Here is a 55,498-nt window from a genome sequence, read left to right as displayed (position 1 = left end):
TTTATTTTTATTTTTATTTTTATTTTTTTAGTGAGGCAGTTGGGGTTAAGTGACTTACCCAGGATCACACAGCTAGTAAGTGTTAAGTGTCTGAGACCAGATTTGAACTCAGGTACTCCTGACTCCAGGGCCAGTGCTCTATCCACTGCACCACCTAGCTGCCCCGAAGATGTCATTTTTAGATGGGGAAAATAAGGGAAAGTATCATGGAGGAAGTATTCTTGAGCTGGACCTCAGAAGAGAAATTATTCCAATAGATATAACTGAGGGACAGGCTTTATAAATTTATGGAGGCAGCAGAATACAGAGCAAGATCAGGTAACAACTTTCCATTTTGTCTAGGATTTAAACTTTGTGTAGATGGGTTAGGCCAAAGTAGTGTGAAATAAGGCTGGAAGGACAGATTGAAACCAGATTGTGGAGGGCCTTAAATCTAGGCTAAGGAGTTTTAATTTAACTCTATAAATAGTAGAGAGCCATTACGTTTGGGTTTTTGTTTTAGAAAGAAGGGTAACATGGTTAAGCCTGTGCATTAGGAAGATTATTTGGGAAGCTGTGTGAAGGGTGGACTGGAAAGGAAGACTTGAGTCAGGGAGACCAATTAGGAGGCTCCTAAAATCGTCCATATGAGAGGTTGCCAGGGTATGAACTGTGGCAGTGGCTCCATGAGAGAAGTGATTAGATGGGAGAGATGTTGTGAAGGTAGACTCAAACAAAACCAAACTGAAAACTCTTGGAAAGTGGGAGAGGGAACTGTTCTGAAATTTTTCCCAGTTGTCTCAGCTCTGTCACTAATTAGCTGTGTGACCAAATAAGAGACTTGCCCTCTCTGAGCCTCAATTTCCTTATGTATAAAGTAACGAGTTTAGATTTGTAAACTTTTTGAGAACAAGTTCTATGACTTCAATTCCTTTTTTTCTAAAATGCTTTTCCCCTTTTCTCCCATTCTTCCCTCACTGCCAGCCCTATAATGATAGCTCACATTTATATTATGTGTTCCAGTTTACATGCTTTCCTCACAACAACCCTATGAGGAAGATAGTGCAAGTAATATTATTATTTTACAGATGTGGAAATAAATACAGGGTAAGTGACTTACCCTTGGTCATGCAGTTAATAACAATAACAGTAGTAGCTGGCATTTATATAGCACCTACTAATGTGTTGGACACTGTGCTAAGTGCTTTATAAATATTCTATTTTTATCCTCACAACAACCCTGCTTTTATTATCCTTATTTTACAGTTGAGAAACTGAGGCAAACCAAAATTAAGTGACTTTCCTAGGGTCACACAGCTAGTAAGTGTCTGAGGCCAGATTTGAACTCAGGTCTTCCTGACTCCAGGCCTGGCGCTTTATCCACTTATTGCACCACCTAGCTACCTCAGCAAGTTAATAAGTGATAGAACAAAGACTCAAGTCTTCTTACTCCAAATCCAGTTTCCTTTTCAAAACACCGCATTTATTCCACCAACCAAAGCCCTAGTTATCCTATACTTGGATCACTAATAGCATCCTGCCTAAGTTCATTTGACTTGAGACTCTCAGTCTTTTCAATTCACTCTGCATGCTGCTTCCAGACTCATCTTTAAATACAAGTTCAGCTGGTTACTCCCACATTCAAAACCTTTCAGTGATTTTATTTTCTACCTCATTGAACCCCAACTCCTCTGCCTGGTTTCCAAGATTCCCCTGTTATCTGTCTTCCTCCACTTAGATAGCCAACTTTACTTCTCACTGTTCTTGGTATAGTCTGATTCTTCCCTATACACACTTCATTCTCACTTCTGTGTCTTTGTTCATGAGCACTAGACAACTCAGCCTAGCAGAAGCAGCAAGACACCTTGAGGGAGAGACAAGAGGTGACAGGTGCCAAATGAGCCAAACTATCACCACTTTGACCACCAGCTCCTCTCAGACCTCAGGGGAGACCGCTCAAGAACCCTAGGAATAGCAGGGTCTTCCATACCACCGGTTCACTCTGCAGCCTGACTCCTTCAGTCATCATCAAGGAAAACAACCCCTGTGGAGAATGACCCACCAGTCACTACCATCTAAACAAAACACCTACAAACTGCCAGAAATGGGCAGGAAGCCCAGGTAAACACTGCATCCCACCCCGCCAGGTCACTGACCCAGCTTCTGACCAGTCCCCACAGCCATCATTCAGAGGGGCAACCCCCTGTGGAGATGGAGCCAGCCACCCCCACCAACTGCCTACCACTCACTACTTACACAAAGCAGGCAAGTCAGCTTGCTCAATCATCAGTGCACCATGTGCCAAGCAAATCAAACCACTGCAGACCCTTATCTGCCAACCTTCTCTCACACCCTAATGGAGATAGCCCACTACTCTGAGCCCGAGCCCTGGCTTCTGCTTATTTCATCCGTGGCCCTGCTGCTACTCCAGCCACTGTACCCATTAACCAGAGAAGTAGCCATATGGAGATGTTCCTGGTAGCCATGTCCTCTGCAGTCACAGCACCAAAGACCTGGAAAAGAGACTTCTTCCTGCCAGTCCTTAGCACTGCAGAAACTGAACCTGTTCTGTCAATGGAAATCACATTAAAGCAGATACATGACCTGCTTTTCCTCTGCCCCTAAGGACCAGGGGCCTTTCCTTTGGATGTCCAGAGGAGAGACTTCTCCTCTGGCTTTAGAATGGGAGCTTCTCAAGAGCAGCAGCATCTTGTTTGTCTGTTTTTGTTCCCAATCTTTACCCATGCAGGCATGTATTTCCTAGGTAGCAAAGAACCTGAGTTCTAATCCTGCTTCTAGCATGAACCTTTGTGACCTTGGGCAGGCACTTTACCTTTCTGGCTTCAGTTACCTCTTCTACAAAATAAGGAGCTTGGCTTGGATGATCTCTGGGGTAGTTTACAGCTCCAAGCTCTTCTGATTCTAGGCTGTTTCCGAGAAACATAATTTCTCCAATATGTCCTCCAATCTTTTACCTTTTCAAATCCTACCTTCAGGGACAGCTCAAGTACTATTTCTCTCCTCCATGAAACTTTCCCTGACTACTCCAACCTTTTACATTTCCTCTGAACAAAAACAAACTGCAACTCTGTTTTTCACAATTCAGAAATTATATTCAGTATTTTATTTAGCTTGTCTTGTCTTTCCAACCATATTTTAAACTTCTTAAGGATTGGGCTTTGTCCTTATCTTTTGACAATGCCTGGCTGTTAATAGGAACTGTTTTATCATTGGAAAAAAATTAAAGAAGATTCATTACTATCTGCTTTTAACTCTACACCTTACCTTATATCATGGGACCTTTCCTTTGGACTTGCAGTAGAAATCTCTCCTTATTTTAGAATGTGAGCTACTCGAGTAAAGAAGTAAATGACTCTTAAATAGTGTTTAAAAATCAAATTGGGCCTAAGGAGGAGAAAATAACCTATTTGATACTACCCTCTCCTTTCCACATTCTAACTCATCTTTCCCCAGGACCTCTGAAGGCTCATGGTTCCAGAGGTAGGGGAGGGGGGTGGGCTCATTGAGAGGTGCTCATCCTCATCTCCAGTCTGATGCTAGGAGGCTGACAGCTGGCTCCTTAACATCAGAGTGACTCTGGAAAACAGATCCGTGCATCAGATCACATATTTGTCACAGAGAAAACTGAATTTCACAGTCATTAAGTAGTTAGGACCTTGATACAATCAAGGATGAGGTTTATTTGTGTTTAGTTGCTCTCCATCTTCATTTAAGGCATTAAATCAGTCAAAGCAATGGGAATATCCAGGGAGTAATGTTTCTTTAACTCCGGGGGTAGTTCACAAAGGTTCTCTGGGAGTTAGCCACCAGAGAGGAAAGAACCATAGACCTATTTTTTTAAAATAAAGTTTAATTTATGCCTTTTGGTTTTAGAGCATAGTAATTTCTGCATATATCCCCACCCCACTGACTCCTTCCAACCTTCCCTTGCACCAAACAAAAAGCCAGCTGACAGTAACTGAACCTAACACAACATACAGCTTTCCCCATAAGTAACTCCCTACCTTTCTAACAAATGGAAGGAAATACATTTCCTTATCTTCTCTAGAGGCCACTGGGTGGTTCATTGCTGGGCCCGGAGTCAGGAAGAAAGAGTTCAAATCCAACCTTGGACACTTAGCAGCTGTGTGACCTTGCACAAGTAATTTGGCCTCTGTTTACTTCAGTTTGCTTAACTTTAAAATGGAAATAATATTTGTACCTACCTCATAGGTTTGTGAAGATCAAGTGAGATATTCTTAAAGTACTTGGCATGACACCTAGCACATAGTAAGTGCTATATAAATATTTATTCCTTTACCTCCTCTCCCTTCTCTCTAGGGTGGGTATTGGTCATTATACTTACACAGCTTTCAGCTTCATTTTAATGGTCTTTTTGTTTATATTAGTTATTGTGTATATTGCTTTTCAGGTTCTGCTCTACTTCACTCTATGTTGTCATAAAAGTGTTACCAAAGTATTCTGAATTCCTTATATTCCTTATTTCTTATTGCACAATATTATTCCATTGCATTCACATATAGTAATCTGTTTAGCCATTCCCTACCTGAGACTGTTTCCAAGGCAAGAGGAAGAAATAAGGGCTTAAATGATAAAAATTCAAGAGTTTGAGGATGTTACCCTCATTCACACCCTCCCTCCCCCAACACTTATCCTTCCTGTTCATCTGGTTACTGAAAATCTAAGCTTTATTCTTTTGACCTTACCACCCATATTCCTGCCAATTAAAATACAAATACTTCTGAGAAATGTAATATTTTAAGCTCTCCTTGGTCACTTGCACTGTAATATGAATTGATTTATCAGATAATTTCCCAAGTGCAGGTTTCAGTGGAGAAAAGGGTAGGAGAACTTGAGGACACCTGTAGGGTAGATAGGGGCCACTGAGGCAGCAAGATTACAAAGAGGAATCTAGAGCACAGAAGATGTAAGAGACCCTTAGCCCATTTCTAATCTTCATCTTTATTCTGAGTCAATCTATGTGCCAGTTCTCATTCCCTGAGGAAAATGTATTTTTCTTCACCACCACCCATAATTTGAGTCCAGGGTAAACTACTGGGAGGTTTTTCTAGCAAACTTCAGGATTGGCTTTTGCCTTCCATTCTCTCCATGGGTAAAGCTAAAGACAAAAGAAGATTTAGGCTATCTTGGAGGAAAAGAGGGAAAGATATAGGCATAGCCTGTATAAAGATTAAGGTATGGGGAGAAATGCAGGCATTGCCTTCTGCTTTTGGTAAGGATTTTTAAAACTTGTTTTTTTACTCGGGGGTAAAGAGGATATAAGTTCTAAGTTGTTCAAAAGAAAAAAAAAAAAAACTTGATATGTTTTTGCCAAGACATGAAAGCTGCCAAACATCCATCTCCTCCCATTCCCAACCCCATTCCCAGGCCAGGTATACAAAGAAGCAATATAGCATATAAGGTCCTTGGAAAAGTCTAGCAATGGGGGCAGCTAGGTGGTGCAGTGGATAAAACACCAGCCTTGGATTCAGGAGGACCTGAGTTCAAATCCAGCCTCAGACATTTGACACTAGCTGTGTGACTCTGGGCAAGTCTCTTAACCCTCATTGCCCTATTACCCCCACCCCCCAAAAAAGCCTAGCAGTACCAAATCTCAAACTATACTACAAAGCAGAAACTAGCAAAACTATTTGGTTCTAGTTTTTTTTTTTTAAATAGTTCTACTAGTAAAACAGATTAGATACACAATAGTCAGAAGCAGTATAATGTTCTACAAGTCTGGAGGCCCCAACTCTTGGGATGAAGTCTCCCTATTTGGCAAAAACTGCTGGGAATAGTAAAAAACAATGTGGCAGCAATTATAGATCAATATCTCACACCATATACCAACAGAAGCTCTAAATGGATATATGACTCAGACATAAAAGATATATTAGAGGAGTAAGAAAGAAATTACCTTTCAGATTTATTAACTGCAAAAGAATTGATGACCATACAAGGGTTAAGGAAGATGACAGAAACTATAATGAACAATTTTAATTATATGAAATTGAAAAGGTTTTGCGCAAACAAAATCAGTGCAGCTAAAAAAGTAGAAGGTAGATGAGAGGGAGAAAAAAAATCTTTACAGTGGGTTTCTTATTTCCAAGATATAAAAGGACCTACTTCTAGTTAATAAGAATGAAAGTCATTCCCTGGGTTGAAAAATGGTGACAGGATATGAATAGACAGTTATTGAAGGAAGAATTCCAAATCATAATTACAGAAATGAAAAAGTAACTCAGATTCTAGGTCACACTTATCAGATTAGCAAACAAGAAAAAAAAATGGAGTAGCTGTGGAAAACAGACACATTAATACACTGTTGGTAGAGCTTTGCATTGGTCCAGTTTTCTGGAAAGCCATTTGGAAACATGCCCCAAAAGTCACTAAACTGGTTCCCCTTTGACCAAGAGGTACCATTACTATACCTATCCCCCAAAGAGAACTAAGAAAGAGGGAAACACCTTGTATGTACAAAATATAGTAGCTCTCTTTATGGTGGCAAAGATCTAGATAGTAAGGGAGTGCCCATCCACTGTGGAATGTCTGAACAAATTATGGAATATTAATATGGAGTTATGGAATATTATTGAGCTGTAAAAAAATTACCAAATGGATAGTTTCAAAGAAACCTGACATGACTGAGATGAACTGATGCAGAATGAAGAGCAGAACCAGTAAGGGAAAAAACCCAATTTATGTAATAACATTTTAAAGAAAATTCCAGAAGGTGTAATAACAGGTCAATGACATGACCAACGACAATTCCAGAGGACTAATGATAAAGAACCCTACCTACATAGTAAGAAAGGTGATAGATCCAATGTATAGAATAAGATGTATGTCTTATGTTTGTTTGGACACAGAAAATGTAGGAATTTGTTTTGCTTGAGGATCCATTTTTGTTAAAAAGGGACTTCTCTTTTTTGTTTATATCCAATGGATAAAAAAAGTGGAAAAGAGAGGGGATAAGGCAGAAGAAAGAAACAGTAGTAGAACAACCTTGAAAATTACATGTTGAATTTGTTATATATTTAAAAGAGTAAGTATATAATAGAGACCCACAGTTTCATGTACAAACTTCTTATGCTATTGTTTATGAAATATGCATATATGTGTATATATATATAGAGAGAGAAAAGCATTTTATTTGGTGTTCAGAATAAAAAATCACGTAAAGTGCTCAAAGATGGGGTCTATTTTTCCTTTTGTCTTTGTATCCCGAAGCCTAGCATGGTGTCTTGTGTAGGTGCTTAATAAGTGATCATTGAATTGGCTTTGAATGTCCCCTAGAAATAGGGTTGAATGTCTCCTGTACACAGTCTGTACAGTGCCATTAAGTTCATCCTCTCTAGAGTCCTGATTTTCCTATTTGTTTGAGGCGGTAGTATGGGACTCCTATTAAAATACATGCCCAAGGGGCAGCTAGGTGGTGCAGTGGATAGAGCACTGGCCCTGGAGTCAGGAGTACCTGAGTTCAAGTCCAGCCTCAGACACTTAACACGTACTAGCTGTGTGACCCTGGGCAAGTCGCTTAACCCCAATTGCCTCACTAAAAAAACAAAACAAAAACAAATAAAATACATGCCCATCTTTGAGCACAGTTTAGTTCTGGTAACTTCAGGATAAAATTCACCAGCTCCAAACTGCCTCTTTAGTGGGTAATCCACATAGTTCTGTCATTAGTGGCCAGGGGAATACTGGAGATTGAAATGAATTCACTCACTCCAACCCAAATAATTAAGCCTGGGGGAGTTCCCAGTAAGTAGGAAGCAAAGTAGTAAAAAAAAAAAAAAATCCATGAGGAACTCTTTGTTGTTCTTACTGCATCTAGCTGTGGGTCTTACAAAAGAGTTGAAATATGTCTGAGGCAATGGGCTAGTTCAAAAAAAGAGCTCTGGAAAAAAAATGCCACCCAACAGCTGCAATTTAGCTAAAAAGTAACAGATCACAGTAGCAGTTCAGTGGCAGAAGCAGCACAGAAGATGTTCTTTGGGTAAATAGCAAGCAAAAGTTTCAGAGGAAAATTTTTGAACCCTAGTAACATAAATTTTTCCCTCTCCCATCCTTATAGTAATTTGTGGGAGAGTATGACTCTATATGGATCTGCAATGGAGATACTTTCCTTCTTACTTTGTTATTTTGTTTAAATACCTTTAATTTGAATTAATGTGCCTTGTGTTTTTGGTAAAAGGAGAACAAGAGATGGGTACTTGTGACTTGGACTTTTAAATAGCCGCAAACCCAGAAAGTTTTTTGAATCTGGGTTTGACTTTCAGGGAAGAACTCTGGAGCAGGAGGGTGGGGAGAAGCATCATTACAGGATTTAAAATACGAATGAAATTAGCAAAGTTTAGATGGTAAGAGCAAAAGACCCAAATATGGGGGCATGCCAGAGAAATGAACGAAGTGCCACAATGGAGGGCACTGGGCATCTGTAAAGCAGACACAGCTTCTAAAGGGGCTTCATGTCACTAAAGATAAACCATAGTTCTGAGGATAAACTCTGTTCACCCAACATTAGCATTTCAAGCTCTGGTCAGCTCTGGTCTAGTTTGAGTCAGAATGTCCTATTTGGGTCAGAGTGGCCACCAAAACAAAAATAGTCTACCCTCTTTTACCAAGCTGACCTGAATGGGGCCTTGAGAGATTGGAATACTTATGAACACAATCAAAACATAAAATTGGTGGGGGGTGGGAGCCCCAAGAGGAGGGGAGGCAATTGGTGGTTGGTGGTGGAAAGAAGTTAAACACGAGCCAAATTATGTCTAAGGAGAGAAACCTCAGGGAATCAAGATGTATATGTTTTGTTGTCTTACAGAATGTGAGCTCCTTGAGGGCAGGGATTTGGGTCTTGTATCCCCAGTGCATAGTACATAATGATAATAAATGGGTTTTTATTGATATGATGAAACAGGAATTCAAGATGAATTCATTTTTGTTCATTTTTGTTTCATCAATTTAAAAAAGTAATGCAGTCAATATTAATATTGAGGGGCAGCTAGGTGGTGCAGTGGATAGAGCACCAGCCCTGGATTCAGGAGGACCTGAGTTCAAATCTTGCCTCAGACACTTGACACTTACTAGCTGTGTGACCCTGGGCAAGTCACTTAACCCCAATTGCCTCACTAAAAAAAAAACAAAAAACAAAAGTTAGTATAGCAACTGTTCTCAAGTGCTCCTTGGACCAGCATCATGATGCAGAGTTGTCCCTAGGCTGTATACCAAAGGGGGTCTAAATTCTGGCAAATTTTACCAAGCTGGAAAGGCTTCAAACACAGGCTGGGGTGGAGGTGAACTTCTTAACCTCAGAGACAGCCTGACTAAAATCACACGACCAGAACTAGCCATTGAGTGATTTAAAAGAAATTTTTGTTTTTGTTTTTTGCGGGTCATTAACAAAAGTCAAGCCTTGAAGGATAGAGAAGAGTTGGATTGATTCTATATAGCAGTAACTGACTATACATACAATTTTCCTCCTTGTTACCTCTACCCCAACCACTGAGTCCAGCATAGTAGGTATCAGAGGTAGTCTTGATTCACCCCCACCCCGTAAAAGACTCCTAGAGAAATACTCTGCATTTACATATACTTATGTATGTATATATTGTTCCTTCTAATAAAATATAACCTCCTTGAGGGAAGGTACCGGTTCATTTCTGTCTCTATCTCCAAGCTTAACCCAATTCTTAGGACATAAATAGGTGTTTAATGATTAAAGGAATTCCTTCTGGGTGTGAGTTTGACTAGCTAGCTGCAGAGGACTATTCCAACCCTCAATTCTGTGATTCAGTGATTAATTGAAGTGGGAGGTAGACCTTGTGAGCCAAACGATGTGACCTGTGTGCCTCAGTTTCCCCACTTGCTTAAAAAGGTGGCCTTTTCGGGTCCAACGATTAGCTTCAGAGACACCTGACTCCAATGAGAAGGCCCTCTCTTCAAAGAGCCGGGGCTCGCTTTCCTTGGGAAATAGCTGGGCCTCAGGCTAATCCAGGGAGGTTAGTCCCCAAGGCAGACATCGAAATAGAGGGAGACAGGCGGGGGAATAGGGTTTTGTGTACGGGTCTATGTGTGGTTTGTTTTTTGGCTGAGGCTAGTGCGGGGGGTGGGGGTGGGGGTTGTTGAGGAGTGGGGTGGGGCCTTTTTTTGAAGGGGGGGCATTGCTGGCCAGGGTGGAGTGGGGGTGGCGGGGGGCGGAGGAGAGGTTGCTGCTGGCACAGGCTCAGGCGTGTCTGGCGGACAGCTCAAGTGGGACTTGGGGCCGGCTGAGCCTTGCAAGGAGCCCCAGCTCGCGTTTTCGCCAAGATGGCGATAGAGGGGAGGGAGAGGCAGCGGCAGCGGCCCCGGCCCCGACTCCGGCCCCCGAGGCCGCGCCCCCGGAGCTGCGGCTCCCTGGGCCAGTGACACGGTGCGCCCCTTCCCCGGCAGGCAGCGGCCGCGGCGCCCCGGGTTCTCTCCCATGGCGCAGGGAGACGCCCGCCGCAGCCTCTGGGTGCTCTCGCTGACCTTCTGCGCGCTGTCCGTGCACGGTAAGGGGCCCGAGGGCCGTCAGGACAAGGAGGGGAAAGGGGACTGCGTGTGCCCCTCGGTGAGTGAGTGAGTGTGTGTGTGTGTGTGTGTGTGTGTGTGTGTGTGTGTGCGCGCGCGCGTTCGCGCCCGCGCGCCTGTGCCCCAGTGTGTGCCTGTGTCCCCAGGGTGTGCGCGGGGCTGTGCATGAGGTGTGTGGCTGTGTTTGGGGTGGGTGTGAGTGTGCCAGTGTTGTTCATGCTGCATGCTCGCATTGGTGGTGCGAGGTGGGGTGAGGTGCTGTGGGGTTGTCAGGTTTGGGGTGGGGGGAGATCTTGTGGTTTATGGGGGTGTGGGGAGTTTTTTGACTTTGGGGTGTCAGTGGCGGGGGGCGTGTGTGGATTTGTAGGGCGGGTTGGCGCGAGTCTGTAAAGGGGTACGGATTGAAGATTTGAGATAGCAGCTGTGGAGGGACTGTGGGGCTGCTGGGTTATGGGGTACGGTGAAGATGACGCACATCTTCTGTCAGTGCAGGCGATCTCTTGCAGTTTTGGGGGGGGGGTGCAGGGTCCCGACCTCAGAATTATTGCTTATAGGCAGGCAGTTGGCAGGGGGGAGGGGGGGAGTAGTGAAACTGCGTCCAGATTTTGGGTAGAGAGAAGGAAAGGCTGTGTGTGTGTGTGTGTGTGTGTGTGTGTGTGTGTGTGTGTGTGTGTGTGTGTGTGTACCTCACAATCACATCCCTCCCTCTCATTGAGTTTTGTGGACTAGATCTTCCCCTCCGACCCCCATTCCCCCCTACCCCCGCCCCAACGGGACTGGTACCGAAGCGTGTCAGACCAGTCCGAGGGTGGAAATTTTGGGGGCGACTAAGGCCCCCTGAGGGGGACAGCTGAGCTAGGGCTCATTTCCGTTATCTCCGAGCTGGGTTCTGCCGTGACAGTGCAATGTTGTGCCTAGTTACTGTCCTTTAGTTTGGGGTGGGGGGGCATCTAGGCTGAACTGCCAGAGGAGGGAAGGAGATGAGCGGGCTGGCTTTGTTTGCTCCTTACTTGAAGGGGGTGGGGAGTGATGTGTGTGGACTAGGGCCGAGAGTGGGGGGGAGGGGGGGGGAAGAAGGGGATCTCTCCAGCTGCTTTGGCTTTCCAGCTGGATTCAGAGTCCCCTAGCCGCAGACCATGTGGTGGTGTTGGGAGGTGGGGCAGGAGAGGGAGGAATAGGGGTTTGCTAGAGCATGAGAACCTCTGGCTAGTGATCTTTTGGAAGATTCACACATAACTCTCTAGTCCTTCCCCCCTCCACATCCTCACCCCAGTGTAACTTTGACCATTGTTAGGGGTTCAGGGAAGAGCAGCTTATCCCTCTTAGCCCTTTAGCCTCCCCAGCCTGACTGATGGGGTCTATTGTACCAAAAAAAGAAAGATGGGCTGATAGAAGTGGAGGCTGAAGGAAAGTGGGACACCAAAGGGCATATGACCCACCCTCTGCTCTGCCAACCCCTACCTATAGTAGAAAACCTGCTTTCCCTCTTTCCAGATGTGGGCATACACCTGGTCCTGTTTTCTCTTTCCACCCCCCCTGACCTGGGTCATTAAGACAAAGTGGAGATTCCTCTTAGAATCATAGGAACATCAGTTGAGAGTTGGAAGGGACCCTTCATTCAATAGATGATAAAACTGAGTTCCAAAGAAGTGAAATTATTTGCTCTCCATAGTACCAAAAGAAATGAAAGATCTATTGTTAGAATCCAGGTCCTTGCACTTCCAAACTCAGCACCCTTACCCCAAAACTCCCTTCTTCATGTCACTTTCCTGTTCAGAAACCATCAATGGCTTTCCATGACTCACCAAAAAAAAGTCCAAAGTCCTTTAAATTTCTCCTCCAGGCCTTGTAGCACAAAGACTGGGGACCAGCCATGTAGCTTCTCTGGGCCTCAGTTTCCTAATCTGAGAAATATCCAGAGCAGTAAGCACCTCACAAGATTGGTGACAGAATTAAATGGGATGATGCCTGTAAAATGCTTTGCAAACTTTAAAGCACTATATAAATAAATACAGCTGCAACCACTGTTACTATTCAGCCTGGTATTCAAGACTTTTCATAAATCTGCCTCCTTCGCCAGACTTAGCTCCTCCTGCTGCCTCTACACAAATCCGGTTAAATTCAGTAAACATTTATTAGGTGCAAACTGTGTGCAAGGCCTTGTGCTAAAGATCAGGACTGCAAAGACCTAAAAAAATGTTTAGACAGACAGCAAGTTCCTGCCCTCAAAGAGTTTACATTTCAGAGGGAGAATATACAGTATTCCCAGAGTTAACAGGTTCTAATCAGGCTGTAGAATGATTCCAGATATGTCCTATTTCTGCTCATGTGTGCCTGTTACCTATCTTGTCTCAGGTTCCCATTGTGTCATACTGCTCTCCTCAACTAAATTAAACTGAACTGAACCCTGCCCCTTCTTACTCCTTACCTTTGCTTAGAACCCCACTGATTCATACAGTTTTTCCTCTTCCCTGTCCTCAAAATCATATCCTCCAGGAAGCCTTGGGATCTCCCAAATATTAATTATCTTCCCCTCTTGGACTTTTTGAAGTACTTGGATTGTACCTGTCTTATGTATACCTCATGTATTACTTTGTAATACTATTTTGTGTTTGTTTCATGACTTCCTATTCCAGGAATTCTTTTTTTTTTTTTAAAGAAAGTGTTTTGGTTTTGTTTTCATTTTTTTGCAGGGCAGTGAGGGTTAAGTGACTTGCCCAGGGTCACACAGCAAGTGTCAAGTGTCTGAGGTCGCATTTGAACTCAGGTGCTCCTGAGTCTAGGGCTGGTGCTTTATCCACTGCATCACCTAGCTGCCCCTATTCCAGGAATTCTTAACATGGGGTCTATGAACTTGTTATTTTTAATATTTTGGTAACTGTATTTTGATAGAATTGGTTTCCCTTGAATTCCTATGTATTTTGCTTTGTGTGTTTGAAAACATGATTCTGAGAAGGGTTCTAGGGGCAGCTAGATGGAGAAATGGATAGAGCACTGGCCCTGGAGTCAGGAGGACCTGAGTTCAAATCTGGCCTCAGATAGTTAGCACTTACTAGCTGTGTGACCCTGGGCAAGTCGCTTAACCCCAATTGCCTCACCCAAAAAAAAAAAAAAAAAGGAGAAGGGTTCTAATGGGAGCCACCAGACTGCCAAAGGGGCCTATTACACAAATAAGGCTAAGGGTCCCTGTGCTAGACTATAAGCTCTAAGAAGGGAAGGTCAGTGTTCTTATATGCCTTCTAAGGGCTATTATAATGCAGTGAGTACAGTAGATGCTTAACAAATGTTTGTTTCTGCTTCTTGGGATTTTATTCTGTATCAAGAATTTGGTTGGGTTGGCTGGAACCATTTTTGGAGTATCCTGGTTGGGACCATGGTTCATGGGTTGACATTGGTGTTGGGATGTCATTATGAGTCAGGAACAGTTCCAGGAGAAGTTGGTTTAAGTAAGAGTTAATGCCAGGGGAGTCTCTGTTCCCATATGTTGTTGTCGTTGTTTGAATTTAGTTTTATTCCAAATTTAAATCTCAAATTAAAATAGGCATTTCCTTTTATATAGTAGCAAAACAACCAGAAAAAGAGGGTTTTACATGAAATTGAGTTCCAAAGTGAAATAATTTGCTCAAGATCATACCACGAGAATGAAAGATCTAACATTAGAATTCAGTTTTTTTCCAAACTCAGCACCCTTTCCCCAAAAACTTCCTTGTTCATGTCACTTTCCTGTTCAGAAACCTTCAATTGCTTTCTATGACTCACAGCATAAAGTCCAAAGTCCTTTGAATCTCTCTTCCAGTGCTTCATAGCACCTAGCTGCCCTCTTACTGGGCAGCCTTTGTTCCCATATGTAGTTTATTTTATTTTTATTCCAAACACACACCAAATTAAAATAGGCATTTCCTTTTACTTAGTAGAATAACAACCAGAAAAAGAGGGTTGTGTGTGAAACCGCAGCTCTCTTTTCCATGTGTGATTTCATCTCTTACTCCTTTACACGTGGAACTGCTGGCTATTAAGAGCTGGGCATTCACAGGATGGGAAGAGTTCTTAAGAGAATCCATATCTGAGCAGTGAGTCCACTGATCCTGCCTGCAGGCACTACTGATCCTTCCCTTGCTAGGGGTATACCCTTCCCCACTTCATCACTGTCATTGCTTGTCTAGAAATAGACAGGAGGGGAATGTACTGCTGCAGTGTGTGTGTGTGTGTGTGTGTGTGTGTGTGTTGGGAGAGGTGAGAGGGAGACACATAAACGTGGAACACTGCACTGGAGTGATTTCAAACTCATTGTACTTTGCTCTCTGCCCTGATGTCCTGTTACTCACTTGAAGCTCAAACACAAATCCCCAAAACATCCTTAGCTAGGATAACTTGGGAGTTTAGAGGAGGTAGAGAGGGTGGGCCAGTGGATAGGACATGAACATGATGCTTTGAGTCATGTTCATGATCCCTACAGCCCAGTCTCTTCGATCTGTCCACCTGTCACCTCCAAGTCTTTGAACAGATAGTCCCATAGACCTGACATGTTTTTTCTCCTTTCCTTGGCTCCCTTCAGAGCACAGCCTAGGACCCACCTCCTAGACATCTCCTTTACTGATCTTCATGCTTGTTAATGTTCTCTTTCTCCTGAAAGAATTTGCTATTGTGGTGTATATGCTTACTTATGAACAGGTTGTATCTTTAGCCTCCCTCCCCCATCTTCCCTTCTGAATTCCTTAAAGACAAGGCCTTGCCTTGCATATCATAGACCCTTAATAAATGTTTGTTGAATAGAATGCTGATGCCAGTTCTAATTATTAAGGGCCTGTTGTATACAGAAACCAAGAAACACGGTTGTCATCTCTAACATCAACCTCTGCGTTTGGGAACATCTCTCAATAATCTATAGCTGCCCTTAATAACAGATCAGATATCCAGGCAGGGCTGACAAAACTCATTTAAAAGTTGGCAAAACAGAGGGCAGCTAGGTGGCACAGTGGATAGAGCACCAGCCCTGGATTCAGGAGGATCTGAGTTCAAATCCGGCCTCAGACACTTGACACTTACTAGCTGTGTGACCCTGGGCAAGTCACTTAACTCTCATTGCCCCACAAAAGAAAGAAAGAGAAAGTTGGAAAACATTTTCTCTACAAGAGCCCCTGTGAGGTGTAAATTGTAAAAGTATCTCATTTTACAGAAGAGGAAACTGAGTCTTAGAGAAATGTAGTGACTGTTCTACATACAAATAAACTAGTAAGGATGATCAAGAGACAAACCTGACTCAACCTTAAGTTCAGAGTGCTTTCTACTCTACCAAATGGCCTCTCCAGGAATTTAGTTAAGCCATTCTTGAATCTGTTCAGGCTTTAAATCTGGACCATTCATCCTTTGGCAGTCAATGTCTATTTCATCCATATATTTACTATCTAATACTCTAGTTCTTCTGACTTATCCAAAACTTCAGAGCAGCTCTTCCATCCAGTGAGTCTAGGGCTTGGTGAATAAATCTGTGTGTACCCTTCATGAAAGGGGATAACACTGCATGGCTATTGCAGTTTGAGGAGGCCCACTTTTTGTAGTCTTCCCTTTCTGCCTTTGATCATTTGAGTTGCCCCTCTGTGGACCTCCCCCAGCTTTGTTACATTTATATTTGAGGTGAGGGGAGCCAGATTTGCACGTGGTATTCCAGATGTGGAGCAGATGGCTCTGCCAGGAAGGCCTGGGGTGAGGGATAGAGGTTCTCAAGAGTTGGATTGGGGCCCATGTGTTTTGGGGGGTCACATCAGACTGATACCCCAGTCTGCCACGGGTCAGAGTGTGGTAGGGGAAGGACATCCCCCCTTTCTGAGAAAAAGAAGTGGGAAGGGGAAGAATGGTAAGAGGCAGAGAAGGCTTCAATTCCAAATATCCAAATTGTTGGGAGATTGTTAATAAAGCTTCATCTTCTGTCTCTTTCCTAAGGAGTCTAGACCTCCCTTTCCAAGGATTCATTGAAGATGAAGGAACAGACCTGGTCTTTGGAGGAACAATAGGGCTTGAGATGATATTTGTAAAGCACTTGGCGCAATGCCTGGTACCTAGTAGGCACCTTAGGGGATCATAGATTTAGAACTGGAAAGGACCTCAAAGATCATGTAATCCAATCACCCCATTTTACAAATGAGGAAACTGAAGCTCAGATAGATTAAGAGAGCTTCCCAAGGTCTTGTGACTTCAGATCTAGCAGTCTTACCATTGGATCACATTGCCTTTAGGATCGGTGATCTCGAAGTTCCCTTCCATCTTTGACTACGGTCAGTAGGGTCCCTCTCTGTAGACAGTGACAAGTTGAGATATTCAGATGTGGGTGACCAGGATAGTAAAGAGCTTAGAAATCTTTAAAAGGATCAAGTGAAGGAACTGGATCTAGGAAAAGGGAAAATTTGGGTGGGGATGGAGACATGATAACTGTCTTCGAGTATTTGCAGGGTTAGCTATTGAATTAAATGAACATTTTTAGTCAAATTGTATTGTTTTGTGGACTGATTTCCATTTGATTTTTTAAAAATTTTGCATTGGTGTCTTTTGTTCTTGTGTTGCCTTATTTCCAAATATTTCCTTTCCTTTCCACTTCTCAGAGAGTCATTCCTTATAACAAAGAACAAAAAAAGAACATAACTAAGCAACTACATCAACCAAATATGACAGCATATGTGATGTTCCATACCCATCATCCCCCACCTCTGCAAAGTAGGGAAAGAGGTACATTTGCTCTTCTAAGTCGAGCTCAACAAGCATTTTTTTCAGAGTGCCTGCTATGTAATACAGCAGAATGGATAGAGTAGTGGATTTAGAATCAGGAAGCCCTGCATTCAAATCTCACCTCTGGAATTTCCTTGACCTGTGATCATGTGTAAGTCCTTTCACTGTTTTGAATCTCAGACAGTTCTCTAAGGCTGAAAATGATTGATAGATACCATCTGTTTTGGTGGAAGACATTCCCACCTGGATGGAGAAAGTTGCAAGTCGTTTGGCAGGAGTAGATTTATTCTGGGCTAGCTTTAGAGGATTCAACCGTGGTTCTGGGTGATCCAGGACAATAGGAAGCATTGGCTCTGGAGTCAGGAGAGCTAGGCTCAGATCTCATCCCTGTGGGCCTCAGTTTCCTCATTTGGGAAAAGAGTAGTTTAGCCTCAAATCTGTGGTTCTGTGATCTTACTGGGAGACAGACTTTAATTCTGTAGGAGAAAGAACTTTCTGATCATTAGAACCACTTAACAATTGAATTGGTCACTTAAGACCAACTCCCAATGGCCAGATAGGCTGCAAAAACATTCCTGAACTGGATGGGAGATTGGATGAGATTCTATCCAAGGCTCTGTGAATCTCTCTGTTTGTTGCTCTCTTGGCCTTTCTCTGTATAAATCTTGTCTCTGCCTCTCTATTTGTCTCTCTCTGACTGTCTCCTACTGTATCTCTCTTGGTGTTTGCTTCTCCATCTCTCTGGGTTTTGCATATCTGTCTCCGTCTCTGTCTGTGCCTGCCTTCTATCCTATTTCTGGAAATTGGAGACATCCTGGATCTCTCTCTCTCTCTCTCTCTCTCTCTCTCTCTCTCTCTCTCTCTCTCTCTCTCTCTCTCTCTCTCTCTCTCTCTCTCTTCTTCCCACTCTCTTCTTGCTTAGTCTACCATTCCAGTCCCTGGGGTTTTGGAGCGAGTGGGAGGGGGAAGAAGAGGAGAGGGAGTCCCTTCATATCCGAAGAAGTAGTTCCTTTCTCCCCTGCTAGCTGTTGAAGGGGGAGGGGAGGAGAGGAGAGAAAAGTATATGGTGCAGTGTGTGTGTATGTGTGTATGTGGGTGTGAGTGTCTCTAGGAGACAATGGCTCTGTTTCCCCTCTTACCCCCACCCAACTCCCCTCAGAAGGGCCAGGGAAAAGTAGAATGGCTACGTGGGGAATTTTCCAGGAACAGTCGTATGCAGAAAATAAGTTTAAAATCTGGTTGGGCCCCTAGATGGAGGAGCTTCAGAGGGGAGAAACTCGTTGGACTGCAAATGTCAAGGCATTAATTTTTATGGCATTTTCTAAGCTTAACTAATTAGGTATCTTGAAATGCTGGAAAGACCCTCCCCCCTATGTCCAATAACTCCCCCTTCTTGAGATTTCATTGAAAAAATGCAGCTTGGAGGATCCTCCTCGGGAAGGGGAAAGGCTGGAGCCCCACTAATCCTGCTGGGCTGCACCAGAGCTGGCTCTGGGCTTTGGGCTCTTAATCTCCTTTCTGTCCAAGTTCCATTTAGCCACATAAAATCTCATTTCTCCTGTAAGTGGGCAAAATATTCTGTTAGAAAAGGAAGATCAAGAGTTACCCTGGAGGCTTTCAAGCAGAGAAATTCTGCATCCCTGCCAGAGATACCACCCGGCAAATCGATAGATGATTGGGGGGTAGAAAGGAGGGGAAGTTGGGGAGGGAATGAGGTTAAGCTGCATCAATCAATTAATGAAACCAGTCAGCAAGCGTTTATTTGAATACCTACTATGTGCTGGGCCCTCTGCTCCTAAGCCAGAGGGACACCAGGAGACATTTCCTTTGATCTCAGGGACCTGAAAGTAGGATAGGATTTTGAACCTTCACGATCATCTTGTTTTACAGATGAGGAAACTGAGGTCCAGAGAAGGGACTTGGCCAAGGTCACATGGGTAGTGAGTTCAATATAGTTGTAGGATAAGGCACCAGCGCTAAAGATGATTAGTATGTTAGAGTTAACCAAAGAGAGTTCGCTGGAACTCGTAGCAGCAGGAAGGATAAAGGCTAGCTATGAGAAGGGACTTCTGAGAAGTCCTGGGAGCATCCCTCCCATCCCACTGGCCCCCTCCCACCAATCTCTGGTCTATAATTTGGTTTCCATGTTCTCTGCAGCAGGGGTGATATTCATCGAGGTGGGGAAGCTCTGACATCTGCTTCGCCATGAATATTCAGAAACTGAATGAGATCCCTGATCAGCAGGGGCTCTGAGAGTTCCCCTTGCCGTGGCAAAAACACAGACTGCTGATATATCCAGCAGCTGCTCTTACTCCAACTGCTCCCATTGTTTGTCCATCTTGGCAGGGGATTTTCCAATCCGGGGACAGGCTCTAGGGAGGGGAGGGGAGGACAGAGGGGGGAGGGTTGTAGGATCCTTGGATTGTATGGTGTGTGGTTTTTCTCCCTTGAAATTCAAACCAACTGCACAGCCTCTAGAGTAGATGGGAAGCCTTGAGACTGAGAGCCCAGCCCAGCCCTCCATCCCCTATCTCTCCCTCTTCCCCCTCCCCCAGACCACATACACACATATACTCCCTGCTGGGCATTTTGTTTTCTTTCTGGAAAAGGATTCCCAAACACCAGAGAATTAAAAATGAAGGCAGGGGAAGGGGGCAAGACCCTGGCCATCTTCTTGATAGCAATGGGGCCTTCAAGCTCTTTTCTTTTTCATCTTCTTACATCATGTAACAGACCCTCCTCAAGAAGTTTATATTCGGATGGGGGCTGCAACACGTACACAGAAAAGTAAATCCCAGGGAATCTGTGAGGAGAGAAAGCACTAATAGCCGGAGGAGTGGGCAGGAGTCTGGGATCAGGCACCTCATACAAGAAGCATTTCCAGATCCCCATTAACATTCAAGCTGTCCCTCTGTTGGTTATCTCCAGTTTATCCATGTATGTCTCATGGGTACATAGTTATCTTCCTGTCCTCTCTCCCATTGGTCTGTGAACTAGCTCACAGAGAGCAAGGATCATCTTTTGTCTTTTTATTTCCAGAACTTAGCACAGGTGCCTGGCATACAGGTGCCTAGGTCCTTAACAAATGTTTGTTGACTGACTAACTGATTGATTGGCACGTTAGCTGAGTTCTTTTTTTTTTTTTTTGGCAGGGCAATAAGGGTTAAGTGACTTGCTCAGGGTCCCACAGCTAGTAAGTGTCAAATGTCTGAGGTCAGATTTGAACTCAGGTCCTCCTGAATCCAGGGCCAGTGCTTTATCCACTGTGCCACCTAGCTGCCCCCCTTAGCTGAGTTATTGAAGGGAACTAAGGCTTCTAAGAGTCAGGAGTGAGGAGGGAGTGCATTTCAGATTGGGGGGGAGGGCGGCTAACCTGTGTGAAAACCCAACGGTAGAGCCCAGAATATCCAGATAGAAGAGTTAGTGGGCCAATTTGGATAGAGTTGGGGAAAGGGAAGAGAATAAACTTTTATATAGCACCTACTATGTGCCAGACACTGTGCTAAGTGTTTTTACAAATATTATCTCATTTGATCCTCACAACAATCCTGTGAGGTAGGTGTTATTATTATCTTCATTTTACAATTGGGGAAACCAAGGCAGTCAGAAGCTAAATGATCTGCCCAGGGTCACACAGTGTTTGAGACTATATTTGAACTCAGGTCTTCCTGGCTATAGCCTAGCTCTCTATCCAAAACACCACCAAAATGAAATAAAATAAAATAATCCTGGAAAGATGGATTGTAGACAGATGGTAGAGGGCTTTAAACATCAGACTGAAGGGTTTGTATTTTTATCCTCCAGGCAATAGGTAACCACTGAAGGGTTTTGAACAGGGAGGTGACGTGGATAGATCTGTTGCTTAGGAAGGTTATTTTGGTAACTGTGGAGGCCACAACAGGTTCCAAAGGATTGAAAATGAGTATCATATAGAGGGCAAATGAGAGACACATGGTAAGCATGAGTAGGCTGCCAAAAATAACAAGCAAAGAACTTAGAAAAATAACAAGAACAAAGGACCCCATCAGGGAAATGTATGATAGGAAAAGAGATGGGCTGGTCAAGTAATAAAGATATGGGGTAATAAGTGAACAGGCCACATTGGCATCCTGTGGATATCAGGAGACATTGGGGAGGGCTCCCAACATACCAGGTGAGTCTTCTGAGGCAAACTCATAGGAAGACATGGACAGGAGTTACACAAGCGTGGATGGGCAGGCACTAATGGGTTGTGATCTGCATCCTTGGAAAGGGCATCCAAATGGAAGAGAAAACTGATCCCCTTTAATATCTGAGAATGTTAGGGTTGAACTTAGTGTTAACTGATTAGATATCCTGAAATACTAGAAAGATCCTCTCTTCCTCAGAAAGGGAAATGTCCTTTCTTGAAATTTTATTGAGGGAAAAAAGTGATGTACCACTGATTGATAAATGGCTAAATAGATTGTGTTACATGAATGTAATGTAATTTTACTCTGCTATAAGAAGTGATAAAAATGATGAATACAGAGAAACATGAAAAGACTTACATAAACGGATACAGAAGGAAATAAGCAGAGCCAAGGAAGCAATATATACAATGATTAGAACAGTGTAAATGGAAAGAACAACCACCACAAGAAAGAAAAATGAATGTTTCAAAATTATAAAGAACAAGCACATACATCCCCCAAGAAGAGATATGAGAAAACACTTCCCTGTACTTCTTGGTAGAGATGGGAGAGGGGTCCAAGGTTGTGCAATATTACATACACTGTCTGATTTTTTAAAATATATTGATTGATTTTGCTGATTTTTCCCCTCTTCTTCCTTTTTTTTCCTTTAAAAATTATTTGTTTTATGAGATCATTTTTCTGGAATGGAAGGAGGAGTAGAGATACAAGAGAAATTTAGGCAATGAAAAACTAAAGATATCAATGAAATATATTATTTTTTTAAAAGAAACTTGCAACACAGAGGTCATTTTATTGATATGGGGAGCTCTCAGAATCGAACTTCCTCTTCCACTGCAGATTAGCACCTTTTCTAGGTGACTCAGTGGATAGAGTACTAAACTTGGAGTTAGAAAGACCTGAGTTCAAATCCACCCTCATTCACTTACTAGCTGTGTAACCTTGGACAAGTCACTTAACCTCTGTCTGACTCAGTTTCCTCCACTACAAAATAGGAAGAATAATAGTACCTACTTCCCAGGGTTGTTGTGAGAATCAGCTGAGATCTTTGCAAACCTTAGAGTGCCGTGTAAATACTAGTTATTATTATATTGATTATTATGCTACAACTTATAGTCTTAAAGCAAGAGTTCTTAACCTAGGGTCTGTGAACTTTAAAAAAAATATTTTGATAACTACATGTCAATATAATTTTTGTTGCTCTTCAGTTGTGTCTAACTCTTCATGACCCTATTTGGGGTTTTGTCAGTAAAGATACCAGAGTAGTTAGTTAGCCATTTCCCTCTCCAGTTCATTTTACAGATGAGGAAACTGAGACAAACAGGATTAAGTGACACATCCAGGGTCACACAGCTCATAAATGTCTGAGACCAGATTTGAACTCAGGAAGATGAATCTGCCTGACTCCGGGCCTCCTTTGCACCACCTAGCTGCCCTGTCAATATGAATGGTTTCCTTTATATTTCTAGGTATATTATTTTATTCATTTAAAGACTTTATTCTGAAAAGGGGCCCATAGGCTTCATCAGACTGGCAAAGGGGTCCATGATAACAAAAAGGTTAAGAGCCCTGGTCAGTGGTTACCTGAGGGTCCTGAGAGGTTACCTGTGTGCATCAGAGGCCTGAACCCAAGTCTTCTTGCCTCTGAGGACTCCTCTCTGTGCACTAGGATTTGTTGCCTCTCAGATAACTATGATACATAAAATGATGTGGTAAGTGCATTGGAGAGGAACAAAATTAAGTACTGAAGTCCATGAGTAAAAGGTTGCCAGCTGTTGTTAAGATAATAGATACATAGGGTGACCACACACATTTAATTTTACCTGTCACAACCCTGATTTTAAATGCTGCTCTCCCCAGGTGATATGAGGGAACTTTTTCTAACAACTGGGCTACTTCTTTTTGTTGTTGTTGTTGTTGTTTGTTTGTTTATTTGTTTGGGGTTTTTTTGGGGGGGGGCAATGGGGTTTAAGTGACTTGCCCAGGGTCACACAGCTAGTAAGTATCAAGTGTCTGAGGCCGGATTTGAACTCAGGTACTCCCGAATCCAGGGCCCGTGATTTATCCACTGCACCACCTAGCTGCCCCTGGGCTACTTCTATGGACAGTTACATGCCCTTTCCCAAGAGGTCTTCAAGCTTAGGTGTTGATGACTCCTTGTTGGGAATGGTGTAGAGCCAATTATAGATGACCCCGACTCTGGGATTCAGTAATTCTTTGATTCCGTTTTCTAAGATTCCCTTTCCTAGCATTTCTATATGAAAGGGAGAGTCCCCGAGTCTCCTTCCCATTGTAGACTCTGATTTGGGCCTGGATGTGTGGAATACCGGAAACGGAAACCAGTGCGTGCATGCAGAGGTGGCCGGGGGATTAGAGACTTTGGGAGATGGGACTCATCTGCCCATTCTACACATTGAGAAGTCACTCTTGCCCCTACAGGAGAGCAGCTGTTGTCCCAGGAGACGTCCTTGGAATTGGGCTGTGGCGTGGGACCGCTGCGTGTGACCCTAGGGCCTGAGCAGGCAGTGGTACTGAATTGTAACCCTGCACCTGCCCCTTCTGGGCCTCCAGCCCGAGTGTCCTGGTACAAGGATGGGCGCCCAATACAAGAGAAAAAACATCTGTATCTGCTGCCCAATGGTTCCCTGTGGGTGTCCCAGGCAGCCCACCAGGAGAGTGGCGATGGAGGGGCCCCTGAAACCCTGCGAGACAACGAAGGCAACTACTCCTGCTGGGCCCACAGTCCCATTGGAGTGGTGGCCAGCCAGGTGGCTGTGATTAGGTTCTCCAGTAAGTTTCTGTGTCTGGCTCCTTTGGGACTGAGCAGAGGTAGAGCCTGGAGGGCCCGAAGTGTGGAATTCCCTGTTAGTGGTAGGGATGGAGGGTAAGACAAAAACTGAACTTACTTAAGGAAGAGCATGATCCTTGCTAGAGGCAGAGACTTGTCCTTTCCCCAAATCTTTATCCCTTCTATTCCAAGAATTCTGTGACTTGCTTTTCTTTCCCATTCTTTTGTTTCTGTCTCTTTCTTCCCTTTTCCTTCCTCCACTTCTTCCCTCCCCTCCACCAAAAAAAGCACTGTCACAGTTTTCTCTCCATCCGGAACCTCAGACCGTGGAAGAGAATGGGACAGCTCGCTTTGAGTGCCGAATTGAAGGGCTGCCAGCCCCTGTCATAACCTGGGAGAAGGACCGCATGGCTGTACCTTCTGAGCCTAGGTGAGTATCCCAAGGGTCAGGGGGCAGCTGGGAAGCAGGTAGCTACAGGATATTAGTTGGGCTTTAAAAATTTCCCAACTTTAGACTCTGGATCCTCTCCCCCTAGTCTAGAAATCATAACAAGTCATCACTGTCCCTGATACTGTTATTAAGACCTTGAGATAGCAGATGTTGGGGTTTTGTTACTTCAGAGAAGAACCACTTAGTAAAATGAGTTCATGCTTCCCGATGAGGGCGAAATGACCTGTGTTCTAAGGAGAACCTTTGGACAAGTGTCTTGATGACCTTCCAGCTAAGCTAGTGGGGAGGAGACAGCAGGGGTAACATTTCCCAGGCACTCTTCCCTGTGGTCTTGCCTTCTAGAGACATACCTAGACCGCAAAAGAGTTCCCACCTTGGGGCAGCTAGGTGGCACAGTGGATAGAGCACTGGCCCTGGATTCAGGAGGACCTGAGTTCAAATTTGACCTCAGATGCTTAACACTTACTAGCTGTGTGACCCTGGGCAAGTCACTTAACCCCAGTTGCCTCAGCAAAAAAAAAAAAAAAAAGTTCCCACTTTGCTCAACACCAGTGTGTATTATGTGACTATTAAAATCTCACAATTCATTTCTTCCCCTAGACTCATCACTCTTCCCAATGGTGTCCTGCAGATTGTAGATGTGCAGGAGAGCGATGCAGGGGCCTACCACTGTGTGGCCACCAATCCTGCCCACCAGCGCTATAGCCATGATGCTGTCCTCATTGTCCAAAAAGGTGAGAGAGTTGATATTTGAAGTTCTGTTGCCATGATGTTGAGCTATTATAAAGTCAAGTGTCATAGAGCAGGAATTCTGAACTTGGGGTCTACTGAACCCCAAATGATCTCTGAACAGATTTCAAGGGACCCATGAAATTGGATGGGGAAAAAGTTACAATTCATCTCGAACTGAAATTTGACATGTATTTGCTCTGAATATTCTGAGAAAGGGTCTTATAGGCTTCAGTAGACTACCATAGGGGTTCATCACACATGCACACACAAAAACAGTTAAGGGTCCCTACATTAGCACTAGAAGGAGCTCATAAGTGGTACATAGTGCGTGCTTAATAAATTTGAACTGGATTGAATCAAATCTAGTTTCTTCCCTTCAAGGAGGTTAAGTATTGCTACCCTATCAAACAAATGAGGAAAACAAAACCCAGAAAAATGAAGTGTCTTGGCCAAGGTCAACCCTGACAGTCAGTAACTGAGCTACTACATGACACTACCCCGTTGTGTCTTTTTGGGATAAGGGGAACATCTGGGATAGGGAGACTATATAGGGATGAAGTGGGACTGAAGGAAAGCAGCTATCTGGCCCCTCCCTCCCCCAGCATTGTGTAACATTCTCCCACTCACCTGCCTTCCCCCTCCCCCTGTCCCCACCTCAGTTCATGTGCTCAGAGAACTGACAACCTGAGATTTAGGGGATCATACTCTGGGATGTCTTCTGAATGTTTAGGAATTCTTCCTTTGACCTCCAGTGGGAATATATCTCTGTTTAAACTATCAAAGTCTGAAATTCCCCTGCCTATCTTCCCTTTCTTCTCCTCCCCCATGTCTCCTCCATCCCTCATTAATCCACTTCTCTGCCTCCAGGTAAATTCATTCTCTCCCTACCTCTCCTAACCTCCTCTCTTCCCTGAACCCAGGCTAAGAGGTCCATAACTCCTCCAAGTGGAATCCAGCTGCTAGGAAAGGGGCGCCTCTATAGATCTAGTCTGGTTCCTTGGCCTCATCAGGGTCTCTAGGTCTGTCTCTAATTCCATCTGCCAGACAAACGAGTATATTGTCTTTGGGGAGCCCAGGAGGACTTGATAGGAGGACTTGGGGCTCTTTGAAATTCTTCACTTTTCTTCTCTCCTAGACTTGGAACGGGACTGGAGAGGAGAAACAGGAGGGAAGAAGTTATCTGAAACTAGTCTACTAGTTTTTCTGAATGTTGATTTGGGGATAGGAATGTCTCACTTTCAGAGCATACTTGAGAAGTCAGGAAGCCTGGGTTCTATCTAGTTCCAGGTCTCTCATTAACTGTGTGACTTCAAGTAAATAATTTTTCTGCCCCTCAGTTTCCCTACTTCACAAGGCTGTTTGCAAGGACCAAAGAAGATAAAATGGGAGTGGGAATACACTTTTTAAAGTTTTAAGTATAATGATACTTGTCTCTTCCATATTCCTCCAGGCTCCCTTTATCCCCCTAGTGTTGGCGATGTGACCATTGTGGCTGCTCCAGAGAACACCACAGTAGTGGCTGGTCAGAGTGTGGTGATGGAGTGCATGGCTTCTGCTGACCCCACCCCCTTCGTGTCTTGGATCCGACAGGGTGAGTGGAGGGAGAGGGAGGGAATGTCCTAGGAAAGAGTAATATGGAGCCTCAGGCTCCCCTAGAACTCATGGAATTAGCTGAAGAGCAGCTCATCAGAGGCAAGACCATGGGCTGGGCTGGGCCAGGTTGAGCAAGGATTGAGCTGACATTGCTGCCAACCCCTCTCTCAAAAGGCCCTTTTGGGGGAAGAAGGTGGAATATTAAGGTTAGGAAGCTACATTGGGGACCACACCCCAACAAATCCAGTGTGGGGGAGTAGAAAGAATGCTGGGTCTCAAGTCAGAGGATGAGGGTTCAAATCCCAGCTCTGCCTCTTAATGTCTGTAAATCCCTTCTCTGGGCCTATTTTCTCATCTGTAAAATGCATGTTGGACTAAATGATCTGGAAAGATGCCCTACGGATATATGTCTTTCATCCTTTTATTCTAAGGCTTTCCATCTATAAAGTGCTTTTATCTTTAAAAAAAGAGTACACTTTATTGATGCCTTTTGTCTATACATCACAATCGCTTTTATCTTTCCCAAGGAATCATTCAGTCAACTGATAGTTCTTGAGGGTCTCCCATGGATAGAACAATATGCTGGCTACTGAGAGGAATGCATATATAGAAGATATAGATGATGATGGATAGATAGATAGATATCTATATATATAGATCTATAGATCTAAATATGAGTGATAGCTCCAAGTCCAAGGTAGTCCTTGGTGAATGCCAGGTAACTGGAACACAGAGGGTAAGCAGGAGACAACCACTTCCCTCTTCTTGTTTGATCCTCATTATATCTACCTGTGAGGCAGGTAGGAAGATAGTGATGAACATTATTGGTGGAGTAGCTGAAAAAACACTGGCCCTGGGAGCCAGAAGAATCAGTTCAGTTCGATTCAGTAACCATTTATTAAGTACCTACTTTGTGCAAAGTACTAAACTAGATGCAAGAGACATGAAGATAAAAAAAAAAAAATTACCCTCTGCTTTCAAAAAACTTAAAAATCAGGGCCGCTAGGTGGCACAGTGGATAAAGCACTGACCCTGGATTCGGGAGGACCTGAGTTCAAATATGGCCTCAGACACTTGACACTTACTAGCTGTGTGACCCTGGGCAAGTCACTTAACCCTCATTGCCCCAGAAAACAAACAAACAAACAAACTTAAAAATCTAATAAATCTGGGTCTGCCAACTATTAGCCATATTATTGGGGGGAAATCATTTAAATTCTGTTTCCTCATCCATAAAAATAGGGATAATACCTTTGAGGAGAAATAATAATATCTTACTACCTCAAATCCACATCTTCTGGCCACAGCCCCATGATTCCCCCCATCCCCATTCTTTTAGTATCTTCCTCTCTTTCATAGATACTGAAAATCAAACCCAAGGAACTTCAAGATTATATTATCTCTATTGCGGATTTCTTCTATGTGGTTGTGGTTGTGTCCTGATTTGATCTGATTAAGTTCCATTTCTATTTCCTGATATAGTATGTTAGTAGGTACTGAGTTATTAAGGTCTAAATATGGTGGGATAAATCGCCAGAGAAATGCAGGAAAATCCAGTCAATTTTGCCTCTTTGTGTTGTCCCTTAGGCTTCCTTTCTGAATGCTCTCAAGATGATCTGGCTTGTGGCTCACATGCCAATAAATACTTGTTGACTAACTGTTGACTCAAGCTTTCTGCAGGCCTATATTGTCCTCCAGTTCTTTTTGCTATTTTATGACATATTACTCCTTCTGACCTTCTGCCGTCCTCCAGAGTGTTTTATAAATGAGCTTGTTCTCTAAATTGGCATTGTCCTTGGGCTTCCACTTGCTGAAGTGCTTTCTGGACTTTTGAGGTTTTACACTGGTTAAACTTCCCTAAGATATGGTGATAATTGGATCTCATATCTTTATTTTTAGCTTGGTCTCATTTATCACTAACAACTTGTTTAAGTAGATTGGGCTGGAGATGTAATTGTATGCAGTGTCTTTGTGGTCATTCATATCCTTATCTTTTCTTCTGTTTTGAGGTTGGTTTTGACCTTTGTTCTAACCAGTTCTGACTGCACACAGGTACACAGCTCCCATGTCAGTAATCCCTCACTTCGTATCAAGATTTAGTTGACTTCATTTTTTAAATGCTGTTGTCCAGCATTTACCATGTTAAGTCCTTCTGACTCTTCTTAAATCAGTTAGTCAACAAATATTGATTTAAATTTCAAGAATTCTTTTTTATATACAAGTATTTATTAAACTTCTATATAACACGCACACTGGTAGGTACAGGGGATAGAAATGTGACAGAGCTTATGTTCTATAGGAGATATAAGATATTCATACATAACTATGTATAAAATAAAGGAGTGTTAAGGGCTAACATTCTAGCTAGTCTGTCTAAAATATCTAATGAGTGGTCGCCAATAAATTATAACCTTTAGCGAGAGTTAGACTTTTAAGCATTTATTAAGGAGAATAAGAATTTGGTAAAGAGAGAAGAAAAGGCCTAGATTCCTATCTATTAAAGGGAGAGCACATTCCTAGCTCCGATCTCCACCAGAGTCCAAAGGAAAGAGTGCGAGTCAGAGCACCCAGCTCTTCCTTCTTCCTCCCACTAGCCAACGTCACTTCCTGATGCCAAAGAAAAGACTCCTGGTCTTGCCCTCAAAGACCTTCGCTTCATGGGCAGAACTCTTCTACAGTAAGTCTCCAGCAGGCGGTGTCATTCCAATCGTTACAGGAGGGAAAAGGGTTCCCCAATGTGAGGGGCATGATGAAGACCTGCAGCTAGGTGGGAAATGATAAAACAGATGCACTAGCCTTCCTCCTTAGATAGAAGATCTGAGAAGAGTACTGTCCGCCCTCCTCACTCTCCAGTCACAAGGAAAGAAGGATCCAACAGCTAGTTGCAGGGCTACTGCTGAGGAGGTGTGAGTTTCAGAGTTAATATAATCTTGCAAGAGACAATGATGAGGGGCAGCTATGTGGCGCAGTGGAAAGAGCACCAGCCCTGGAGTCAGGAGGACCTGAGTTCAAATCTGGCCTCAGACACTTAACATTTACTAGCTGTGTGACCCTGGGTAAGTCACTTAACCCTAATTGCCTCACCAAAAAAAAAAAAAGCAGAAGAAGAAGAATTAAAAAAGGACAATGATGAAGTCAGGAGATCAGATAGGTGATAAAAGATGAGATAGCTATACTGGGCCACCACCAAAGGCAGGAACGATTAAAACATCACAATCCATACATAAAACTGCGTCACACTCTTCCACCGATACTTGCAGTGTCCATAGAAGAGAGTGAATACACACTTACAGAAACTTAGGAAGGCACATGAGTGAGGGAAACACGTATCTTTAGGACAACTCAGAACTCCTGATTGAAGGCTTGAATGTCCTTGGTACCCTTACGAGTAACTAGGTGGCACAGTGGATAGTATATTGAGCCTGGAGTCAGGAAAACCTGAGTTCGAATTCAGCCTCAGATGCTAACCAGTTGTGTGACCCTGGACAAATTGCTTAATCTCTTTTTGCCTCAGTTTCCTCCACTATAAAATGGGAAAATAACAGCAATATCTCTCAGACTCATTATGAGGATCAAATAAGATAATATTTTTAAAGCATTTAGCACAGTGCCTGGCATGTAGTGTTCTTCCTTTTCCCTTCAGGAGCAATCTGTACCACCCAAAGCTACTTCTCTGCTAGCTGCCCCCCTTCTGGTCCTCACTGCTATTCTGCTGGACAAATCTGTTCCACTTCAGTTCTTGAACTGATGAGACAATGAAAAGCTCATTTAACTCACAAACTCCCTTTAAAAGGTGCTGAGAGAATTGTACACACTGTATAGTACAGTTATCCCTTCCCTAAGGCGACTTTCACCATCCCAGTTCCAATATATTGTAGGCTGGCATAAGAAATTAAATAAGAAATTTGGGGGAGTTTTGTGGAAGCCACAGAAGCCACGCAAAGGCCAGCAGACAACACAGAAAAAACTTTAGACACTCAGAAATGCATTAAAATATATGTATAGTGTTGTATAGTATCAATTTATTTTATCTTTTAATACCATAATAATTCAGACTTCTTCTCTGGTACAAATGGAGGGCTAAAAATTTTGATAGGGATTCCTCAGATCTCAGGGGCACCACACCCCTAACCCCCATAACGTGGAAGGGGTAATTGTATATTCTAAAAGAATACTCTTCTTGTCTGTTGCCTCACCTTGCAAGGCAGCTATAATGTTTCTTTCTCTCTCTGCTATTCTCCATCAAACCAGAGGGGCAGTAGAGAGCAACTAGGCATATCTGAGAGGCTTTTCCTCTCTCCAAGGCTAAGATGCTGAGTTTAGCTCTGTTCTATTGCAGCAGAAGCTTTCCTAACATCTAATTGCTCCTCTTGCTATCTTCATACCTCAACTCCTGATAAGTTCTAATTCCTCTTCTGGGTGGTGCAGTGGATAGAGTACTGAGCCTGGAGCCAAGAAGACCTGAGTTCAAATCTAGCCTCTGATAGTTCCCAACTCCATGACCCTGGGCAAGTCACTTAAACTCCATTTCCTCATCTGTAAAATGAGAATAACAACAATACCTACCTATCAGGGTTGTTGTGTGGATAAAATGAGCATATGCGGCACTATATAAAATGCTCATTCTCTTCCTTTCTCCCTTCCCCTCTCCTGCAGGGGTCTGCATTGCCTCATTCTTCAAGTCAGTGCCTCCTGGTAGTCAATGATTAATCCTTCCCTTGTGAGGCAAAACTTGAGACATCCGACTTTCCGTCAGTGGTGAAACCAGCAGTTCTTATCTAATTTTTCCAGTCTCCAATTATGTGATTTCATGGTGGTCTTTTTGCTTACATTTGTCATGAATACTGTAAGATGAGATAACCAAGTGTTCCCTTGAAACAATGTCCTTGGACGTGTAACAGGGCACTTTCTCCCCTGCTTCATTTGCCTCTCCAAAGAAGCACCTGGAAGCCATCCTCCCATCTAGCTACAACTTTTTGGCTTCATTGGAGATTCTAGTATTGATTCTTTCAATCTATGCCACCCTGAGCAGCAATTTAACTTCCGCACACAATTCCACCAGCATTGATCAAGTGCCTGCCACATAGGAAGCCTTGTGCTGGTTCCTGGGGATACAAAAATGTATTGTATAAAAAACTTTCCCTTGAACTGATTTAGAAAACCATGTAAGGGGCAGCTAAATGGTACAGTGGATAGAGCACCAGCCCTGGAGTCAGGAGGACCTGAGTTCAAATCCAGCCTCAGACACTTAACACTTACTAGCTGTGTGACCCTAGGCAAGTCACTTAATCCTAATCGCCTCACCAAAAAAAGAAAGAAAGAAAGAAAAGAAAACCATGTAAAATATAGAACAGTTTCTGGAATCTAGAAAACCAGCGGTGAAATGAGTATCTCCAGATGGTCTAAAAACTGTCATTCCTAGTACCTTTGGCCCACTTTTTGAGCACTCTTCTGCTGCTGTCACTACAGAAGGAAAAGAAGCCACACTGGGGCCATTTTGCCTTCTTATTTTTTTATGGTAGCCCCAGTTGATGACCTTGTCCACATGTGTCTGGGCTGGAACTCAATCAGTAGGTATGGCCTATCACCCAGACATATTTAGCATTGGAAAGAATGCTAATCCTTGAGTCAGAAGAGTTGGGTTCAAATCCCCCTGTGCCTGTCATTTATCATCTGTGTGACCTTTGGCAAGTCACCACCTCTCTGGGCTTTCATTACTTCATCTGCAAAGTGAAGGGCTTGGATTACATGGCCTTTGAAGTCCTTTTCAGCTCTAGATCTAAGAACCTGTGAACATTCCAGAGTTTATGCTCTGTTGGAATAACTTTCAAAAGCCCAAGGTCAGCTCACCCATGATGGGACATCAATGTAGCACTTCTGTGATTTTGGTTCTGTAAATACATATACTCATGTAATATGATGTTATCATCAAAAAGAACACCTGACAGATTCAGAAGACCTGTGTTTGAGATCCAGGTCTGAGACCTTCTAGCTGCTGATGGTGAGCAAGTCACTTAAATTCCCCTTAGCCTTAGTTTTCCCATCTCTAAAATGGGAACCATTGCATTCATATTACCTACCTCACCGGGTTATTGTGTGAGGAAAGCACACTGTAAATGGAAAGATATCATTTGACATATAAAGAATGAGATTAAGTGTTTTGTCTAGGGTGATGGAGCTGGTTAATGACAGAGTCAGGACTGCTGGCACCCATTCTTTGTTTGACTAGATTACCTCTCTAGACACATACTTGTAAATTCCTGATAGTCATCTTGTTTCCTGGGGTCCTGAAAAAGATTTGCTTGATATTTCAGTTGGGCTTTTCAGTGGCTCACAAATGTCCCTCAATACTATGAAATTAGATTAGGGGGAGGGATAGACAGTAAGTGCCTGAGGACAGGAAGCATTGAAAATGCTTTCAATCTATTTCACACATATACATTTTAAAAATTAATTTATATGGAAATATGTTTTGCTTGACTTCACATGTATAATTGATATATTGCTTGCCTTCTCAATAGGTGGGGGAGAAAGGAGAAAGAAATAGAAGTTAAAGCTCAAAATTTTAAAAAAGAAATCTAAAAAGAAATTTAAAATAATTTTGTTAGAATCTTTTATTTTTACATCACCTTTGTTTCTAAATATATTCCTCCCCCTTTACCTACTCATGGAGTCATACCTCATAACAAAAAAGTGAAAAAACAATGAGAAAAAGAAGAAAAGGCAATGTAATAGAACTAACCAACGGATCAACCTAGTGACATAGTAATAATAATAGTAATAATTGCTAGTATTTCTATAATGTTTTAAAGTTTGTAAAGCACTTTACATAGGTTAATTCATTTGATCCTCACAACAGCCCTGTAAGATTGATGCTACTATTATCCCCATTCTACAGATGAGGAAACTGAGGCAGACAGAGGCCAAGTGACTTGCCCAGGGTCTATTATGTGTCTGAGGCAGGATTTGAACGCATCTTCCTGATTCTAAGTCCTGTACTCTATCTACTATATCACCTTCCTGCCTCAGTATATGCAATATGCCACACTCATAGTCCCCCACCTCTTCAAAGGGAAAGGAGGTACATTTTCTTATCTCTTCTTTGAAAGCAAGCATGGTTGTTAAAAGAATAAAATATTCAGTTTTTTTTTGTTCTGTTTCTTTACATTTACATCATTGTATATTTTCCTAATGCTGTTTATTTCACTTCGTTTCTGTTCATAGAAATCTTCACTTGTTTCTCTGAATGTTTCTATTCATCCTTTCTTAGAGCAGTGGTGTCAAAATTAGAAAGAAACAGGGGCCACAAAAAACATATGTAAGGATCTTTGCAGGATGTATAGTGACTTGAAAGACCACACTTTTATATATTTCTTTTTGTATTGATAAATCAATATATTAAGATCAGATAGGAACTTCGGGCCACATTTCCCATAACTTTCATGTACCACCATTGGTTTAACCCCAATTTGCCCCAACTTGATGGACATCTAGTTTGTTTCCAATTCTTTGCTACCATAGAAGGTGTCACTAATACATGTACATTTTTAAAGTTCCTAGTCCCCATGGATATAGTTGTACCAGAAAAACATTTAGTCTAATCATGGCTTAAGACAAAGAGGGAAGAAATGTCCCTGACTAGTTTTCTACATTCTGTTGTTGAAGAAGTGAAGCTAGAATATGTGTCTACTTGTTCAGATCATCTGAGACACCTCAGTTCTGGAGGAGGGTTGGGGGAAGAGTTTCAAAGGAACTAGTTCCTACCCCAACTCTTCCCCAGTGGACATCTCTCCTCTCCTCTCTACCTCCAGATGGGAAGCCAATCTCTACAGATGTCATCGTCCTTGGGCGTACCAACCTTTTGATAACACACACACAGCCTCACCATTCTGGTGTCTATGTCTGCCGAGCCAACAAGCCCCGTACCCGACATTTTGTCACAGCTGCTGCTGAACTCCGGGTGCTGGGTAAGGATGGGAGGCCAGAAAGGCTGGGGTGGACCTGTGGTTGAAGCAATTAAAGAAAAGGGGATTTGGGGAGTAGATGGTCTGGTATTGGACTGTGAGAAGTGGGTAAGGAGGAAGGAAGTGATGTGATTTGAACTGCTGTATGGCAGAATCTGAGGCAGGCAAGGTTTATGTAGAAAAAAATAAAGGTAGGAAAAAATAAAGGCAGGGAGGAGAGAGCTTGGAATTGAAACTAAAATGAAATTGGATTTATAAAAAAAGAAATAGAGGTTGGGGTGGCTGGTGCTGGGGGTAGGAGTAGAAATCTGGAATAAAAACAATGGTGGTTGGGGGCAATGACTGAGGGAGAGGGGATAGAGGAAATCAGATAAAAGAGATGGCTCAGGAAAAAGTCGTTTGAGAGGTAAGGTAAGGTGAAGCTAGAGAATGAGTTCTTGGGAAGCTATTATTATTGTTGTTGTTGTTGTTATTGTTATTACAACTTGAGATGGAAAAAGGAGAGAAATTACTTGTTCCAGAGAAGGAGTGAATGGTAGGAGGAGGTATCCTAGGGGGTGGAGGCTTCTGGGAAGTATCGGGGGAGGAATAAGAGAAATCGGATGGGTTAGAATTAGGATGGGGGAGGGGAGGAGGTAATAGGAGAAAGGTAAAATATGGCCTGGAGAAAATAGATTAGAATAAGGCTAAGGAATTGATGTGGGGGGTAGACTTTGTCAGGATAAAGTGGGCCTGTGAGAAGAAGTTGGAGGCTGGATGAGGTGCCTGACTTAAAGGGAAACAGTCAGTGTTTGTCCTTCCTAGCGTCCCCCGTCATCTCCCAGGCCCCAGAGACCATCTCCCGTACAAGGGCTAGCACAGCACGTTTTGTGTGCCGGGCAGAGGGTGAACCTGCACCAACATTACATTGGCTACGGAATGGGGAACCACTGCTGTCCAATGGAAGGGTCAAGATCCAGGCTGGTGGAGAAAGCTTGGTCATCACACAGATTGGCCTGGAGGATGCTGGCTACTACCAGTGTGTGGCCAAGAACAGACTGGGTACTGCATGTGCCACAGCCCGCCTGGCTGTCATCGTCCGAGAGGGGCTTCCCAGTGCCCCCACCAGAGTGGCTGCCACACCGCTGAGCAGCACCTCTGTCCTTGTGTCCTGGGAGCGGCCAGAGCTGCACAGTGAGCAGATCATTGGCTTTTCTCTTCACTACCAGAAGGCACTGGGTATGTCCGTCTTTCACTCCTCACCTAGGACGCGATAAGGAGAAATGGAGGGATTTAAATCAAAATCAGAAATGACTGCCTGATGAGAAGTGGGTCCTAGGGGGAGGAAGGGTTAGGCCTAAGGATCTCTGGGGATTCTTAAGAAGGAATGATACCCCCTTGGTGTTTATCTTCCTACCCCTGGAGAAACCAATGAGAGGGAGTAGGGTTTGAGTGGCAATGGAAGGGATTGGGGCTGTACATTGGGAGGAATTACTTGGTGCTGCAGGAGATGGGAGAGAATGGAACAGGGGAGACAGGGAGGCTCTGCCAGATCTTTTTAAGACTAAAGATACTGGTGTTGTCTGTTCAGGTTGAGGGAAGAGCAATGCCCCTGGGAGGCAGGGGCTGGATTATATGGTTTTTAAAGGCTTTCAGAAATGTATGTGAGGGGAAGTTCTCTGCTTCTGACCTGAAAAGTAGTTGTTTTTAGAACCAGATTTTGTTTTGTTACCGGGGAATTTTGTGGTATTCTTAGAATCCTTATTAGAGCTCCCAGGGTGTCCTCCATTCTGACTCAACCTATTTAAGGCAGAAAAAGAGATTTCAGCTAGACCTCAGGAAAAGGGCAGCAGCTGAGGAAGGTCATGCATTTTCAATCCCAGGAGATGATTAAAAGCAACATTTCATTCCCCACCAGCTCCAGTTTCTCTGGAGTGGTATATAATTATGATTCTTTTTAGATGCAGAGGACTGGACTAGGTTACCTCCTCCAGTTCTGGCCAGCCTCTTGGGGAGGTGTTCAGGTCTGAGGTTGAACTTGTGGGGATTTTTCACATCCTTCCCCTTCCTCCCTTACCTTCCCTCTCCATCCCTAATCTCCCAGGCACAGACAATGTGGAGTACCAATTTGCTGTCAACAATGACACAACAGAGATGCAGGTCCGAGACCTGGACCCAGACACCGACTATGAATTCTACGTGGTAGCCTATTCCCAACTGGGAGCCAGCCGCACCTCGGTCCCTGCCCTCGTCCATACCCTGGATGATGGTATAGCCATTGACCCACTGATCTAAGGAGATGAGTGGGGAGATGCCTCCTGGTAGGGGGTTGGGTGCGAAAGATGCCTTTTAATCTCAATAATTGATCATAGTACTAACTAAAACTTGTTTAAAACTTTTCCCTTTACAATGCTTTTCTATCCATAATTTCATTTTTTCCTTCTTAAGAGCTATATGCAGTGAATGGGTAAAGCAAGGGTGACTAGAGATAGATGAGGAAACAGATCTAGAAGACTGAAGTTCCAAGTCAAACACAGAGTATATCAGAGACAAAGTTGCTATTGGAACCCCATGCTCCTGACTCAGTCCAGGGCTCTCTCCCACTATGCCATCTCTCCTGGCTTCCAGGTTCCCCCTAAACACCTTTTTGGGGACAGGGCAATGAGGGTTAAGTGACTTGCCCAGGGTCCCACAGCTAGTGTCAAGTGTCTGAGGCAGATTTGAACTCAGATCCTCCTGAATCCAGAGCCAGTGCTTTATACACTGCACCACCTAGCTGCCCCTCCCTAAGCAGCTTTTAACCCAAGCCAGCTGTAAGCTAAGCAACTGAAACCAGGCTTCAAAGGCCAAAAATGGGCTCTCAAATAGGTGCTTCCCAAACTCCATTCAGGTTTCTAGTAAGAGTGGGAAACCGACAACTTCCCTGATCTCTCCCACCACAGTATAAGTCCCCATTCAGACTTTGGTGGTCTAAAGCAGAGGTGTCACAGCCTCTGGCCACTGTGGCACAAAACTCTCAAGTGTGGCTGAACCACATTAAACTGTCGTGGGGGGACTATTTAACTAAATGAAAATACCACATAGATAATATTAATAGGTGGTTTTCCAAGTCATTGTGCAGCCCAGCAGGCTCTTTATTGATAGTTTGATGGCTCCATTTCTATTTGAGTTTGGCACCACTTCTCCAGGATGTGGTGGTCCCATAGGCCTTCCAAAGCAGATGAACGTGGAGTTGGGAAATACTTAACAAAATAAAATAAAACAAATAAAAATATAATAAAGCAGAGATACCATTACATTTTTAAACTAAGTCAATATGAAGCCCACATGGTTTTAGTGGCTCTGGGTTCGATTTGAGTTTGACTCTGCTGATGCACAGGCCTCAGACATCACCTCTTTGAGCTTCCTTGGTCTTCCCCAGGTTAGCTTTTCTCCTTATCTCAGGGGTTCTAGTCTGACTCTTTCACTAGCACATGGGGACTTTGGACAGGTTGCTTTCTTTCTCTGCATCCCGGTTTCCTCATCAGTTTGATGAGCCTCCCACTAATACTCAGTTCTCAGTCCCCAGCGCTGCACCCCAGCTTTCCTTGTCAAGCACCACTCCTGGGGACATTCGAGTGACCTGGCTGCCTTTGCCACCCTCTCTGAGCAATGGGAAAGTTGTGAAATATAAGATTGACTACTGCACATTGAGAGAAGGTGAGTGTGAGGCAGGGGTCCATTCTGGCCCCTGGCTTTGGCCTGGCCTGGTAGAAGAAGAGGCTCAGCACTGAATGGGAGGGTGATTGGTGCATAGAGTAACATGGTATGTGAGATACCCTGCAGGGTAGAATTGGGCAGGCTAGTGAGAGTTACCTTTGGTAGGAGAAGTTAAGAAAAGAGTGATATGGGGTCATGTGGGAGAGGGGGAAAGGAAGGGGAGCCTGAGGGAGACAGAGAGAAGGGAGAGTGGAATAAGTTAGGGTGGGGCTGGGGAGATGACCTCTGTAGGAACATTGAAAGTATGGAACGGGGAAATGAATGAATGAATGAACTAATACATGAATGAGTGAATGAACAAATGAATGAAGGAATGGATGAAGGAATGAATGAAAGAAAAAGCATTTCTTAAACTCTTCCTATGTACCAAGCACTGTTCTAAGCATCAGGGATACTGGATAAGGGCAAGTTACAGGATGGAGGGGTTTAGGGCTTCCTCTAAGTTAGGAAATTCTGTCTCCTGGGTTTGGGGGTGGTGCTAGACAGACAGCAGGATGGAGATAGGAACTTGGGGCTTCCTACCTCCCTATCTTTCCACCTAGCCCCACTATGCTCCTGACTCTAAAGTGGTAGGCTGTCCCAGGCGATGTTATAGGGATGGTGGGGAGTGTCTTCCCATACCCTGGGTAGGTAGATATAGAGGAGGAGAATTACGTTGAGAACCCTCACCTTGGAAGGGGAAGGCAGTGTGGAGCAGTGGCACCTCTCCAGGGTGAATTTCTTTTAGTTGAGGTCAGGAAAACCTGGGTATATGTTCTTAAACTTGTATCCAAGTGTTCAAGGGCCTAAAGTCTTGGTGTCTAAGGCCAAGTAACTGGGAGGCAAAGTGAGGGGCTAATGTTGGGGTCCCAAAGGTGTTGCTAACTTATATCCTTTTCCACCTTTAACAGATCAAGTGTTTTCCACTGAGGTGTCTGGGAATGAGACACAGCTCATGTTATACTCATTACAACCCAACAAGGTGTACAGGGTGCGCATCGCCGCAGGCACCAGTGCAGGCTATGGGGCCCCTTCACAATGGACACAGCACCGAACACCCAATACAGAAAACCAGACTCACAGTATGGAGAGCGGAGGGATGTGCTGGGGTTTGGGGGAGGGGACATAGAGGGAGGGCAATTTGTATGTAAAGGCATAAGACCGTATAGGAATGTGTTATAGAGCTAGGGTAGGGTCTGCATGGGTACGTAAGGGTATGTATCACCAGGTGGGTCTTTTTTCATGTATTGTGAGGACATGTATGTTCATGTATATGAGGAGGTATGTGTTCATGTCAGAGTATGTTTTCATGTATGATGTATCCTTATCAAAGTGTGAGCATACCCCCAAAAAGTTGCCCCTCTGATAGATGCTTGGGGGCCAGAGCAGATGAATCAGCTTGTAGAACTTGACTATATCCTTGGCCTAACCTCTAGAATAGATTTGGAGGTGAGCACATTGTTTAACTGGGGGGAACAAGGAATGGGGGATTCATGTTAACGTCCATTGGAATAAGCATCCGAGACTCATGCAATGTTTCTTTCGTACCCTGACCCTTGTTTCTTCCTCTGTCTCCTCCATTCAATTCGCTCCCCTTTATGTCTCCATTTCCCTCCATCTAATCCCTCCCCTCCACATCCCTTCACTGCACCCAGTCCCATTTGCTCCCTCAGATTTAAAGGTCAAGGCAAGGATGGAATCCTTGGTGGTGACATGGCAGCCGCCCCCTCACCCTATCCAGATCTCAGGCTACAAGCTGTACTGGAGGGAGGTGGGAGCTGAGGAAACTAGCGAAGAGAGGTCTTCTGGCGGTGGGAGTCGTGGGGACCAGATCTGGGACGTGGGGCCTGTCAGACTCAAGAAAAAAGTGAAACAGTATGAGCTCACCCAGCTAGGTGAGGAAGGAATGGGCAGGGAGGGCAGGAGCTCATGGACATTTAAGGGGAGGGAAACTTATGATGTCTATCCCCAAAATGCTCAACTTGAGGGATCCATGAATCTGGGGAGTAAAATTCAGGGCCTTTCCCAGGTCAGTGATACCAGAAATCAAGGGTCAGAATCTCTAATTAGTGATGGGTGGGTGGGTGTAGGTCAGCATTAGGGGTCTCTGATCATAGAAGTCTTGGAAATCAAGTTGGGTCAGTGACCCTATGGATCAGGAGTCAAGATCTGTGGTTCATGACCCTGTGGGTCAGGGATCAGGGTCTCTGATCAGTGACCCCCTGTGACTTCTCCAGCACCTGGACGACTATATGAGGTGAAACTTGTTGCATTCAACAAGCATGAAGATGGCTATGCAGCCGTGTGGAAGGGCAAGACAGAGAGGGCACCTGCCGCAGGTAAGAGATTGCTTGGGCATTGGAGTTCAGTTCTCCTCTTTCTGTTTTCACTACGTTAGCACCAGAGTCATCAGGATAGTCCGATCTATTAAAATGTGAGTTAGAGACAGAATGGAAACTGGAAGCCAAGTATCTGAATTCCCAGCCTAGTGTGTTTCCCTTGAAAATCTCAAATGGTAAAAGAAGTCTACTTCTACTAGACCATGGTCTGCCCTCTTGGACCTTCATTCATCCCTCCTCCCTGCTTCTTTTCCCACAGACCCACCAGTCCAGAAAAGCCCACCCCTGCCCCCAGCCCATGTACACGCAGAATCTAACAGTTCCACATCCATCTGGCTGCGGTGGAAGAAGCCAGATTTCACCACAGTCAAAATTGTCAACTACACAGTTCGCTTCAGCCCTTGGGGGCTCAGGAATGCCTCCCTGGTCACTTATTATACCAGGTAAGAGAACAGAGAGACTGCCTATGGGGAAGGGGACTCAGGGAGTGAGGGGCAGGCAGGATAACATGGGCTGACAGGTTCAGGAGCCTTTCTTTCACTGCTCCCTCACTCCACCAGAGAGTGAGGATGGGGAGGGACTATACCCAGGGCCATCATTGCCTTTTTAAAAAAAATTAATAAAGTATTTTATTTTTTCCCGTTACATGTAAAGAGAGTTCTCGACTTTTGTTTATACAAGCTTTCCAATTTCAGATTTTTCTCCCTCCTTCCCCTCCCTCTCCCCTCCCCTAGACAGCAGGAAATCTGATATAGGTTTTATATATATACATAATAACATTAAACATATTTCTGCGTTAGTCCTGTTATAAGAGAAAAATCAGAGCAATGACGAAAAACCTCAAAATAGAAAAACATCAGCACCAAAACCAAAAGAAATAGTATAGTTCATTCAGCATCTACTCCACAGTTCTTTTTTTTTTCCTGGATTTGGAGATCCTCTTCTATCATGAGTTCCCTGGAATTCTTCTGTACCATTGCATCGTCATTGCCTTTTGAACAGTGAACCTGTAGGAAAAAGAAAAGGGTATGACATAGGAGTCATTCCCCCCCCCCACCAGAGGATAGAGGACCTCTCCTGTCCTTAGTACTTGAGCACATATTACAGAATAGACAGTCTGCAGCCTCCTGGGGGCTCCCAATCTGATGAGGAGGACTTGACACTTCCCCTTAGGGAGCTTCTGCCTCATAGAGGAGGTGATAGGGTAGACATACACCCACATATAGTGATGACAAAATAATGTTGAGAGAGGATAGGTCAGGCATTTGGATATAAAATGGGCTGAGTTAACCTATTAAGTATGCCTGGAAGAGGTTAGCTTAGAGTTGAAATTTCAAGTTAGAAAATGAATGCAAATTTAAATGTATACAGGGTCGCTCCCCTCCAGATATGACTTGGTTTGATGGGGGTAAGGCACCTTTGTGCCAAAGCTACTGAGTTTCTCTAGAAGTTTCTACAAGCCTGCCCCACCTCAAAGAGGAATGTGGGGAACTGGGGGACATTGGGAAGGGGCGGGGCTCAATTTAGATTCAGTGCTCAATTGGGTTCTTGCCCTGACAGCTCTGGTGAAGACATCCTCATTGGTGGGCTGAAGCCATTCACCAAATATGAGTTTGCGGTGCAGTCCCACGGGGTGGGCGTGGATGGTCCATTTGGTTCTGTGGTGGAACGTTCTACTCTGCCTGACAGTGAGTGACTCTGTAACTTCCTCCCTCACCCCCTTCATTCCTGCCAAGTTCTTCATCTTCTTTTAGGGCCCGAGTCAGCCACTCTGAGATTCTCTCTAATGATGATAATTTTATGGTGTAGTGGAAAGAGTTTACTGACCTTAGAGTCTTGGTTTGCCCACATACTAGCTCATCTAATTCAACTTTAGAAAATTACTTACTCTCCCCAAGCCTTACTTTTATTACCTGTAAAATGGTAGTGATAATTTTTGCCTGCCTCATAGGGCTGTTAGGAGGATCAAATAGGAAAAGAGAACAGTCAAGTTTTTATAAATGATTTCTGCAGTCACAGCTGACTTAAAGGTGAAAAACATCAGTTTCCTGGTGTGTTTACTATTTGTGGATTTTTTAAAAATTTGAAATAAAGAACAAAACAGTGGCTCTTCCTCCAATAGATCCTTGTGCAATGCCTGTGCAAGACTTCATCAATATATTAAGATCATATAAGATTTCTTGACAGATAGAAATACTAGGATTATTTTGTACAGTGAATTCTCTTATTATTAACATACAACAGGACATGAAACTGAGATATATTTTCAGTTGAATTTCCAAATCAATAAACATTTATTCAGTGCCTACCATGTGCCAGGCACTGTGCCAAATAATGGAGATACAAATATGAAAAAGACAGTCCCTGGGGCAGCTAGGTGGTGCAGTGGATAAAGCACTGGCTCTGGATTCAGGAGGACCTGAGTTCAAATCTGGCCTCAGACACTTGACACTTACTAGCTGTATGACCCTGGGCAAGTCACTTAACCCCCACTGCCCTGCCCAAAAAAAAAAAGACTATATATATATATATATATATATATATATATATATATATATATATATATATATATATATATATATATATATATATATATATATATATATATCTTGGACAAACAGTACAAATGGATAATGAGTTGGGGCCCAAAATCAAATGGGAATGGGAGAGCAGGCTGAATTGCCTTTGAGAAGTTACAAAGCTCCTTTAATGAACCCAAATTTCTCCCAGAAACAAAGATCCATCTTTTTAATACCATTTTAATGATTTCAAGTCATGGAACACATCAGCCTCCAAAGAATTAAAAATGAAGATCACTCAGAGGGCAATAGAAAGACACGCAGCAGGTGGGAGCAAGCCATAACATATAACAAATGAGAACTACAGAAAGACGTCATTGGGGAAATGTATGATGGGAAATGGTGGGCTGGACATGTGGTAAGAGCAGCACAGTATGTGTGCCCTACCAGTATCTACACAATGCCAAGAGAAATTTTAAAAGTCTCCTAGGACATTGGTGAACCCCTGGCAATGAACTCATTGGAAGACATGGGCAAAAATTGCATAGGATAGGAAGAGATGGATGGAAGGACTTGCTGTCTGCATTTCTAGAGGAAGGATCCAAATGAAAGTGATCACAAACATGCATCTTCTTCCAGAGATGTTATTTGTCTGTGAATTCTAGAACCTGAAGAAGAAAAAATATAACTCAAAGGTCAATAGAGAGACAAATGGTGGGTTTGAGGTGGATCCAGTATATTTTCAGTAGTGAGACTTGAACACTAAAAATAACATGAAATATATGATATGATCAGAAAATTAGATAGGCCAATCATTGATCAAGAGTTTGGAATAACAGATGGATAGCCCAAGTACTACACTGGTACCTAGGAGATATTAAAAAGGACCTAGAGGGGGCAGCTAGGTGGTGCAGTGGCTAGAGCACTGGCCCTGAATTCAGGAGGACCTGAGTTCAAATCCAGCCTCAGACACTTGACACTTACTAGCTGTGTGACCCTGGGCAAGTCACTTAACCTCCATTGCCTCACAAAAAGAAAAAGAAAAAAAAAAGGACCTAGAGGAAGACATCATGGTCCAGTGGAAAAAGCAGTAGACTAGGTTGTGAACCTGGATTCAAATCCCAACTCTTCCATCTACTGCCTGTTGACCTCAGGCAACTTAACCTCTGTGGTATCCAGTTTCTTTATAAAATGAGGGAGCTGAGTTACATCAACTCTAAGGACCATTCAAGCTCATAAACTATGATCCACTTCTTCCCATGATTTTACCTCCAGCATATTGGGTAGACTCCCTGTGGAGGAGTACGGAAACATGCCAGTCAACAAGTGTGTCTTCTTGGCCTCCTATGTGCCAAACATTGTCCTAGTACTGAGGCTACAATTACAAATGTGAGGCAGTCCCACTCTCAAGGAATTAGATTTGATTAGGAGAATACACCATGGATGTGTATAAGTAAATATTTTATTTGATCCTCACAACAGCTCATTTTACAGCTGAGGAAACAAGCAGACAGAAGCAGGGTAACACAGCTAGGAAGCTTCTGAGGGCCAACTTGAACTCAGGCCATCCTGACTCAGGCCCAGTGTTCCATCCACTTGCCTCTGCTATAAGAAACTGTGACAATGGTAGTGGTCATAATGGTGTGTGTCCAGATTGGAGACATCACTGGTGTTTGGAATCCTCTCTATCCATGCAGATTGGGAACTCAACTGTTGGGGGAGTTACCTGACACGGAGAAATTAAGTGCCTTGCTCAGTGCTGGTGTGGGTCAGGTCTTCTGAATTTGAACCCAGGTCTTCCCCTCTCCAAATAAGAAAGTTCTCAGAAAGTCCTTTAATGGTTTTTAAACTTCTAAGCATTAATAACAGGCTGACAGCATGACAGAATTGATCTATAAATGGAATCTAAAGGCAAATTGAATTTTCTTAGTACAGCTGACAGGGACTAGATCCATGCTTTTATTAGTATAGGGAATTCCCAGATGAGGAAAGTCTCTCTACCAGTGCCATCTGGCTGCCTGGCTGCCCTCTCTGTAACATAGAGTTGTTGTTTTTTTTTTTTGGTTTTTTTTTTTTTTTTGCGGGGCAATGAGGGTTAAGTGACTTGCCCAGGGTCACACAGCTAGTAAGTGTCAAGTGTCTGAGGCCGGATTTGAACTCAGGTACTCCTGAATCCACTGCGCCACCTAGCCCCCCCCAACATAGAGTCTTAACAGAGTTTCCCAGAGCATAAAAGGTGAAGCTATTTGTCCAGCAAGTATATACCAGCGGGAGGGCATGAATACAAGTCTTCCCAGCTTTGAGGTCAGCTCTCTGCCCACTGTGCCAAGCTGCCTGCCTCTCTTGCACAGCTGATATGGGCCTTGATTCTGCTGAATGCAGCATCCTAAGAATGGTTGGTTTGTTGATCACTGGATTAGGCAATAAATTATGCTGTGTACTGTTGTACAATTTGGTTATCCAAAACTTCAATAAATTTTCATCTCAGTGTTATGTACAGGTTGTTTCTATTGTGCCTACACCCTTAGGTTGTTTCCATTATTTAAAAAGTGTAGAAGGACTTTATGGTAATTCTGTTTTCCAAAGAACTTTGACAGACATGATCCTTAACAAAACCCTGTGAAGCTGTTATCATCCGCTTTTTACAGATGGGGAAACTGAGACTCAGTGAAGTGAATCTAAAGATTACCCAGTAAGTTAGTGACAGAGAGCCAGGACTAGAAAGAACTCAAATGACCTAACTACAAACCATTACTCCTTCCACCATAATACATCATATATCCCTGTACTTGTGTCTGGTCCCATACTCTGTAGGTCTTGAATGATGCCTCTCTGTCCCATTGCCTCCCCTCATGTATTAAGTGTTCCATTCAATGACTGTGCCCTTGACTGCTTTCCCCTTCTGCCTCCACCCAGGGCCTTCAACCCCTCCCTCTGACCTTCGCCTTAGCCCTCTCACCCCATCGACAGTTAGACTCCGCTGGTGTCCACCGGTGGAGCCCAATGGAGTGATCGTGGAGTATCTAATCCTGTACAGCTCCAACCACTCAAAGCCTGACCACCTGTGGACTCTCATCACCACAGATGGTGAGTGTGCCTGGGGCCTCCAAGACCTCAGAGGCTTCTCGGGCAGCCACAAGCTGTCCCGCCGCTCTCATCTTCCTCCACAGCAGGCCCACGTAGTGAGTCATCTTTAGAGGGGAACACTGGCTCATTCCAGAACTTAGGAGATTCTTTCAACCACTTCACCCAAAGCCTGCTGTCTTCTTGTTAATGTAGTTAGGAGCAAGATGCTGGAGGGGCTGGTTTGAACAACTCCTAGTGAATCAGGGGCAGAGAAGCTGACGGTCCTCCTTGGCCAGGAGATTGGCTGGGGGGGGGGTGACAGAGCTGGGAAGGCTTCTTTCTATGACCATCCCCATTCGCCACCGGCCAACATTGCTTTCTCTGCTTTTCATGCTCTCCCCTAGGAAACATCTTTAGTGCTGAGGTAGATGGGCTGGAAAGTGACACTCGGTATTTCTTCAAGATGGGGGCACGGACAGAGGTGGGACCAGGACCCTTCTCTGGTCTACAGGATGTGCTCACTCTGCAAGAGAAGCTTTCAGGTATCAGTCAAGAGAGGAGAAAACCCATTTGGGAAGACTCTAGAGAAAATGGGGAGGGGTGTCCAGGAGGAACCTGAGACCATAGACCATTCAGGAGTAGTCCTGAAATCACAGAACACTTGAACAAGTGACATCCTCCTTTCCCCCCATCCATTTTAGACAGTTGCCCTTCTGGTTCGATGGAGATAGGCTAGTTGGGTTGAGAGACCTGTTTGAATCTGGAGGCTTTTTGATTTGGGAGATCTGAGGGTCTGATTTGGTGGTAGGGGCTGGCGACTCACTTAGTTTGGGAGCCTGGATTGGTGGGAAGATTGATTTCATTCAGAGGCCATTTGTTGGCATGGATGGGGGGAGGGTAATGGCTTCATTAGAATGGAAACCAGTTTGGTTTGGCAGAGGAGGGCAGTTGTTTCACTGGGAGGTTGGTGTAGAATATTTTCCAGAAGCAGCGGCTTCTGGATGTCCAGTGCATGCCAAAAGTCTCGTGGTGAGTGAGGGCTGGGTTAAGGGCTCTTCCAACATAACTTGCTCGGCATGTTGCCAAAAATCAGTGTTGACCACGCTTATGAGTTAAGGGTCTTCCCATGGGAGGTAGAAGGACTCAGGCTCTCTTAAATACATGGAACTGTCTACAGCACACGGTACTTTGATTGTCCACAGTCTCTCTCTTGCGTCTTCCAGATGTACTGGATGTGCACTCGGTCACAGGCATCATTGTGGGGGTCTGCCTGGGCCTGCTCTGCCTCCTTGCCTGCATGTGTGCTGGCCTCCGAAACAACTCACACAGGTGAGGAGACGAGATCAGGAACTAGGAGTACAAATCAGAGGTTCTGCAACCTTTCTTCTGCTCCTTCGTAAAACATAACCCTGAATGGCAGCTGTCAGTCAACAAGCATATATTAAGTGCTTACTGTATGCCACTCATCATGCTAAGCACTGGGGATATCATGAACCAAAAAAAAAACAAAAAACCACTGTTCTGGTCTTCAAGGGACTTGTATTCTAATGGGGGTAATGGAAGTAGCTTCCACAAAAGGTTTACATAACTTCTGGATGAGAATTTAGGGATGGATGCCCTTATAAATAAGAATCCCCTCATAAAGGGAATGGTATGTTTGGAAATATCCCTAACCTTTGAGATGATATCAAGGCGTGAAACCATGGCCTCCCTCCAGATGGCGCCCGGACACTCCCATCCAAGAGCATACTCTGGGGTGGAGGGACCATTAAGATAAAATGGAAGCGGAGGTTTGGAAGCATCTACTGTTTCTTTGACGGGTCTGCTGAAGACGCTCCTCTTTTTAAAATTGTTTCCTTTTAATGCATTTAGTATTTATTTTTTAAATCTTTTTATTTTATTTATCAGTTCCAAATTATCTCCACCCCCTCAGTCCTTCCCACATCCCTTGAGAAAGCAAGCAACATGATATCAATTACACATGTGAAACCATGCAAAGCCATTTCCATGTTAGTAAAGCATCTTCTTTATCCTAGAGAGACTCTACCATCCCTCACCCCAGTTTAGCCTGGGTATAGAAGTTAGGGCTTTTTAGGATAGGTGGGAAAGGGACAATGTGTCCTATGTGGAGACTGCCCTTTAACCCAAGCTGGCCATAGGATCATAGATTTAGACCTGGAGGTGACCTCAGAGGTAAAATGACTTGCCCAGGGTCATACAGATCGTGTCAGAGGCAGAACCCAAGTCCTCCTGGTCCATATCCATCACTCTGTCATCTACTCCACAATGGCAGAATCTGGTCTTTGTCTTTGAACCTATTCAGGTGTTGGAACAATGATTTTCCTGTTTCAGGTGTGGCTTAGAATAGATAATTGCTGGGGGCAGCTAGGTGGCGAAGTGGATTAAGCACCGGCCCTGGATTTAGGAGGACCTGAGTTCAAATCCAGCCCCAGACACTTGACACTTACTAGCTGTGTGACCCTGGGCAAGTCACTTAACCCCATTGCCCCGCAAAAAAAAAAAAAAAAAAAATAGATAATTGCTGAGGAAGCTTCTGATTGAGAAATTGTTGTTCCTTACTGGAAATGAAATAAAGACAAGTGAGAATTCTTGGCCATGGGATATACTGTACATAGTTCATTCAGGAGTCACTTAGAGGATTTAGGATCCGTTGGCTCATTGTCCAATGTCAATGACTTCTTCTGGATTTCTTCACGATTCCTCCCCACCCCATGTATGCCCTCTGATTCCTTTGCCTTTTTCTCCAATTCTCCTCCTCTCCAGGGAATCGCTCCCTGGCCTGGCCTCTCCCACTGCTGAGAACCCTCGGCTTTACTCCCGCGCCCAGCTGGGTCCACCTGGTCCACCTGCTGCCCATGAGCTGGAGTCCCTTGTATGCCCTCACCCTCGACTCCGGGATGGATCCCTCTCTCCTTTCCCAGACCTCGATGAGGGAGCTGAAGTACACAGCCTCATGGGTGGTGGTGCTGAAGGTCGAGGCCACACCAAGAGAAAGGTGACATTTGGGGATTTTTGTCGGAAACAGCCGCATGCTGCCCACCTCTCTGCAGTTTGGTGGCTTCCTTGGGCTGCTCCTGAGGAGCAGTTCTCTCCTAGGACACCAGGGGGTGGCAGAGTATAGCATGTGCCAAGTGATAACTTCTGTTTCCTCTGGGCCAGATGTCAGTGGGGGAAGGGAGAGCAGATGGACAGCCATCCCTCTGGCAAATTTGGCCAATTTGGTTCTCACGGAGGGGGAGAGCTCCAAATAGACACCATGGGTGACCCGTAGTGACCAAGAGCCCCACTCAAAAAAGTTAGACTGACCTCCAAGGTCAATCCCCACCAGCATGCCCAATAGACCCCACCATCTCTTACTGGTCCTTCCTTCTGCTCTACCTACTTCACTCCCCTGTAGTCAGTGAGCACACAAACAGGATCAGTAGTAAATGGCATAAACTTAAAGTAGGAATATAACCGCTCCAGACCCTGATCATTCATCCAAACCTCCTCCCTTCCTCCACAATCCTTCATTTACCCCCCACCCCTCCACTTTAGACTCTGGAGAGTTAACCAGATGCCTTTCCCAGTGTAAAACAAATCCTTCTCCCATCCTGCCCCCCCACACACACACACAGATACTGACCCCTGCCCTGAGATCTCTCCTGGTTGAACCATTCCTTACATCTTTCCCATCAGGAAACAGCTTGATTGCCTACTCTTTATCCTTTCACCTTTAAGACTCCCTCACACCACAGCCCTACCCTATGGCAGAATCTAGCTTTGACTTTCAACACTGTCTTCTCCCTTTGTTGGCAGGTCACATGGGCTCAGTCAGGAGGGCTGAGCTGGTCAGGAACCTGGGCCGGATGTGGGGCCCCTCAGACAGGTACTAACCCTGCTCTGACCCAGGCCCTGCTGCCCCCGGCTGGAGCAGGGCAGACTCTGCTACTTCAGGCCTTGATGTATGACACCATAATGGTTAGTGTGTGTGAAGAAGTGGGAGTGGTGAGGATTTGGACCATTGGTGGGTGGGATCAACACCTCAGCAGGTATCCTCTCCAAACTCTGCTTTGGGATAAAGAAGTATCCCATCAGCTAGACCTCTTATGTAGAAGCACATGGGGTTCATGAATGACCTAGAGATTTCCAGGAGTTTTCCCCCGGAAATGAATGTTTTGGTGGAGAAGGGTACATGGATATATGCGCAGTAGTTTAGTATTCATTTGGAGACCCTTCTGTGCTTGTTTCCCCCAGACTAGGTTGGTCAGTGTCTAATAAAGGGACACGAACCTCCAGACTGACCTCAGAACTATATGGGAATCTTTGAGACGTCACAATCTCAGACCCAGCCATTGTGCGTCTGCAGTTTCTCTGACTTACAGGGTTTGAGACAACTGGTCGTCCATCTCCTAGCCTTACATGCTTGATGCATATCAGAATAATTCTCATTTATGTAACACATTCAGCTTATAATGAGAAGGCACAGTGGAGGAATGGAGTCAGAGGACCTGAATTTCAATCTGTGTTTTGCTATTTATTTAGCACCTACATGACCTTGATCAAATGACTAAATCTGGGCTTGGGTTTTCTTATCAAAAAATGAGAAAATTGGGTTAAATGACCCTTAAGGCCCCTAGATTCTATGATGCTTGAAAGTAAAATGAACTTTCCTCCCAATTCTGTAAGATGGGTTACTACACTCATTTTACAGATGGGGAAACTGAGTTTTGGAGAAGTGAAGTCATTGGTTTTGGTTACACAGCTAGTATTGGATCTCCAACTGGAAGCCAAATGTTCTTTCTGCTACAATGAGCTGCCTTTCCATGCTGAATGAATTCTGTATGTCCCCCAGGGTCTGATTGGTTACTCTGGGTCCCCCACCACATTATTATACTTCATTGTGCCTCCCCCAAATCTGGAGTATGACAGCCACTTTATTATCCCCCCACTCTTAGATGTGATGGTCACTTTGCATTCTCAGCGTGTTCACTTTTTATCTTCTGGGTTCTTTGTCCCTACCAGAATGATGGAAAAAAGAAACCACTTTCATCCTGCAGAAACCAAGTGGAGGCTGATGTCATCGTCCACCTCTGACTTCTCAGCATCTGAAGGGCACCATGATCCTGAGCTCTATGGCCCAGACCCTAGGGACCCCATGCCCCCTGGGTCTCCAGCTTCCCCCTCCCATATCAATGAACTGGGGCTGGAAACAGACTGGCCAAGTAGAGACCTGGGAGGAGGTGAGCTAGAAGTCACAGGGGCTGGACAGACAGACTCACCAGCCAAAGGCAGCTAGGTGTCCAAGACCTCTGCAATGGCTTTCCCCAACATGGAGATGCTCTGGAGAAAATGCCACTGAGTACCCTGCCACGTGTAGGGGTGGGCAGCCAATAAAGGGATCCCCAACCCTTTCTGGACAACTAGATGCCCTTCAGGGCAGTTCCTCTGGTCTCCACTCATCCACTACAACCCAAAGTCTATGGCCTTGATAGGCAAAGCTTGGCGCCCATTTGATCTGGACCATGTGAAACAGCATTTGCATTTGTGCATATGTACGTGTACCTCCTCACTAAGCCATGTGGAGACCTTGGGAGGAGCCAGTGGGTGCCCTGGAGTCATAAGATCTCACACCCTAGGAGTCTGCTCTTCCCAAAGTGCCTCACTTCTCTTAGGCAGTCACCCCTTCCTCCCCCTTAAGAACCATTCCACATCATCTTACATGTGCTTCTGCAGACCCATGCACAAGTGTGGATGCACACATTGGGTTAGTGGGTCGGGAGGAAGAGGGCTGTGTTTGCTGGGGAATCATGGACATCTTCTGCTATTGGCTTTGCTCAGTGCTTATGAGAATGAGGAATAGATGGGGTAGTAGGTGATATTCTTTCTAGGCTAGTCTCCGGGAGCACCTCCTGTTGCTGTGGCCTGCCAACCTTTCCGTGATTCCACATCTTTTATTACACACTCTGAGAGTGTCTCTTAACACCCTGTCTTAGCAAGACAGCGCCACCCCTTGACTTCCTCCCCTCCAGCTGGGGGTAGGAAGCTCCACATAGGTTCAGGTGCCTGCTGTTCTAGGTGCATCTCCTGCCCATCATCTACTTTCCAACTATGTGCGCAAGTGACTCTGAGTCCTTTTGGAACAACTTTGCTTTATTTTATTTTGAGCAAAGCCTGGTTTTATAGCCACTTGCTAGTCTCTCCCCCTCACCTTAAAATCTTTCTCTCTCTCCTTTCCCCTTTGCCTTTCTCTTCCTCCTACATATATTTATCCTCATCATCCTCTGGCTCTGTCTCCCTGTCCTATCTCTTTCCTATCTCTCTCTTACTCTTCCATCTTCCTTCTCTCTCCATCTCCTTTCCCTCATCCCCATTCTCCATCTTCCTCAGACTTTCCTTCTTGGCCTGTCTTTCTTCCCCTCTTCTCCCTTCTCTGCCCATCCCTATTTCCCCCTTACTATTCTGTTTCTTGTCCTCTTCCCTGTAAATGCCTTACATCTCACCTTTGTTGTTGCTCTTTCTTGTCCTGTTTTCCTCTACCCCCCCAAACTGTCCCTCCTGCTTTTCCTATCCTCCTGCTTTCTTTCCCCTCCTCCCTGCCCTGTATATCTCCCCCGTTCATTCATTCATTCATTCATTCATTCATTCATTCATTGTCTCACCTCCTCCTTCCCCTCTCTTCTCCCTCACCTGTCTCTCACCTCCTTCCCCTGCCTCCTCTCATCTTTCACCTCCTTCACCTCCCTTCTCCCTCTCTCATCTCTCTCACATCCTCTTCTAGTCTATTCATCTTTTTCCTGTCGTTACCATCCCCCCTTTTCACTTCTCTTGTGGTTGGTTTTACATTTCCCTCCTCACAACAGGACTACCTCACATCTGTTTCAGAGGCTGAAGTGATTCCCCTGCCCCATCCATCTGTAACTGGTTCTTTTACCACCTTTCTCTAAAGATGCAACTGTGCTCACTGCAATGACTTTAAAAACAAACAAACCACAGCCCACATGCCTGTCAGGTGCCTGTAAGGGAGGTTCACACTTCTCTGTGAAACGTCAACCTCCCTCCTCTACCCTGGCCTTGGACACAGCCCTGGATTAATCCAGTTCATCGGAAAGATTTGCAGGGGGGGGGGGTTGGTTTTAAGTTTGGGACAGTAGTGTCGATCTAAATGGGATGTTCATGTGGTCCATTCACCTGGATAATCATTTTCTCTCTGATTTAACCCTGCCAGTAGATCAGGCTGTGAGAAAAGATTGGGTGGGGGAAAAGATGTCCTTTCCTGAGCAATAACTGAAAAGGGAGTCAACCCCAGCTCCCAGGACTCCAGAAAGTCCAGAATGTAGCGGGCCACAGGTTTGGGGCTAACGCTGGTCAATTCCCCCAGCTGAAAGGACTCCACTTTTAATACTTGACCTGACCCTAGTTCCAGGCACCAGACAGATCAGTTTAAGTAGCAGTACTCCTATGGAGCACTGAACTTTTCCGCCTTCTTCTTAAGGCTCTGCCTTCACAGATAGGAGCCCTGAAGGGGTAGAAAATCTACCCCCATCGTCTCCCCCCGCCCCGACCTGCATAAATAGATCTAAGATCGATGGGGGAGGGGGAGAAGCCTGGGCAAGAGGATCCCATGTTTCCTTCCTTTGGTTTAAACTCATTTCTGAAATCGTTATAGGATCTTTTACATACTACTGAGGTCCTTTCCATCTATAAATCCTGTGATTCTTAACACCTAGCACAGTGCTTGGCATATACTAGATTCTTAATAAATGATCATTCATATGATTGTTCTCATTTGTGTATACCAACTCCCCTTCCCTAGGCCAGGGGATAGATATTTGCTTTTCACTTTGGCCCGCTTCCTTGGCACTGTGTTTGAGGTTGGGTTGGGGAGAAGGTTTCTCCCTGTTTGCTCCTTCATACAAATAGAGAGTCATGGGTTAACTCCTGACTTCTGCACCAAATTAAGAAACAATCATTTTTCTTTTTCCCCTTAAATCATGAAAGTATATCCCAGAATTCCTATAGCTTCATCAGATCGAGTTGGTGTGGAAACAGAAGGCATCTGTGTGATTTATTATATGTTTGTTTCACTCATGCTCGACTCCCTTAACCTATAGACCGTGCACCCTCCCCACTTCGACCCTCCCCATCACCACCAGCATCCCACTAAAGATCATGGAGGATGCATTAGAGGCTGCTGAACCCAGAACCATTCATTGCTTCTGCCAGTTTTCCGTAGCCTTTGACTCCACAGCTGTGCACAGTTGGCTGTTGCTCAGAAGGGTCAGAATCCTTGCTTCATTTTGTTTCATTTCGACCCTGAAGTTAGGACAGCAGCCTCAGGCCTGCTGTAACGCTCCTAGTGTGCATCCCTTTGTCCCTCATTTTTCATGTCCCTTGTTTAACAGGCAGTGAAATTCTGGTTTAAATTAAGTAGCTGCAAATGAACAATTTTTAACCCATTAGTGTGGGATGGAAAATTGTTTCTCAAAAGCAAATTAGTAATAATCTGGTCTCTGCCTATAACTCATACTTGATTAAGAAAGTGGGCCCGATCCTCTCCAGCAGTCCAGATGCGATTTTGCTCTGCAAGTAATCTTGGAGGTGTGGCTTTTGTCTCTTAAAAGTACTTACTGGGAAAGAGATTGTTGTATGTACAAGGGTAGAGTCTCACTCTTTTATCACTTTTCACTGATGCTGCTTTTTAAAAAATGATTTGCTTTAAGATTTCCTTCCTATGATGGCATGACAAGTGTAATCAGCACCTGCCCTATTTATTTCTCTGTATTAGCTCATGGTGTATTATTTAATTAGCCCTTTCTTTCCTTAGCAGCTTCTCGCCTCTCCTCCAGATATTCTTTAGCACTAAGATGCTGAGATGGCAATGAC

General features: G+C 44.2%; 1 protein-coding gene across 1 annotated transcript; it reads left to right on the top strand.

Annotated features, from left to right (window-relative positions):
* Positions 1-10,207: 10,207 nt before the first annotated feature.
* Positions 10,208-52,197, top strand: IGDCC4 (immunoglobulin superfamily DCC subclass member 4). Its single transcript, XM_043987409.1, is given in 24 exon segments — positions 10,208-10,532; positions 23,883-24,233; positions 24,520-24,661; positions 25,283-25,416; positions 26,865-27,005; positions 34,819-34,974; positions 35,776-36,189; positions 37,055-37,219; positions 38,512-38,649; positions 39,600-39,770; positions 40,344-40,583; positions 40,926-41,027; positions 41,287-41,470; positions 42,588-42,715; positions 46,463-46,633; positions 47,017-47,154; positions 47,836-47,941; positions 49,397-49,628; positions 50,432-50,593; positions 51,638-51,703; positions 51,705-51,865; positions 51,867-51,909; positions 51,911-51,962; positions 51,965-52,197. Coding segments are annotated over 24 exon segments (3,807 nt in total). The 5' UTR covers positions 10,208-10,462; the 3' UTR covers positions 52,105-52,197.
* Positions 52,198-55,498: the final 3,301 nt, after the last annotated feature.

This window comes from Dromiciops gliroides, chromosome 2 (assembly GCF_019393635.1).
Source record: "Dromiciops gliroides isolate mDroGli1 chromosome 2, mDroGli1.pri, whole genome shotgun sequence".
Classification (NCBI taxonomy): Eukaryota; Metazoa; Chordata; class Mammalia; order Microbiotheria; family Microbiotheriidae; genus Dromiciops; species Dromiciops gliroides.
The sequence above is the reverse complement of the archived record's forward strand: the minus strand, read 5'-3'. Positions and strand labels throughout refer to the sequence as shown.